The sequence below is a fragment of the Periophthalmus magnuspinnatus genome, chromosome 24 (assembly GCF_009829125.3).
Source record: "Periophthalmus magnuspinnatus isolate fPerMag1 chromosome 24, fPerMag1.2.pri, whole genome shotgun sequence".
Lineage (NCBI taxonomy): Eukaryota > Metazoa > Chordata > Actinopteri > Gobiiformes > Gobiidae > Periophthalmus > Periophthalmus magnuspinnatus.
The window spans coordinates 26,897,601-26,969,279 of NC_047149.1; the positions used below are offsets into that span (position 1 = coordinate 26,897,601).

General features: G+C 40.6%; 5 protein-coding genes across 5 annotated transcripts; 3 read left to right on the top strand and 2 right to left on the bottom strand.

The window, feature by feature from the left end:
- Positions 1–16,496: 16,496 nt before the first annotated feature.
- Positions 16,497–18,192, bottom strand: rps29 (ribosomal protein S29). The gene is made up of 3 exons (XM_033990893.2): positions 18,077–18,192; positions 17,078–17,177; positions 16,497–16,597 (listed from the first exon to the last, which is right to left on the bottom strand). The coding sequence occupies exons 1-3, from the start codon at positions 18,136–18,138 to the stop codon at positions 16,589–16,591; spliced, it is 171 nt and encodes a 56-aa protein (XP_033846784.1). The 5' UTR covers positions 18,139–18,192; the 3' UTR covers positions 16,497–16,588.
- A 3,537-nt stretch (positions 18,193–21,729) lies between these two features.
- On the top strand, positions 21,730–27,605 carry mgat2 (alpha-1,6-mannosyl-glycoprotein 2-beta-N-acetylglucosaminyltransferase). Its single transcript, XM_033991235.2, has 2 exons — positions 21,730–21,915; positions 24,505–27,605. The coding sequence occupies exon 2, from the start codon at positions 24,713–24,715 to the stop codon at positions 26,168–26,170; it is 1,458 nt and encodes a 485-aa protein (XP_033847126.1). The 5' UTR covers positions 21,730–21,915; positions 24,505–24,712; the 3' UTR covers positions 26,171–27,605.
- A 7,587-nt stretch (positions 27,606–35,192) lies between these two features.
- wdr20b (WD repeat domain 20b) lies at positions 35,193–45,256 on the bottom strand. Its single transcript, XM_033991175.2, has 3 exons — positions 44,970–45,256; positions 42,188–42,370; positions 35,193–42,063 (listed from the first exon to the last, which is right to left on the bottom strand). The coding sequence occupies exons 1-3, from the start codon at positions 45,216–45,218 to the stop codon at positions 40,603–40,605; spliced, it is 1,893 nt and encodes a 630-aa protein (XP_033847066.1). The 5' UTR covers positions 45,219–45,256; the 3' UTR covers positions 35,193–40,602.
- A 5,188-nt stretch (positions 45,257–50,444) lies between these two features.
- Positions 50,445–61,478, top strand: hsp90aa1.1 (heat shock protein 90, alpha (cytosolic), class A member 1, tandem duplicate 1). Its single transcript, XM_033991002.2, has 11 exons — positions 50,445–50,588; positions 53,037–53,186; positions 53,571–53,937; positions 54,990–55,123; positions 55,226–55,528; positions 56,427–56,592; positions 57,339–57,529; positions 57,805–57,952; positions 58,427–58,695; positions 58,780–59,113; positions 61,114–61,478. The coding sequence occupies exons 2-11, from the start codon at positions 53,037–53,039 to the stop codon at positions 61,221–61,223; spliced, it is 2,172 nt and encodes a 723-aa protein (XP_033846893.1). The 5' UTR covers positions 50,445–50,588; the 3' UTR covers positions 61,224–61,478.
- A 229-nt stretch (positions 61,479–61,707) lies between these two features.
- On the top strand, positions 61,708–71,584 carry hsp90aa1.2 (heat shock protein 90, alpha (cytosolic), class A member 1, tandem duplicate 2). Its single transcript, XM_033991001.2, has 11 exons — positions 61,708–61,912; positions 64,603–64,758; positions 65,015–65,381; positions 65,611–65,744; positions 66,425–66,736; positions 67,121–67,286; positions 67,891–68,081; positions 68,649–68,796; positions 69,462–69,730; positions 70,183–70,516; positions 71,191–71,584. The coding sequence occupies exons 2-11, from the start codon at positions 64,603–64,605 to the stop codon at positions 71,298–71,300; spliced, it is 2,187 nt and encodes a 728-aa protein (XP_033846892.1). The 5' UTR covers positions 61,708–61,912; the 3' UTR covers positions 71,301–71,584.
- Positions 71,585–71,679: the final 95 nt, after the last annotated feature.

Below are 71,679 nucleotides of genomic sequence, written 5' to 3' on the forward strand. Positions count from 1 at the left end.
GTAATTATAAGTGTGAGTTTACAACAGTATCATCCCCGGAGACGTAAACAACGGAGCCATTTTGACACGATTATACAGGGTTAAAGCTGCACTGGGGAACTTTTCTGCTTGTCTCCATGGAGATATTACCCTATAGAAGTAAACACTCCCTCTTTAATACCTCACAGAAGTAAATACCTCCTCTTTAATACCCCATAAATGTAAATACCTCCTCTTTAATACCCCATAGGAGTAAATACCTCCTCTTTAATACCCCATAGAAGTAAATACCTCCTCTTTAATACCCCATAGAAGTAAATACCTCCTCTTTAATACCCCATAAAAGTAAAATACCTCCTCTTTAATACCCCATAAAAGTAAAATACCTCCTCTTTAATACCCCATAAAAGTAAAATACCTCCTCTTTAATACCCCATAGAAGAGCAAATACCTCCTCTTTAATACCCCAGAGAAGTAAAATACCTCCTCTTTAATACCCCATAGAAGTAAATACCTCCTCTTTAACACCCCAGAGAAGTAAATACCTCCTCTTTAATACCCCATAAAACTAAAATACCTCCTCTTTAATACCCCATAGAAGAGTAAATACCTCCTCTTTAATACCCCAGAGAAGTAAATACCTCCTCTTTAATACCCCATAAAAGTAAAATACCTCCTCTTTAATACCCCATAGAAGAGTAAATACCTCCTCTTTAATACCCCAGAGAAGTAAATACCTCCTCTTTAATACCCTGTAGAAGTAAATACCTCCTCTTTAATACCCCGTAGAAGTAAATACCTCCTCTTTAATGCCCCATAGGAGTAAATACCTCCTCTTTAATACCCCATAGAAGTAAATACCTCCTCTTTAATACCCTGTAGAAGTAAATACCCCCTCTCTAATACCCCGTAGGAGTAAATACCTCCTCTTTAAGTTCATATTTCTCGTGGACAGACTCCCTTCTCGCTCGTTTCCTCTCGTCTGACGGGCTGACAGTCCATTTTCTGATGTGACAGAGGCTCAGACGAAGCTTCAGACTCACAAGAATTATTCACTAATGAGATGAACGCTGGCAGCTGCTCGACTCGTCAACATCTGTTTATCATTTCAAACAAAACACACTGCGGCTTTAAGACCAGCCCCACGTGTCCATAAGAAACACAGAGCTACAGACGAGACAGATCAGAGACTGTGTGAACACGGACAGAGCTAACATGCTAACCGCCGCGTTACAAACAGGAAGTGATCATGGACGCACTTCCTGCTCCATCGACTCGTCATTTTGGTCTTAAATGTTCGTATTAACCCTCTACATGATCCTGGGTTTTGTTTTGTTTTTTAGTTATTTTGAGTTAATTTTTTTCCAATTTTTTTTTCTTTAGTTATTTTGAGTTGAGTTTTTTTTTTTTGAGTTTACTTTTTAAATTTTTTTTGTTATTTAGATTTTTTTTATTGTTTTTTTTGTTTGTTTTTTAGTTATTTTGAGTTAATTTTAGATTTTCTTTGTTTAGTTATTTTGAGTTCTTTTTTTAGTTAATTTTTTTACTTTTTTGTTATTTAAGTTTTTTGTTTTTTTTTGTTTTTTTTTTTAAGTTATTTTGAGTTTTTAAAAAATTGGTATTTGGACTTTATTTTTTATTTTATTTATTTTTTTAGTTATTTTGAGTTCTTTTTTTATTTTGAGATTTTTTTTTTGTTATTTTGAGGGGTTTTTTGTTTGTCAGTATTACCTATCCTGAAAAGTTCCTCGGTTTGACAATAAACACAAACATCTCGCGCACAAAACTGGTGTTATTATCACTAAAAAAATACTAAAAGTGAGGGTCACGGCTCCACAGATCTGACCTGTAACTCGACCTCGACCTCGACCCGCCGCCTGCCTGATGCTCGTCTCAACTGACACGTTTAATGCCATAATGCGGAACGTGTCAGGGGGAAGTGACAACATCTCCGTGGACAAAATCAGAATCACGCTCCGGACTCCCAAGCAGAAAAGTTCCGCAGTGCAGCTTTAAAATACTGTTGAAAAATCTCATTACAATTCACTTTGCGGTTTTAAATATTCCATTCCTCCGCTGCTTTCTGGGGGATTATTTATTATTAAAGCATATTAGCGAAGGTCAGAGTGAGGCCAGACATGAAAATCCCCCGAGTTTATATCCGGCGTGAACGAGGAGATTGGCAGACTCGGTTATGGCGAACGTAACGGCGTTTTACATAAATGATACTAACAGTGACACGGCGAGGTTGAAAAGTACCTTAACTTCACTACATCTGCATGACCGCGACGGGAATTATGGCGCCGGAGACCACCCAAAGACGTCGGATATCCCGGAGCCATGACCTCAAATAAATTAGAAATCTCCCGTCTCCTCGGCCCGTCTTCGCCCGAGGAGACGGGAAAAAACGGCGTCTTCGGTGGCACCGTTTTTTCCCCCATGGATTGTTAAATACCACCGTTTGATCTTTTTCATTTATGAGTGATATATTTCGCAGTTGGCCCAGAGCGCTGCTGCTGCCGAGGCCGAGGCGTTAGCGCGACCTAAGCTAGCTCCTATTACGCGGAGGAGAAGTCGACGTGATGACCTTATTTCACAACAGAAACAGAGGCCGGTTCGCACAAATCACTGATTCAAACTGATTCAAAGGTCAGATTTGACTCTGTGTTTGTGCTGCCTGCTCAGATTTGGCGTCGGACGTAGATTAAACTCGTTAAACTGCTCGTTTTGTAGAGTCTGGGGTTGGAACAAGGACGAAAATCAGACACTAATCGATACCAGAACTAGTATCGAAACAATACACAGATATAACACATCGCTTACAAAAAAGTTCTGTTTTCGATATAACAGTCGTCATTTCTCATAATCTCAGAAAACTCAAACAGAACCGTCACATTTTGCTCGTTCATACAGGAAGTGCCCGTTAATACAGGAAATGCGCGTTCATACAGGAAATGCGCGTTCATACAGGAAGTGCTCGTTCATACAGGAAGTGCTCGACACGTCCACTCCAGGAGGGTTTTAAAACACTGATGTCATCTCAGTTTGTCAGACTCTGCATTTTTGATTTTTGATTTTTTTTATTCTACCGCACGCTGCTTTTAACCCGACTGTACCATGAAGATCTACAGAACGATTCCTGATTTACAGATCGATTCCTGATTTACAGATCGATTCCTGATTTACAGATCGATTCCCGAGCACCTGCACCTTTTTTTCATGCCACAGAACAGAAACCGACACAACTCATGTTTCACAGGTATCGATACTAAACGAGTCCCATTGACAGAAATGAGTCTTTCCTGAATCTGTTTATACTGATGTGTGTGTGTGTCACAAGAATAACACAAAGAGACTAGTACACACACACACACACACATATAACACACACACACATATAACACACACACACATAACACACACATATATAACACACACATATAACACACACACCCACACACACACATATAACACACACATATAACATACACACACACACATACACATATAACACACACACACATATAACACACACACATATATAACACACACACACATAACACACACACATATAACACACACATATAACATACACACACACACATACACATATAACACACACACACATATAACACACACACATATATAACACACACACACATAACACACACACATATAACACACACATATAACATACACACACACACATACACATATAACACACACACACATATAACACACACACATATAACACACACATATAACATACACACACATATAACACACACACACATATAACACACACACACATAACACACACATATATAACACACACATATAACACACACACCCACACACACACATATAACACACACATATAACATACACACACACACATACACATATAACACACACACACATATAACACACACATATAACACACACACATATAACACACACATATAACATACACACACATATAACACACACACATATAACACACACACACATAACACACACATATATAACACACACATATAACACACACACCCACACACACACATATAACACACACATATAACATACACACACACACATACACATATAACACACACACACATATAACACACACATATAACACACACACATATAACACACACATATAACATACACACACATATAACACACACACATATATAACACACACACACATATAACACACACACATGGAACTGTCTGAACAAAGAGTGTTTTTAGTTTTTATTATTGTTTGGTATCGGAATCGGTGTCAAGAATCGAGTCTATTCGTTTTAAAATGGATGGATTAAAGCTCACGAGAGTCCGTTTTTGTTCACATTTTAATTCCGTTGCCGTGCGTCGTGTCTTTGTAAAGCCGAACACTGCCCCTCCTGGTCACTGTAGGTATCACACGTGTCGTTTCTATGCAGCACAGTCAAAATTGTTGTTGCGTAGCGTCAGATTTATGAACGCCGCTGTTGAGCCGGAGTGGCCCGCTGCCATTTCAGCTCTCAAATGTTAAAGGGGCTTTGATTGTGGTAATAAATTATAGAAAACAGGTTTAAGTGTTTTTTATTACAACGCATCCATCAGTCAGGTGTCGCGTCGGCGCCGATCAATCCACTCTGCATCTGTTTGTCCGGGATCAATATGTCTCACAGTTTATGGCCTGTTTCATGTTCATATGTTTAAGTAAAAGTCCTGATTTGAGATGACGCCGTCGCTGCGTTTCAGACGACGCGACGTTTTATAAGACGATGTTATTTAAAACAGACGGAGACAGGGAGAATTTATATTGTTCAAAATGTTTAAATGTCTCTTGCGCCGCAGACGTCACCCACGACTTCAGCTCCAAACGAAGCTCGTCGAGGCTAAAGACCAACGAAAAACTCTGACCGCGAGTGTCATAGCAACGAAAGAGCCAATCCAGAGCGAGGCTGTTGAAGGTAACGCCCCCTTCTGTCAATCAAACCTGTTGCTAACGCTAACAGAAAGAAAGAAGGACCTGATTTGTCTGTTATTAATGTTCAGATCTTGATTTACAGACACAATAGTGAAATAAAAACCCCAGGATCATGTAGAGGGTTAATACGAACATTTAAGACCAAAATGAGTCTGAAGCAGCAGAGACAGAGAGAGGAGACAGATAAAAAATAAATAAATAAATAAAAATCTTAAAATAACAAAAAAAAAACTCAAAATAAAATAACAAAAATTTTTTTTTTTAAAGTCAAAATAACTCAAAAAAAAACAAAAACAAAAAAATGTTAAAAAAAATACTCAAAACAACAACAACAAAAAATAATAATGAAGAAAATAAACAAAAAAAATACACACCTCAAAATAACAAAAAAAATCTATCAATCAATCAATAAAAAGTGAGAATAACTTAATAATAAAAAAATAAAAATGAAAAAAAAGAACCCCAGGATCATGTAGAGGGTTAATACGAACATTTAAGATCAAAATGAGTCTGAAGCAGCAGAGACAGAGAGAAGAGACAGATAAAAAATAAATAAATAAATAAAAATCTTAAAATAACAAAAAAAAACTCAAAATAAAAAAAACAATTCAAAATAACTAAAAAAAAGAAAGAAAATAAGCAAAAAGCCCACCTGAAAATAACTAAAAAAAAATGTAAAAAGTCAAAATAACTCAAAAAAACAAAAACAAAAAATAATTTAAAAAAAATACTCAAAACAACAACAATATATATATATATATATATATATATATATATATATATATATATATATATATATATATATATATATATATATATATATAATAATGAAGAAAATAAACAAAAAAAATACACACCTCAAAATAACACAAAAAAAAAATCTATCAATCAATCAATAAAAAGTGAGAATAACTTAATAATAAAAAAAATAAAAAAATAAAAACCCCAGGATCATGTAGAGGGTTAGTACGAACATTTAAGACCAAAATGACGAGTTTTTCAATGTAAAGTGAACTGGAGCCAGAGTCGATGGAGCAGGAAGTGCGTCCTGATCACTTCCTGTTTGGAACGTTGCGGCGGCGGCAGGTTAGCTCTGTGCATTTACATAAACTGTCTGTGTCGGTATCGATAAACCGCTGAGATCAAACCAGGATCTGAACTTAAAGGTGAACTGTGTAACTTTGCCTGTAATGTTCCGTGATACGACATTAATCTACAGAACAAATTTGTATAGTGGCAATAAGAACGCACGTTTATCAAGGTATAAGTTAGAGATGATAAATCAGTTTAATGCCTTACTGCGGAACATTACAGGCAAAGCAATAACATCTCCATGGAGACAAGTGGCAAACCCCCATCAGAAATGTTACATAGTGCAGCTTTAATGATGTTTTGAGTCATTTTTTAAAATAACTTTGTGACAGAATTTGACCAAACGTGCGTAAGTTTCACATGAATAAAAAATACTTAAGTAAAAGTATTAAAGTACCTGTTAAAAAATGTGTTTAAAAAGTAAAAAGTAAAATATTTCACGTAGATTTTGAGTCTTGTAAAGCTTCAAATGTGGTGATTTTGTTGCTCAAATTCTGAATGTGTCAAAAAATAAACCCTCAGCCTTTTCACACAGTAATAAAAATACTTGTACTACTGTAAAATGTACTTAAGTAAAGTACAAATACCTCAAATCTGCACTTCCACCACTGTCAACAGCCACTTTTAAAAGAATAAAAACACTTCAGAACGATTTATAAAGAGCGAAAAACACTGAACACACAAAGCACACGCTGCCATTTTGTATTTCAAACTTTGCAAATCAATTGAAAATCTCTCCAAACCGCGGCGGAGATGAGCCGGTGTTGACTCGTGCTGATTTTGGAGTGCGCCGCCGCGTGTTCCGTCCCATCGTCTCCGGCAGTGACTTATCTTTAACAAGCCCGTCTCCAAAGCCAAAGTGCCCTTGTTAATGTTCCCTCGTTATTTTGGCACAAGTTAAGCCGTTTCATTTCCAGATCCAAATTGCTGGGAGGGGGAGCTAAATCCCGGATAAATTGGCTCCTTTTTGACTCGAGCGATGGGTGAGATCATTAGCAGTAACAACAGATTAGCCGCGGTCCATCGCCAACGAGCCAACAACAAGGCGCCGGGAACGGACTCACGGGGGCACGCCGCACGAACGCACAACTCGTCATTAACAAAACTATTTCATTAAAGCTGCACTACGGAGCTTTTCTATCGGAGACTCTGCTGCGTCGTCTGTGTAAAGAAGAAGAGGAGGACGTCACCCGCGGCGAATTTAGAGACGAGTTCTGACCGCGAGCGTCATAGCGACCGAAGAGCCAATCAGGAGCGAGGCGGTTGAAGGTAACGTTACGAAAAAAAATAAACAAAACGCCGTGTTTGTTTCTCATTTAAATGTCGATTTAAAGTCGCTCTCGGCCGCGGTGTTTTCTCACACGTCACCACTAGAGGCGTCTGTGTGACCTTTGACCTGACAGAAGCAAATACACATGGACCAGTTTCTCTCTCTCCTTCCTCCTTCCCTTTTTCTTTTGTTCACTCCTCTCTTCCTTCACTCGATCCATCTAAAAGCATTCTCTCTCTTTCCTTCTCTCCCTTGTTTCTACTCCTTCTCTCCTTCTCTTCATTTCCCTCTTTTTCCTTTGTCTCTCTCTCTCTCTCCCTACCTCGTCTCTCTCTCTCACCCTTCCTCTTTCCGTCCACCTTTCTCACACTCACCCTCTCTTTCTTTCTCCCTTTCTCTTTCCTTCACTCTCTCTCTCTGCCCATACCTCTTTCCCTCTTTCTGTCTCTCCCTCCCTTTCTTTCCTTCTCTTTCCCTCCTCCGCTCTCTTCCCCTTCTCTCTTCCTGCCTCTCTCTTTTTCCTACCCCCCTCACCCTTCCTCCTTCCCTCCCTCTCTCCATCTTTCTTTCTGTTTGCCTTCTTCACTCTCACTTTCCTTTTCTCTCTCTCTACTCTCTACTCTTTCCATCCCTTCTCACTCCATCCATTTAAAACCTCATCCTCCCTCTGTCCTCACCTCTCTCCATCCCTCCCTCCATATCTCTCTCTCTTTCTCCCTATCTCTCCCCCTCCTTTTCTTTCTTTCCCTCTCTTCCTTTCTCTTCCTCCCTCTCTTTCCCTAAATCACCTCTCTCACCCTCCATCCCTCCCTCCCTCTTTCACACTCCTCTTCTCTCCATCTTTCTTTCTCTATCCATCTTCCCCACTCGCACCCACTCTTTCTCTTCCCCCGTTTCTTTCCCTATCTCTCCATCTCATATTCTCTCTCTCTTCCTCTCTCTTTCTCCTTCTCTCACCCCCTCCCTCTCTTTTCTTTCCCTCCTCTCATCCTTCCATCCAAACCCACCCAAAACTCCATGTTTTATGTTTTATTGCTTCAGACGCACTCACACGGGTCGGCTCTGTGGAGAGGGGAGGATCGGCTCTGTGGAGCGGGGGGAGGGGGGGAGCATCGGCTCTGTGGAGCGGGGGGCCTCTCTCCGGACGACAAAGCAGGTGCGTTTCCATGGCAACTGTATCATTCTCACTTATGTTCCACAGACGAAGCAGATTCTGTTTGCAGCTCGAGTCCAGATCTGAAAAAAAACATTCACAAAAGACGACGTCATATTTAACTTTATGAGATTTTAAGGAGGCGGAGTTAAGTTAAATACGCCGTTATAACTCGACAAAAACACGTCAGAAGAGAATTTAGATGTGATCCATGCAGGTTTGAGTCATCTAGAGATCTTTTCCAGGCTCTATTCAAACACTCTTTATGGTTAGCAGTACGATTCTGTACGAGGCTCCGCCCACAAGCCTACATCACCCACACTCCACACGACTGAACCAGGACTAAACCAGGACTAAACCAGGTCTAAACCAGGTCTAAACCAGGACTAAACCAGGTCTAAACCAGGACTAAACCAGGACTAAACCAGAACTAAACCAGGACTGAACCAGAACTAAACCAGGACTAAACCAGGAGCAGGACTCTCCTCAGCTGCACATATATGTTTGTATTTTTCGGTGGATCGTTTCTTCTCGTGTTTGTGTCTCTGTTCACTCAGACTCAAATTGATTTTATTCCACATTAAAGTTTCACGTGTTTCTGAGGGAGAACAGCTTCAGCCTGAAGAAACGTCAAGAATTCTACCAGTTTAACCTCAACCTGATGGAACTGAACCACAGACTGTTTATATAAAAGGACAGAGCCGACCTGCCGCCAACAAATCAGGTCCCTCCTTCCCCGACGTCGCTCCCGTTAGCGTTAGCAACAGGTTTGATCATCCTCGCTCCTGATTGGCTCTTTGGTCGCTGTGACAGTTGAGGTCAGAATAAAAATATGGGTCATTTTTACCATTTGTAGTAACGTCCAGACTAAATGTTTTCTCTCCATCTCTTTTTCTCTTTACTTCTCCCTTTTTCTCCCCCTCCCTCACCTTTTCTTTCTCTCCCTCTCTCTTTCTTTCCCTCCTCTCTTCCCTCTCTCTCTCTGGGTTTAGGTCGAGATGGTTCAGATCAGAGAAAGTCACATGAGGCTCATTCTGTTTTCTGATTGGATAATTGTCTTGAACCAAAACACAACATTAAAAAAATCTGCATCAGAATCGCTCCCAGCAGAAGTTTTATTTGAAACTTGTTGCTTTTGAACCTGTGGGACGTTTACAGGTGTGAGGTCACATGACTGTGTCCTGAGGAGGTCATGTGACTGCGTCCTATGATGAGACTCTGTCCGTCTGTAAACGTGGAGCAGGAGATGGTTTTGCAGTCGTCTCTGGAGCGGCTCGTGTCAGATTTAATGGAGGAGGAAGATTTATCGATTAATTGATTGATTTATGTATTTATATATTTATTTATTTATTCATTCATTTATTCATCAGGGACCCTGTACTAATTTATTAATTTTACAAAAGAAAAAAGAAAGAAAGATGATTTATACCAGATTTAGCCACTGTTGTTTTACATCTGCAGAGTCTGGACAGGTGGAGTCTCTGGACAGGTGGAGTCTCTGGACAGGCGGAGTCTCTGGACAGGTGGAGTCTCTGGACAGGTGGAGTCTCTGGACAGGTGGAGTCTCTGGACAGGTGGTGGAGTCTCTGGACAGGCGGAGTCTCTGGACAGGTGGAGTCTCTGGACAGGCGGAGTCTCTGGACAGGCGGAGTCTCTGGACAGGGGGAGTCTCTGGACAGGTGGAGTCTCTGGACAGGCGGAGTCTCTGGACAGGCGGAGTCTCTGGACAGGGGGAGTCTCTGGACAGGTGGAGGAGACACATTAAAATGACACATTTCATCACAGACTCAGTTCATCTTTAACATAATCAGTAAAATAAAATAAAACGTTGAGTGTCCGGCTCATATTTATTTATTTATTTACTTACTTACTTACTTACTTACTTACTTACTTACTTACTTACTTACTTACTTACTTACTTACTTACTTACTTACTTACTTACTTACTTACTTACTTACTTACTTACTTACTTACTTACTTACTTACTTACTTACTTACTTACTTACTTACTTACTTACTTACTTACTTACTTACTTACTTACTTACTTACTTACTTACTTACTTACTTACTTACTTACTTACTTACTTACTTACTTACTTACTTACTTACTTACTTACTTACTTACTTACTTACTTACTTACTTACTTACTTACTTACTTACTTACTTACTTACTTACTTACTTACTTACTTACTTACTTACTTACTTACTTACTTACTTACTTACTTACTTACTTACTTACTTACTTACTTACTTACTTACTTACTTACTTACTTACTTACTTACTTACTTACTTACTTACTTACTTACTTACTTACTTACTTACTTACTTACTTACTTACTTACTTACTTACTTACTTACTTACTTACTTACTTACTTACTTACTTACTTACTTACTTACTTACTTACTTACTTACTTACTTACTTACTTACTTACTTACTTACTTACTTACTTACTTACTTACTTACTTACTTACTTACTTACTTACTTACTTACTTACTTACTTACTTACTTACTTACTTACTTACTTACTTACTTACTTACTTACTTACTTACTTACTTACTTACTTACTTACTTACTTACTTACTTACTTACTTACTTACTTACTTACTTACTTACTTACTTACTTACTTACTTACTTACTTACTTACTTACTTACTTACTTACTTACTTACTTACTTACTTACTTACTTACTTACTTACTTACTTACTTACTTACTTACTTACTTACTTACTTACTTACTTACTTACTTACTTACTTACTTACTTACTTACTTACTTACTTACTTACTTACTTACTTACTTACTTACTTACTTACTTACTTACTTACTTACTTACTTACTTACTTACTTACTTACTTACTTACTTACTTACTTACTTACTTACTTACTTACTTACTTACTTACTTACTTACTTACTTACTTACTTACTTACTTACTTACTTACTTACTTACTTACTTACTTACTTACTTACTTACTTACTTACTTACTTACTTACTTACTTACTTACTTACTTACTTACTTACTTACTTACTTACTTACTTACTTACTTACTTACTTACTTACTTACTTACTTACTTACTTACTTACTTACTTACTTACTTACTTACTTACTTACTTACTTACTTACTTACTTACTTACTTACTTACTTACTTACTTACTTACTTACTTACTTACTTACTTACTTACTTACTTACTTACTTACTTACTTACTTACTTACTTACTTACTTACTTACTTACTTACTTACTTACTTACTTACTTACTTACTTACTTACTTACTTACTTACTTACTTACTTACTTACTTACTTACTTACTTACTTACTTACTTACTTACTTACTTACTTACTTACTTACTTACTTACTTACTTACTTACTTACTTACTTACTTACTTACTTACTTACTTACTTACTTACTTACTTACTTACTTACTTACTTACTTACTTACTTACTTACTTACTTACTTACTTACTTACTTACTTACTTACTTACTTACTTACTTACTTACTTACTTACTTACTTACTTACTTACTTACTTACTTACTTACTTACTTACTTACTTACTTACTTACTTACTTACTTACTTACTTACTTACTTACTTACTTACTTACTTACTTACTTACTTACTTACTTACTTACTTACTTACTTACTTACTTACTTACTTACTTACTTACTTACTTACTTACTTACTTACTTACTTACTTACTTACTTACTTACTTACTTACTTACTTACTTACTTACTTACTTACTTACTTACTTACTTACTTACTTACTTACTTACTTACTTACTTACTTACTTACTTACTTACTTACTTACTTACTTACTTACTTACTTACTTACTTACTTACTTACTTACTTACTTACTTACTTACTTACTTACTTACTTACTTACTTACTTACTTACTTACTTACTTACTTACTTACTTACTTACTTACTTACTTACTTACTTACTTACTTACTTACTTACTTACTTACTTACTTACTTACTTACTTACTTACTTACTTACTTACTTACTTACTTACTTACTTACTTACTTACTTACTTACTTACTTACTTACTTACTTACTTACTTACTTACTTACTTACTTACTTACTTACTTACTTACTTACTTACTTACTTACTTACTTACTTACTTACTTACTTACTTACTTACTTACTTACTTACTTACTTACTTACTTACTTACTTACTTACTTACTTACTTACTTACTTACTTACTTACTTACTTACTTACTTACTTACTTACTTACTTACTTACTTACTTACTTACTTACTTACTTACTTACTTACTTACTTACTTACTTACTTACTTACTTACTTACTTACTTACTTACTTACTTACTTACTTACTTACTTACTTACTTACTTACTTACTTACATGTTTCAGTCCAAATTTATATCAAATCCTCCTGTTCAGGTTTTTACAGTGAAACAGAAAAATAATCAAACAGAAAATGAAACACAAGACTCAACAACCTGCTCACGTCCAACACCCTCTCTCCTCTCTTTTCTCTCCTCTTCTCTCCTCTCTCTTCTCTTCTCTCTCCTCTCTCTCTTTTCTCTCTTCTCTCTCCTCTCCTCTCTCTCTCCTCTCTTCTCTCTCTCCTCTCTTCTCTCCTCTCTCTTCTCTTCTCTCTCTTCTCTTCTCTCTCTTCTCTCTCTCTTCTCTCTCTCTTCTCTCTCTCTCTTCTCTCCTCTCTCTTCTCTCTCTCTTCTTTTCTCTCTGGTCAAGCGCTCTCTCTCCTCACAATAAGAGGATTTGTGGTTCAGGTCCTTAAAGTTCCATTTCACTTCTTTTGTCCAGGTCCTTTCAGTTTGTCTCTGTGTCATGACCAGACGCTGCCACAGGGAGGCGCCACTGATCAAACCTGCTGTTGTGTCGTTAGGCAAGACACTCAATGAAAAACAGTCACAGTTTTACACAGGCTCAAAGGGCTTTACACACACACACACAAACACACACACAAACACCTACACACCCCCACCTACACACACACACCTACACACACACCCCGACACACACACACACACACCACACACTTACACACACACCCCTACACACCCCCACACACACATACACACACACCCCCCCACATATACACACACCTACACACACCCATATACACAAACACACACACACACCCCTACACACACCTACACACACCCCTACACACACACATACACACCCCCACCTACACACATACACACACACATATACACAAACACACACACACCCCTACACACACACATACACACCCCCACCTACACACATACACACACACATATACACAAACACACACACACCCCTACACACACACATACACACCCCCATACACACAAATACACACACAGACACACCGGTGTGAGGGGGTGAAGTGTTTTGCTCAAGGACACAAACAGCGTTCATCTGTGGGACCTGGAATCACCAACCTGTGGATCTGAGCCCCTCCATCAGTCTGTCCCAGGGCGACTGTGGCTACGGCCGTGTGGAGCGACTGAAGCTGAAAAACACACGATATAAATCCAAATTATTATTATTATTATTATTATTATCACAGTAAGAACAGTGGAGGCCAAAAGAATTAAAACCCCGATAAAAACAAAAGATAAAACAAAACTCGTGAGTAAAACAGACGATAAATAAAATAAAGTTAAATAAACGACTGGAGCTGTGGGTTTGACTCTGTGTCGTTCATGAAAAACAAGAGAAGAAGAAACAGCAGAAATGTGAAAGTACAAAAAACAAAGAAATAACTAAATAATAATAATAATGTTAAAAAAACACAATTTCCTAAAAATGTGCAGAGATTGAAAAAAAAAAAAAGAAAAAACAAAATTATTAAATTTCAGACTTAATTAAATCGTTCATTGTATTTTTATCTTTTACTCACTTCATCCAAACATAATGACACATAATTAAATGCTCCTCATTTGTAAAACTCCAAATGTTTCAAAGTGGATGATTCTGTGGAGGAAATTTAAACTAAAGTGAAAATCAAACGTGAGGCGTCGCTGCCCCCTACAGGACGAAACACGAACTGTCAAACCTGCAGCACAAGAATAAGACACTGGTTCATTATTTTATTCTCATCTTTTACTTTAATTAATACTTTGCAGAGACATCGCGCTGGGGGTGTTCTACATGTATCTCTAAGGTGGAATGTTCAGCAGTTGCCATAGTAACACAATGCACACATGAGCAACAAACACTGTCAAAGGAGGGACAGATCACTTCATCTGTTTTAATTCCCACTGAGCTCTTTCTGGTCAGATTAAAGTGTAACAGCCTCAGACAGAGCAGTGCCTCCAGTTAGCATCAGAGCATCATACAGAGGCAATAAAACAAATTAAATAATAAACTCAACAATAAACTCAAAAAGAAACTCACTGAACAACCTTCTGAACAGTTAAACGAGGTCAAACGTCTCCATTGACCCTGGTTTGACCCGGGACGTCTCAGGTTTGTCCCTTTGTCCTCAGTTTCAGCAGATTTAGACAAAACCATCGATTTGACCCAGTTTTATACACGAAATGTGTCAAGTGTCTCTGTTTTTGACCCATTTGATCCTCGTCAACATTAAAGAGACAAATACTGTCATTTGTTTAAATAAAATACAGAAAAAAAATGTTTGAAAATTAGAATAAGGTAAAAAAATATATATATAAATAAAAATAAATGAATAAAAAATGTAAATAAATGAATAAAAAATGTAAATAAATGAATAAAAAATGTAAATACATAAAAAATTAAAAAACAAACAAAAAATAATAAACAAATATATAAAGAAATAATGATAAAAAAAATAAAAAAAATGAAAACACTCAATAAATAAAAATAAAATAAATACATACATATGAACATTAATGCACCGACAGACGTCCTAAGATTCTGACACAAGTGAGATGAGATTGGACAGAGTTTTTCTTTTATACTGATCATCCAAACCCAGTGTCTCCATTTAGAATTTTGAAAATCTGGTCGCCCTCGTTCGGTTTCATTTAATGTTTGTTGTTGTCAGGCTCATAGTGACTTATAATTAAAAAAGTGCACACATCAGTCTAAATATAAGATATAAATCAATAAAACTTACAAAGACAAATACAGTAATGATCCACTTCCATCAGCGCCAGGAGTCTGGAGTCACTGGACCAGAGGGAGTCACCGGACCTGAGGGAGTCACCGGACCAGAGCGAGTCACCGGACCTGAGGGAGTCACTGGACCAGAGGGAGTCTGGTCTCATGATCTTCAGTTTGTGTTAATTCAAAAGTGTGTAATGATGGACACTTTTCTCTGACCTGCAGTTTACAGGAGCTGGAGACTTTTACTTCCATGTGGTTTGTATCGGTGAATATTTAGGGCCAAACATTCCGCTCCACAGACAGAGCGAAGAAACGAGCAGGAACGTTCTGATAATGATGGATCGAGGGACAAACTTTCACAAAATAAAACCCGTAGATATAACATTACTTTTTTTGTTTCAGCGATTTCAGCTGTAGGTCCAAAAACATGATGGGAAAGACAATCGTTTGATAATTGTTTGGAAATCATCTAATAAAGACTAAACTTCAGTTTCACTAGATTAGACGTGTCCAGTCAAAGCAACATCAAACTTTCCCATAAACAGTGTGAGAAACACATCACTGAACCAGTATTTTATTGGTCGTTTCCTGCAGCAGCGCAAAGATTAACAGCAGGAGATAATGGACACAACAGGTTTTAGTCATAGAAACTGTAAACTCACAGGCTTATTATTATTTGGACATTCATAGTAATCGTAACTTTAAATGTTTTGTCCAGTTTACAGAATTTCTCGTTTACTATGGATAATAACGGGACGACTGAGGCCTTACACATTCATACAAAATCTAAACTGCCATTTTAAATCATGCCGTTTAGAGTAACATACTTTTGTGTTCAGTATCACGCAGGGAAATAAAACACTTTATGTAGAAACAATAAGATCTTCTACGGGAAAATCAAATGAACCACAAGACAAAAGGCAGAAGTGGACAAAAAGAAACATTTATTTGCAAAACTGGGGCGTCACATCTCGGCCAAACTTCCAAAGATTTCAACCCATCAGGAATCGCTGCTGATTTTAGTCCAGCTGGAAACAAAAAACAGCAAACAGTTTAGTCAAAGTTAAAATGTATTTCAGCTATTCCTGAAAGAGGCCGATGTACAAATATTACACTTTTATCAATAGTACAAATTATTAAAAGACCCCTCATCTTTTTGATTCTTTAAACAAGTCACATATTAAGAGCTCCAACAGCACAGACTCTTTTGTAACGCAACATTTTATTAGATTTCAGCCTAAAATTAATCGTACATTTGAAACATCAGTAAAAGTACAACAGTTAAAGATATCAGATTACAAAATGTGATGCACGCCTCCCATTTGAGTCAATTTAAAGTTTTGTTTTTTCTAATCGTACTCAATGTTGTCACAATTTGGCCGAAGCACATCCCAATATTACTTCTGATTTTGAACTTATTCATCACAAAAACCTCCAAGTCACACGACCAAAACACAATAACAGCTTGAATTCACTGAACATGTGCATCCATCTGATCGAATACTTGCCTTGACAAATCCAATATCCTTGGCGTATTGTCGAAAGCACTGACGGCACATGTTGAGTCCATATTTGCGGATCAGGCCGTGTCTGTTTGAGCAAACCCGGCTGCAACAACAAAAAGAGGGGATTAGTTTGAGTGAAAAACAAAGAAAAAACAAAACACTGATTGTAAGTTTGAGTTTAATTCTGTGTCTAGTTCCACACAAAATTATATTTGAATGGATTTGTTGTATTTACTAGTTTTTGGTAAGGATACGAGTTCAAATGAGCCATCAGGCCATGTGACTGGAAAATAAAACACTTAAATGCAGATAATTACAGTTCTGTCAAATGACTTAGTTCTAATAGTTCGTATCAAACAGCAAATTTCAACCAATTTCTCCACTTCAAATTAAAAATTAAACTAAAAAACTTAACTAAATAAAAATTCAAATTGTACTGTCAAATAAACACCTTTCAAAAATGTAAACTGCTCATTTGACATTTGAACCCGGACATCGCCTGTTCATCACCGCAGATTCGTCACGTGGAAGGAATTTACAAACAATTCTCAGCTTTTCTTCACCAGCTCATCACTTCAAACTCTATACAGATAAATATTCAAATTATTACCAAACGTGCAATATCAAATAAATATGTTAATTGGTCCTTTGACATTTGAACTCAGACAGCGCCTTTTCATCACCGCAGATTCGTACCGTGGGTGGAATTTACAAAAAAAATCTGCTTTTCTTCACCGATTAAACCTCAACTGCGGACATAAAAGACTTTAATCCGAACATAAATATGCATCATGTGTTTTTATTAAAGAAAACACTGAAGAAACTGTTTATAAAGTCTAATGCTAATCTGACGCGCATCGTGCTAGCATCCCGCCGCCATGTTAGCTCCATGCGGCGGGTCAGATCCGGCAACATTTCTCCACGTATTTCATCTCAAACTCAGTCCAAACACGTCGATCGCGCGCACTAAGTATTAAAACACGAAATAACGACGGTACCGACCAGGAGCGGGATCCCTGTCCGAACTTTCGGGGGTGGCTCCAGTACAGCTGCTGATGGCCCATGTTGTCTGCTCCGGTCGTGCGTCGGAAAGGAAGAGCAGAGGACACGCATGCGCAGATGAGAGTTTGCGCATGGGCACGACTTCCGGTGAGAGGGACGAGGGCAGCGCCACCAAGCGACAGAAACAGGATGGAGCAGGAGAGACACTGCAGCTAAAGAAGAACAAAGTAGGTCCAAGAAATGACTCAAGTAAAAGTAAAAATGTGTTTGGGAAAAGTACTGTTCACGTAAGAGTAACTTAAAGAGTAACTATTAGGATCTGATTTATAATTTAAAGTTAATTATAGTGTAATCTGAAGGACAAACATGAAATAATGTCCCAAATCTGGTATTTTTAAAAGACAAAAACAAAACAGGCAAACTAAATCAAATCTGAAGGAGCTGTAAGAAACACAAATGTTCAAATTATTTCATATTGTCACTTGTAAACTGACAAAGAGGAAGCACAGCTTTTACTCAAGTGAGAGTATCGTTACTTTTATTAAAATATTCTGCTAGAAAAGTACAGTTTCTCTAAAAAGTTACACAAGTAAATGTAACTGAGTACGACCCGCACCTGAGATGAATCCAGAAACAAAGGGTAAAGTTTTATGTGCACTTTTGTATACACTGAAAACCCAGAAGAGGAGTTATTTATTTGACGTTGCACAGATAGTCCACAGAGGCAGGGACAGCTGTGCAGGAACAAAAAAGATATTATTAAAAATAAATGCAAGAATAAATATTGGAATGTATTAAAATGAGGAACAAAAGTAGAATTGTATAAATAAATATATGCATTTACACATCAAAGTACACACTCTGGGCATTTAACAAGTTAAATATGGTGTTGTTTTTACATTTCATTTTGACATTTATTTATTTATTTTATTAATTATACATTTTTATTTCCATTTATTTCCACCTTTATTTATTTCTACAATGATTTATATTTACTTTTATTTATTTACAAATTATGCATTTATGTATTTATTTTTTATTATATGTATTTATTTATGTATTTTTTATTTTTGCAGGTTGTACATTTAAAACACTCCAGCACCAGCCTCACAGCTCCAGCAGGGGGAGCCCTTCATCTGCTGTAAAATAATTCAAGTGGAAAAAAACTGCAGTTTGTAATAAAAAGACGAAGAAATAAAAACATTCTTCACTTTAAAAATGATTCTAGAGCCTGGAGCAGGGGTGTCCAAACTTTTTACAAAGAGGGCCAGATTTGGTGAGGTGAAAGTGTTTGGGGGCCGACCATTCGGCCTGATCATTCTTTGAACCATCAATATTAAATGCAAATTTATTTATTTTTTATTTTTTATTTTTTTATTGCAAATGGCTTTCACCTTTCAAAAACAAAATTAATGTTAAAAAGTAAACATTTAAACTGTGCTTTTGATAATCACAATAAAATAAATTCACTGGGATTTTAGGATTTATTCACCTCAGAAGGAGAACAAATAACTTGCACTAATGTGAAGGGTGAAACTGAGATCTGGACTGTAGTAAATAAACCAGGTCTGGCTCAAAGTGGTTTTGATGCGCCAAGTGTCACACAGGTTAGAGTCAGTTAGATTTGTCCTCACACAGTTCTTGTTAAACTTCATAGCCAAGAATGTCTTCTCACAAATATAACCAAACAAACTCAGCATTTTCTTAGCAAAGGTTTGAATTTCTTTAAACTTGTCTTTATCCAGTTGGCGATAAAAGTCAGTGAGCTTGAACATGTGTAATTTACACTGGTCAACAGTGCTGACGGGCCACACATAATTATTTTTATTCCAGATGCTGAGGGCCAGTGGAAATTTGTACACGGGCCGCAATTGGCCCCCGGGCCGGACTTTGGGTATGCCTGGCCTGGAGAAAGTTGGAGCTTTATATGATTAAACAGAGAAAATATCACCCTGCCCCGCACCGGCCTCACACACAAACACACAAGCACACAACTACACAACTACACAACAACACAATCACACAACTACACACAACTACACAACTACACACAATCACACAACCACACAACTACACAACCACACAACCACACAACTACACAACCACACACAATCACACACAACAGGATGAGTTTATACTGTTATTTATGTGGAGTTAAAGTGTGAAACTGCAACAACACACACAGTATGTGCAACAACACACACAGTATGTGCAACAACACACACAGTATGTGCAGTGATGTTGCAAAGAAATAAGCACGTTTTAACATGCTAATGCTAATGCTAAGGCTAAGGCTAATGCTAATACACTAGTGACTCAGCATAATTCAGGCTGTAAATCAGTTTGTAAATTGTTGGTTTTTTTCCACATTAAATACTTAAAAACATCTTATTTCTGAATATTTATGAATATCTTTGGCTTTTAAGAACTTATATAAAATATAAAACTTAATGTAAAGTTTTGCAAAATCATGAGGGTTTTTTCTTGTAGAGACAAAGATCTTGTTCCAAACATTTACAACAGAAAGTGTCTGAATAAAACAAATACTCTCAATACTCAGGACCTGTGTCTGGTGCAGGTACTTTTACATTTGACAGTATTCAGAGTACAGTTACTTTACTAAAATCAAACAAATGCACATAATTTAGGCTCCAAACTGTGAGAAAAACAGAAAACACTGCTCCTGTGGTCAAGCAGGTGAGATTTAAAAACACAGAACAAACATAAAACTGTTTTTAATCGTCTGTTACGTCTTTATTCTACGATTTAAATGAAACTGTGTAAAAAACAAGTGTCCAGAAGAAAAGACAGGTTTGTTTGAGCAGCACATTTGGTCCAGAGTCATTTAAAAGAAAGACATTAAAATCACAACATAAATAATCATCATAAAATCAACTTTAAAAGAGAAAAGTGCAGAATAAACCCCAGAGCACGTCACTCTGATCGGCCCGTGTGTCAGAATACTTCTACAAATACTTTTTAGAGCAGGTAATAAAGTAATAAATGAAGTATCAGTTCCATCCTTCAGATCAAACTGCAGTATTTTTCTGTCCAGTCTCTCACTTTTCTCTTTTAATTATTTATTATTTAACTGTGAGATTTTTTTTGCCTTTAGGCTGAAAAATGATCTGAGCCCAGAGTTTTTGGAGCCGTCAGCAGAAGATATGAGACTTCAGCCCCATCCCTCTATCACTCCCTCTATCACTCTCTCTCCCCCTCTCCCCCCCTCCCTCTCCTCTCTTTCTCTCCCTCTATCAGTCTGTATACTCCCTCTATCACTCTCTCTCCCTCTATCACTCTCTCCCCCCTCCCTCTCATCTCTCTCTCCCTCTATCACTCTCTCTCCACTCCTCTCTCTCTCTCCTCTCTCTCTCTCCTCTCTCTCTCTCCCTCTATCAGTCCGTCTATACTCCCTCTATCACTCTCTCTCTCCCTCTCCTCTCTCTCTCTCTCCCTCTCCTCTCTCTCTCTCTCCCTCCCTCTCCTCTCTCTCTCCCTCTCCTCTCTCTCCACTCTCTCCTCTCCTCTCTCTCTCCCCCTCTCTCTCTCTCTCCCGCTCCCCCCCCTCCCCCCTCTCCCCCCCCCCTCTCTCCTATCTCCCTCTATCACTCTCTCTCCTCTGTCCCCCCCTCCTCTCTCTCTCTGCACGCCGCGGTGCATTGTGGGATAGTGGGACAGCGGCAGACAGCGGTTGGAGTCTGTGAGTGTTGTGGTCATTTTCTGGGCCGTCCGTGGACAGCCGCGCCTCCATGCAGCCGGACGGGAGCCGCGGAGGACAATGGCAAACCCCTGTGCGGATTTTACGCAGTGAAACGTCCCGCACGAGCTCTGCGCCAAAGGTAACTGCGCGTTTGTGCTGCGTTTGCGTTTGTGTGTTGAGGCGCTGCTGTTGGGGCTGTCGCTTTAGCCGAGGCTAACCGCGTTAGCATCAGCGGATCCGCGTCCGTTTGCGACATAAACAAAAGTAACGCAGCGTAAAACACCAACGTTTTTGCGCATTTCTCCAAATTGTGCGTAAAGACGCGTGTTTTTGACGCCAAACTGGGGGAAAAAACACGTTTAATTGTAGCGTTTGATAAAATTTATACAAAACAGTGACTCTAAACTGTTTATAATTCACATTTTATGAACGTTTGTCGAGTTTTACAGGATTTGAAACGAGCCACGCGACGGTGACGCGTTTAAATGTGAGGAAAAAAACAGGAAAATGCAGCTGTTTGTGTCACAGCGGAACATCTGCACCAGAGGAACATATTTAACTAAATAAATAAAAATAATAAATAAAATAAGAGGTTAGAATTATAATCTGCACCAGAGGAACACATTTAACTAAATAAATTAAAATAATAAATAAAATAAGAGGAATTATAAGAAGTGACATTTCAACAAGAGAATTAAAAAATAAAAAATAAAGAAAAAATGAAAAATCTCATGACCTGTAATGTTTAAAAAAAAATAAAATAAAAACTGCTTCAAATTATAAGAAGTGACCAACAAGAGAATAAAAAAAGATAAAAAAAACAACTTATAATTCTGACCTGTAATGTTTCCAAAAAATAAATACATAAAAATAAAATAAAATAAAAATTGCTTAAAATTATAAGAAGTGACATTTCAACAAGAGAATAAAAAAAGAAAAAAAAGTCTTATAAGTTTAAGCCGTTCATAAATAGTCTTGTTGAAACATTACAGGTCAGAATTATAAAATGTGTTGTTGTTTTTTTGTTTTGTTTTTTTAATTGTCTTGTTGAAAAGTAATTTCTAATGACCGGTCCAGTGTGATGCGTCTGACCGGTCCAGTGTGATGCGTCTGACCGGTCCAGTGTGATGCGTCTGACCGGTCCAGTGTGATGCGTCTGACCGGTCCAGTGTGATGCGTCTGACCGGTCCAGTCTGATGCGTCTGACCGGTCCAGTGTGATCGATAATGGTGTAAAGATAATGCTTTTAAAGTGGAGGAGGTACTGACATTTTGATCGATGTCACATCAGCCGAGTTAATGTGAAGCAGGAGCAGGACAATTTAAGAACGTTTTATAATTATAGTTTTGGTAAATTTCCAATGTTTCGTGTCGTAAAAGTAAAAGCAAAAGCAAAAGCACTTCTATTTATGTCTCTCTTTAAAGTTTGAGTTCATTTTCTTTGTATATTTTGTGGTTGTAAAAAGAAACAAAAGCTGAAACACGACGTCACAACAGCCCCCAGGACAGGGGCGTTATGTATGAATTTAAAGTTTATTTTTATAGCAAAATTGGTACACAAAGTCCTGGTTTAGCCCTGGTTTAGCCCTGGTTTAGTCCTGGTTTAGTCCAGGTCTAGTCTTGGTTTAGTCCAGGTCTAGCCCTGGTTTACTCCTGGGTTAGCCCTGGTTTAGTCCTGGTTTAGTTCTGGTTTAGTCCTGGTTTAGCCCTGGTTTAGTCCTGGTTAGTCCTGGTTTAGTCCTGGTTTAGTCCTGGTTTAGCCCTGGTTTAGCCCTGGTTTAGCCCTGGTTTAGTCCTGGTTTAGTCCTGGTTTCGTCCTGGTTTCGTCCTGTTTTAGTCCTGGTTTAGTCCTGGTTTAGTCCTGGTTTAGCCCTGGTTTAGCCCTGATTTAGTCCTGGTTTAGTCCTGGTTTAGTCCTGGTTTAGTCCTGGTTTAGCCCTGGTTTAGCCCTGGTTTAGCCCTGGTTTAGCCCTGGTTTAGTCCTTGTTTAGTCCTGGTTTAGCCCTGGTTTAGTCCTGGTTTAGCCCTGGTTTAGTCCTGGTTTAGTCCAGGTCTAGTCTTGGTTTAGTCCAGGTCTAGCCCTGGTTTACCCCTGGTTTAGTCCTGGTTTAGTCCTGGTTTAGTCCTGGTTTAGCCCTGGTTTAGTCCTGGTCTAGTCTTGGTTTAGTCCTGGTTTAGCCCTGGTTTAGCCCTGGTTTAGCCCTGGTTTAGTCCTGGTTTCGTCCTGGTTTCGTCCTGTTTTAGCCCTGGTTTAGCCCTGGTTTAGCCCTGATTTAGTCCTGGTTTAGTCCTGGTTTAGCCCTGGTTTAGTCCTGGTTTAGCCCTGGTTTAGTCCCGGTTTAGTCCCGGTTTAGTCCTGGTTTAGCCCTGGTTTAGTCCCGGTTTAGCCCTGGTTTAGTCCCGGTTTAGTCCTGGTTTAGTCCTGATTGAGTCCCGGTTTAGTCCTGGTCCTGAAATGATCCAAATGATTCTATAAATGAAGGTGTGTGGAGTTTAAAAACACAGTGGAGCACTTCCTGTATCACCACATGATGACATCACAAGGTGGAACAGAGTGTTTTGTTTGTGACGAGGAAACGTCAGAACATCAGAAAATGTCTTAAAATATGGATCTGTTTAATCTAACAGTTTAAAGCAGCTGATTGTGTGAGTGGCGTCCCGTTCCAGCTCACCGTCCCAAAGCCTCTTACTGTCTGATCGATCCTGACGTATTGATCTTTCTGTCGCAGGTGATCGGCTCTAGACTCCGCCCGCCCCGCTGCCTCCCACCTGCTATGCCTTACATCATCGCCGGCCAATGACGTTCCCCCGGGGATCAATGTTTACCGATTTCTGCCAAAACATAGCCTCATAGCCGCTCCTCTTTTTTGTATCTCGCCAAAAAAAAAAACGGTCCTGCCACGGCGTCTTTTTGTACCGTCCCGTCTTCTTCTTATCATGAGATTCCGGATTTACAAACGGAAGGTGGTGATCGTGTCCCTGGTGGTCATCATTTGCGGACTCGCCTTCTGGAGCAGCGGCCGACAGAAGAAAACTGACGTTGCCTTGTTTTCTAAAGAGGTGGAGGTAGTTCGAAGGAGCAGCGTTATTGGTAGTAGTAGTATTAGTAGTAGTAGTAGTAGCAGTAGTAGTAGCATTAAAAACAATAACGTACCAGCGCAAGCTACGCAAGCTGCCAGCAAACCCGCCGCCGCCGCCGCTGCGCTTCCTGTAGTCCAAAATGAAACCCACTCGGAGAAAGATAAAGAAGAGAAGTTACCCAAAGTCGACAAGTTCCTCAAGCCCGATTTGGATAATACGACTTTAGTATATCGAGGTATCGTTTTCCAGCTGAACTTTGACCAGATTATAAGAAACGAGGAGAAATTTAAGGCGGCGCGGCAAAAGGATGATCTCGTAGTGGTGGTGCAAGTCCACAACCGCCCGGACTACCTTAAATTGTTAGTGGACAGTTTACGCAAAGCCCGAGGAGTTGAAAGTTTACTGCTCATCTTCAGTCACGACTTCTGGTCCCCGGAGATCAACAAAGTGGTTTCGACGGTGGATTTTTGCCAAGTTTTGCAGGTTTTTTTCCCGTTTAGCATCCAGCTGTACCCGCACGAGTTCCCCGGGCACGATCCGAGGGACTGTCCGCGCGATATACCCAAGAAAGACGCCTTAAAACTGGGATGCATCAACGCGGAATACCCGGACTCTTTCGGGCACTACCGCGAGGCGAAGTTCTCCCAGACGAAGCATCACTGGTGGTGGAAACTGCATTTTGTTTGGGACAGAATCCACGCGCTGAAAGATCACAGAGGTTTGGTTCTTCTCGTCGAGGAGGATCATTATCTTTCTGCCGATTTTATCCATTTGTTGAAGCTCATGTCGGGGTTAAAGAGGGAACAGTGTCCGGATTGCGATATTCTGTCGTTGGGAAGCTACAGCCACATCGGATACTCGAGTAAAGCGAACAAAGTGGAAGTGAAACCGTGGAAGTCTACGGAACATAACATGGGAATGGCTTTGAGCAGGGAGACTTACGAAAAACTCATCAAATGCACAGATACCTTTTGCACGTACGACGACTACAACTGGGACTGGAGTTTGCAGCACTTAACCGTGTCTTGTCTACCGTCTTATTGGAAAGTAATGGTTAGCGAAGCTCCGAGAATTTTCCACGCCGGAGACTGCGGAATGCACCATAAGAAAACAGCGTGCATGCCGATCAGCCAGAAAACCAAGATCGAAAACATCCTCCAAAGCAGCGGGAATCAGCTGTTTCCCAAAAACCTCCTGCTCACGAAAAGGCTTCCTGGAAACGGCGCGGGGGGCGTGGCTCCGCATGTGAAAAACGGCGGCTGGGGAGACATCAGGGATCATGAACTGTGTAAAAGTTACGTTCGGTTACAATGACCTTATACTTGCTACGATACGACACTGCAAAAGCTGATTCTGAGTTTGAACGACAGGAGTTACAGGGGCGTCGGGCTGAGGGGGGCAGGAGGTGCTGTTTACCCAGGGGGCCAGTGCAGGGAGGGGGGCCCCTTTACGAAGTCGGTAATGTGCGTTTTACATTAGACAGCATGCTGTTTGGGCCCTCATGATGATTTGTACCCAGGGAACAAAATTTAGCACTTCACCCCTGGGATTTAAGTTTGGGATTTGAGTTTTTTGCTGCGTTTGAAAAGATTTAATTTTGGTATTTGAAGCGGAAATAATCTGTCTATGATTTCTGATATTTTTTGGTTCTTGGTCAATATTTTTTTGTTTTTTTAGTTCAACGATTTCAACTATCTAACAGTGATTTTTATGATTACACTTTGTTTTAATAAATAAGATTCTGTCCAAAGTTCATTGACGAAACGAATGAAAATTAAACTGACAAACTAACACAATAAATACATTTCAGAACATGTTTGTACAGATATAAACGACAGGGTTAGACATTTATACGCAGAATAAGACGAGATTATGAGACGTAAAAACTGCCACGTGTACGATTCACTAATTCTAATTTCGATTGGACTGCGATTAATCTTGCAGCCGTATTATTAAGCATTTTATTTTGAAATTTAACCCTGGAGTAGTGGAATATTTAACACAAGACTGACACATAAACTAGCATCATACTAACGTAAAATATTACACAACACGCCCTGGAAACACGACGTTGGAGTTAGCATAAAACGTGACATAACTTAAGTGATGATTTTCGCAGCTCAGATTGGCAGATTTATTTTAAAATTGTGGGGAAAATACATCTTGACACAGAGAACAAACCTCTTAACTGGTCTAAAATGCAGAAAAGCGGCGTTACCTTCAACAACCTCGCTCCTGATTGGCTCTTCGGTTGCTAAGATACTCGTGGTCGGAGTTTCAAATACAGAACTAAGCTCCAAATCCGTTTGAACTTTTATTTATACAAAGTTGTTCTGTCGTTACTTGAGACATAATTAACAGCTCCATAACTTATTTGTATCAGTTTTGTCTTGTTTTAGTTTCGTTTTGAGTAAATAAATGCCGTTTTCAGGTGTCTGCTGATATCAGGAGTCAGCAGATACTTGCGTCCCTCGTCTAAACTCCTTAAAACACGATGGATTGTGTTGATTCTGTCGTTAAAACTCGATCTGTTTTTGCAGTGTGTTACTCTTTTGCATCCCTTATTATGAAAAGCCTTTTAAAGTTTATGAATCCTCTTATATTGCCTGTTTTATCGGACTGTTGAAATAAATCTGAATGTTGACTTTTTGGCATCTTTAACACAAACGTCTTTGCACTGAACCAAGTGAATCCTGGAGCGTCTGCCATGTTTTGTAAAATGTAATTAACAATAATATACTAAACCAAAGCCCGTGTCTGTTTGTCCTAAAGAAACAACAACATGAACATCTGAGCAAGGGACTGTTTGGACCTGGTTTAGACCTGGTTTAGTCCTAGTCCAGTCCTGGTTTAGTCCTGGTTTAGTCCCGGTTTGGTCCCAGTTTAGACCTGGTTTAGACCCGGTTTAGTCCTCGTTTAGTACTAGTTTAGTCCTGGTTTAAACCTGGGTTAGTACTGGTTTAGTCCCGGTTTAGTCCTGGTTTAGACCCGGTTTAGTCCCGGTTTAGTCTTGGTTCAGTCCTAATTGACCCTGTTTTAGTCTTGGTGCCAGATCACTCTGGTGAACTCCCTCTGGGCTCTTCTTAATTATCAGAGTCATTTATATCACTCAGATCAGAGTGAAGAGGAAGAGGAGGAGGACGAGGACGAGGATGAGGAGGACGATGTCTTTGGAGACACCATTTTGTCCCACTAAACTCTCCTCATGTGAACTTTTCCTGCAGATCCAGAGTGTGGACAGCAGCTGTGTTTGCATCTACACAGATAAACCAGTGTGTGTGTGTGGGGGGTGTGTGTGTGTTTATGTTCGCTCCTGGTTTGAGCTCAGTGTGAGTCCTGATGTAGACTTGGTTTGGTCCTGTTCTAGTCCTGGTTTAGTTCCCAGTTTAGTCCTGCGAGTTATGTACTGGGTTAAGTTATTTACACTCGTCTGCACACAGAGTACACAGAGAGTACACAGAGAGTACAGACAGTACACAGACAGTACACAGAGTACACAGAGAGTACACAGAGAGTACACAGAGAGTACAGACAGTACACAGACAGTACACAGAGTACACAGAGAGTACACAGAGAGTACACAGACAGTACACAGAGAGTACACAGAGAGTACACAGAGGGGATGCACATGAGTTTGGTGAGTGAAGTGCGTTGCTCAAGGACACACCAGCAGCAGATCTAGTTTTAGCCAAACACAGTGAGACATAATGAGGCTGAGACCTCAGGGACGAGAATAACTCTGGAATCTGCAGAGCGGGAACACGTCTCCACAGATCTGACCTGTAACTTCATCTGGTGTTGCCTGTTTCCATGAAGACAGGCAAGATTAATGCCACACTGTGGAACATTGTTGGTAAGATATAACATAATAATAATAATAATAATAATAATAATAATAATGATAATAATAATAATAATAATAATAATAATAATAATAATAATGATAATGATAATAATAATAATAATAATTCTGCTTTAGTCTCACTGTGAGTTTTTATTGTAGCCACAGCTGCCCTGGGACAGACTGACAGCAATGAGGCTGCCAGTCTGCACCATCAGCCCCTCTGACCAACACACACACAGACACACACACACAGACACACACAGTCACACACAGACACACAACCGCACACACACTCACACACACAGACCCACACACACACACACACTCACATACACCCACAGACACACACACACAGTCACACACAGACACACAACCGCACACACACTCACACACACAGACCCACACTCACACACACACACACTCACATACACCCACAGACACACCCACAGTCACACACACAGACACACCCCTACACAACCACACACACAGTCACACATACACTCACACACACAATCACATACACACACAGTCACACACACACACAGTCACACAAACACACAACCGCACACACAGTCACACACACACTCACATACACCCACAGACACACCCACAGTCACACACACACACACACACACACACAGACAGTGTGGGTGGAGTGTCTTGCCTAAGGACACAGTGTCAGTTTTGTCCCTGTCCCCTGTGGCTCCTGGTCTTCACAGACGTCTCCGTCCAAGTCCAGACTCGGTCTCGCTTCAGCCCAGACCAGACTGGGCTTTGACCAGGAGGTTGGTCAAACACGTCTCCACGGAGACGAGCAGGTCACAAACCCTCAACAATAAAAGTTACATCATGCACCTTTAAGTTCAGTTTTCTACTTTTAAAGCCTCAGACCTGAGCTTCCAGTGCAGTGTGTCCAGAGCAGGGCCAGGTCAGTCTGGGCCTCGGTCTGGGCCTCGGTCTCAGGGCTGAGGGTCTTTTACCTCATTCTGCAACAACAACAGACCCAAAGGTCTGTTTTTGTTGCAAGCAGAATAAAGACCTGGTTCAGTCCTGGTTCAGTCCTGGTTCAGTCCTGGTTTAGTCCTGGTTTAGACCTGGTTTAGTCCTGGTTCAGCCCTGGTTCAGTCCTGGTTCAGTCCTGGTTCAGTCCTGGTTCAGTCCTGGTTCAGTCGGACACTTCAGGGTCGTCAGAAACAGGACGTCAGGTTCCAGAGGTTCCAGTTTGCAGAGTCTTCATCGTCTTCATCGTCTTCATCTTTCTCAGAGGACGTTTGTGGATGAGACCAGAGCGTCACAGCCCAATGATTAAAACCGCGTCTGTGGAGCGGCGCCATTAAACCAGGATCTATAGAATAAACCAATGGATGTGTGGAGGAGCTGAGAGTTTATACAACACACACACACACAAATACACACACAAACACACAAATACACACACACACCCCAATACACACAAATACACACCAATACACAAACACAAATACACACACACCCCTACAAACACACACACACACTCACCCCCAAATACACAAACACACACTCACACAAACACACAACCACACACACACAAATGCACAAACACAACTGCACAAACACACAAATACACAACCACACAAACACATACACAATCGCACTGATCAGTCAGGACGCACACACCGTCGTTTATGACAGATTTCATGTTTTATTTCCTTCATTATTGGATCAGACGAGTTTTTTCTGACTCAAACTTCAGGAAAATCAAACTGTTTCATTTGGGACGTTTAATTTTGTTTTATTTGTTCATTTATTTCCCGACACAAACGTTTATCATTTGAAATGGACTTTACATAGACTGAACAAGGACTAAACCAGGACTAAACAAGGACTAAACTAGGACTAAACCAGGACTAAACTAGGACTAAACTTGGACTAAACCAGGACTAAATCGAGCCCTACCCAGGTCTTAAACAGGACTACAGTGGGTCTATTTTGGTCCGACTGTGACACTTCAGATGGTGAGACTGACTGGACTTTTCACACTTGAGTCTCTCCAGACTCTCGGCCGACGCAGAAAACACAAACTTTATTTATCCACCGGCTGCATCAGGTCTGAGCGACGTGAAGGGCCAGAACCTGTTTTCAAAAACCCCAGGATCACGTAGAGCAGTGGTCGGCAACGTCCGGCCCGCGGGAAAATGTTGGCCCTTTGCCAATTTATTTTGGCCCGCCAGAGGATTTTGGACTTTCTTCCGGCATTGATTCTTTAATACTGTCATGATCCGCTCCGTCTGCTCCACGTTTTTCCTCCTGTCCTGCTCGTTCCCTCCCTCACCTGCCGAGCTGGGCTGAGCTCCTGGCTCCTCCTGCGCGCACCTGCAGCTCATCAGCGCGATCACCACCACCTGCTGTGTATAAGAGGAGGCAGGACCAGACACTCAGGGCGAGATCATCTGCGTTTCTACACCCTTTTCAGTGCCGGTTCATCTTCGTTTCAGCCTCATCCCGTTCGGTGCCGCATCGTATGTGCGTCTCCACCCAGCTTGCTGGACCGTCTCAGCTCCAGCGCTCCCGGCTCAGCTCCGACCCTGCTTCCACCCTGCTTCCCAGCCCTGGTACTGTCTGTTTTATCTCTGCATTCCGCGACCCCGGACCCTGGTTAGCACTCTGCGTCCTGCCCTGGTGCTGCCCGCATCGTCATCTCCGCTGCGCTCCACGTTCCGCTCCTGGATCCTGGCCCGTGCCTCACCTGCTCACCGCCGGATCAACCCTCGAACTGCACCAATTGTCATTTCTTTAATAAATACTGTAAATATTCCCCGAGTCTGCATCCTTTGGTCCGCTACACCCACCGTTACGACTAATACCAAGTTATGTGGGCACTGCTACGGGCATTCCACTGCCCATGATGTGCATGTAACACAACATTAAAAGCAAACAATGAACTGGTGTGTACATACACCTTCACCAGTCAAAATCGTGGCTAACTGTTTTTGGACATCTGGTGAGGCAAGCGTGCAGACTGCGCGCAGCTCAAGGAATGTGCACCAGTTGCGCTACAGCCTTCTTGCACTTCTGTGGTTAGTTCCCTAATTCCCTATTTTATTAAAATAAATCACTTAATCACAAAACTGTCAAAATACTCAGTTTGAAGATTTCTTTTAACCGGGGTGGGGACTTGCTTTTTGTCCGCATGTCAGGTTTTATTGTTCCCGACCTTTGCTCATGTTTGACACAACATAAATCCACTTAGCCATGTCAATTTTAAACATTTTTCATTTACGTTGTGATTTTATCACGATCCTTGCTGCACTTGGCATCATCCAAGTCCTACAGCTCTCCCACAGTCGTGCGTAAAGGTGCAGGTCATTACGGCACCAAATGCGGAGTAAGGAAGCCGTTAGTGCGGAATTACGCACGACTAAAAGCCTGTCGTAGTTTAACCTTCGAGGCAGAGCTAAATCACAGTGATGGTCACAAGAAGACAGCGTGAGAAAAGAATTTTGATGGAGAGATTTGACGATAAGCAATAATTACGCAGCTTCCTGGTTCAAGTAACCGTCTTAGAAAGATTTTATCCTTGTTTAAATCCGCACATTTTAACCACAAAAGTATTAGTTTCAATTAATATCATGAGACAAAGACCTGAATAAATGAGGTAAAAACTTAAAGTGAAAAGTTTTTCATAGCTCTACCCGATACTGTGCGCCTTTAGTATCCATATTACCATGTTCAACAAAGGCATAATTCTTACCAAAACCATAATAAAAGGAGCAAAAGCTTTTGCCCGAGGATTTTTTAATTGGCTGTTTTAGGTGAGTTAAAATGCATGTAATTCATATTTATGCATTTATAAATATATATAAGCCAATACCTTTACCATCTGGCCCGCCACCTGTGGGCGCTGAAAAAAATTGGCCCGAAGCCAAGCGAAGTTGCCGACCCCTGATGTAGAGGGTTAATATGAACATTTAAGACCAAAATGACGAGTTTTTCCACAGAAAGTGAACTGGAGCCAGAGTCGATGGAGCAGGAAGTGACGCCCAGGATCACTTCCTGTTTGGAACATGGCGGCTAGCGGGTTAGCTTTGTCCATTTATATAAAAAGTCTGTGAGTCCTACACATCAGTCTGGGACGGTTCTTACTTAAACGATCAGAACCAATGATCAGAGCGGTCAAACAGATGCTTCGCTCTGATTGGTCGAAGCGTCTCAACAGCAGAACGAGTCTGACCCTCTACAAACGCACAAAGCACTTCCCTCAGCGCTCAGAACACTTCTACTAAAACAGACTGAAGTATGTCTGTGTCTGTGGCCTAGTGTACTGTGCTGTGATTGGTCAGTTTTCTTAAAGGACCAATCACACGCAAATGATTCAACTGGAGCTGTTCAACACGGATTTAAGAGTTTGTGACGTCGAAGACTGTGAATGTGAGACACACACACGTACACACACACCCCCACAGACAGACACACACACACACACACACACACCCCGACACACCCACAGAGACACACACACAGATAAACACAGACACACACACAGACACAGACAGACACACACACACACACAGATAGACACAGACACTTTGCTTGATTCTGTCTGTATCAGTTATTATCCGAGAAAATGTTATAACTGGTTCAGTCCTGGTTCAGTCCTGGTTTAGTAAAGTAAAGGTCAGTAAAGGTCTTGTCGTTGTATGCTGTTGTATGTTGTTGTATGTTGTTGTATGCTGTTGTATGTTGTTGTATGTTGTATGTTGTTGTATGCTGTTGTATGTTGTTGTATGTTGTATGTTGTTGTATGTTGTTGTATGCTGTTGTATGTTGTTGTATGTTGAGGGACCGTCCCTTTAAGCCGGTCCTGTCCCTTTAAGCCGGTCCTGTCCCTTTAAGACTCTCTGATCCTGTTTTTGTTCTGGACTCGAGTCTTTTCAGTTGTGCACATATATTTTTGCAGAGCTGTTGTTTCTGAAGGTGCAGTGTTTGTGTTTCCTCTGATAAATTATATAAGAACAAACTGCATTATGTCATATTTTTATCATTACTGCCCCCTGCAGGAAACATGAGGCACAGCAGGACGAGAAGAAGAGAAGGAGAGTTTGAATTCATCTTCCACACTAATATCATTTCAGTGGTTTTCAATTAAACACTTGTAAATTGTGTTTAGGATGTTGGAGAAGCCGTTGGCACAAAATGGCAGCCACACTTCAGTCAGTCTGTCCCAGGGCAGCTGTGTAACAGTCGTCTAAGTGAATCTAAATCACGTTTGAAGGTCCATTATAGTGCAGTCAGACGTGACACCAGCTTGTCCTGTCTCCATGGAGATGTTATTGCTTCGTCTGGAATGTCCCACAGTATCTGACTCCATGAAGACGCCTCGAGTTACAGGTCAGATCTGTGAAAAGGAGTCCCAGTAAGAATGAACAATTACATTTTAGGCATTTCTTTTAGCAACATAAACACCTGTAAATGACAATAATGAAGAATAAATCAGCTTAATGCCATACTGTGGAACATACCAAGACAGACAACGACATCCCCATGGAGAAAGGTGATGCCATGAGGCCAGTTACAGGTCAGATCTGCAAAGAGGCGTCCCAGTAAGAAGACCATGCTCAAGAACATTTAGGCATTTTTTTTTAGCAACATAAACATCTATAAGTGAAAATAACGCAGAATAAACCAGTTTAATGCCATAATGTGGAACATACCAATGTTTCCATAGAAAAAGACGACAGACTTCCTCAAGAAAGTTACGCAGTGTAGCTTTAAAAAACATATGTGGAACTTTCTGACTTCAGTGAATAAAAGTGTCTGTGTGATGTAAAAAGAAACACAAACTGCACCGACTTTATGGCTCAGATATTTAATAAAATATTTTTCTAAATCGTGAACTCACCAGTGTAAGTGTGTCGTGTTTCTCAAACTGTGGTGTGCGTACTGCTGGAGACACACTAGCCCCTCCTGGTGGTGCGTGAGGTCCTCTGCAGCTCAGATCTGCTTCATTCACAATCACTTTTCTACATGTTTTTGTTCTTCTTTGGTCGGTTCTTGGTCAAACTTCACATTTGAGACGTTTAATGGTTAAAGTGGCTGTGATATTTGAGCTGAGTCTGCTCCAGTTCAGACGTGTTACATAAACAGCTCCTGAGGTCAAAATGCGTCCCCTGTGCGCCGTCTGCATCTGACTACAAAGTGTTATATAGTTTGATGATCAGGAAGTGTGGTTAGCATGCTGGTTGTTGGCTTTATCGTCATGGTAAAAAAGAAAAAAAACTCATCGTGGTGAATAATTAGGATGTTCTGATGCATAAGGAAAGTGAGGAGTAAATTTATAAGTGTTTTTAAGCCAATCAGGAGCAAGACTGTTGAAGGTTTGTTTTGGCGACTTAACGCTCTTTTGTCGTTTGGAGCAGCGTTTTCTTCATTTTCTCGGTGGTTCTTGGTGTGAGTTTGCTCGCTCTGACGCGTTACGTATGACGTGCACATAAAGAGGCGGAGTCCAGTGATCTGAAGCAGTTTTAATGGCGTGACACGAGGGGAAGAGGCTCTCCTATGGTACATCACACAGTGTTTGAATCAGCATTTAAACAAAGTCACACACACAGCCCTGTCTGCAAGAGCACACCGCAAAAACACGTCCACACGCAGCAAAACGACGGGAATTAGCAATACTCACTTTGATTACTACATTTTTTTTAAGTTAAAGATGAAAATAATTCGCTAATGATTGTATTTTTTTTATCTTAACAGAACTGGAAGAACATCTTATTCCATTTTGCTTTGAAATAAATAAAAAATAATTTGCAAAACCAGAAATATCTAAAAAAAAAAACAACTCCAAAATCGTGAATAAATTTCTCAAAACTCGTTAAAACTGCTTAAAATAAATATTAAAAATTCAAGTCATGTAACTGGCGCAGATGTGTTTTTGCAGTGAGTCCAAGTGAGATTCACAGACGCACCAACAGGAGGCGCTGTACTGTAGTTTCTAATACAATACCTGAGCTCAGAAAGGTGACGACACACGTTTAAAAACAGGAGTTAAAATGACTTGAATTCAGAATTTTAATATTAATTTTTGAGCAGTTTTGGTGTCGACTTTGAGACGGAAAAATTATTAAATGGTTCAAATATATTTCAGACTGGTTTTTAATTCATTTTAAAGCAAAAAATTGAAGTATTTATTGTAAACTTTAAGCAAAATCTATGATAATGAGGTTAGAAAATACACACAGGATTTCAAAATAAAGTCTAGACGTTGGGATTCCTCAGAAATATGAAGTAAAATCAACCAAAAAAAAATCCAAATTAGTCAAAAGCACTCAAATCAAGATGAATATTCTTAATTCAAGCCATTTTAACTAATGCAGACATCATTTTGTGCAGTGTAGTCCTACCTGTTAACGAGAGGCTCCTCACACCTCCCCCAAAACAAACGGATTATTTAAGTCAGAAAAATACACCTGAAATCTCTATATTTACATCAGCAAAGACGCAGTTTCACCTGAAGGTTCAAAATTCAATATCGGCTAAAGATTTCCTCAAAAACTCGCGACTAGTTTGACCCAAGTCCGTATTTACACATATGTACAAATCTCATTTACTTTCAAACAATATTAAAATAAACCTTTAATACATACAAACTTATTTTTGTATCTATTTATATGTTTTGTAAATTGTAAAGCCATTCTCCTCTACCAAACTATTAATAAGTGCAAATTATTCAAACATCTGTATAAAAAACTACGATTGCAGCATCCAGCATAGACACCAGAGGGCGACACCGAGCGGATCCCCCCCGAGTGTTTTTGATACTTCTGTGCGTCTCCGCTTTAAAGTCCGTGTTTCGAAACGAGCCGAAAGAAACGACGACGTCTGTGCAAAAAAAAAAAAAAAACTGAGACGAGATGATCTGAGTTTGGAATTAGATTAAAGCGGCTCGTGTTTACGCCGTTTCCTCGTCACAAACGGAGCTGGAGTTAGGTTTTGTTTCATTCTCACACGTTTAACACAAACCTGCAGATTTAGGCTGAGTTCTTCTCTCAAACTGAAAACACTCTGTTCCACATTGTGATGTCATCATGTGGTGATACAGGAAGTGCTCCACTGTGTTTTTAAACTCCACACACCTTCATTTATAGAATCATTTGGCAATTCCAGAACTGAAATTATCCAATCTCGACTGAACTAAAGGTAAAAGGAGCTGTTCACTTTGAAAACTACCACTTGATGACATCACAAGGTGGAACAGAGCATTTTGTAGACACCGGGATTACTGAAACATGTGTGAATGAAACAAAACACAACTCCAGGTCTGTTTTTGAGGAGGAACCAACACTATAACATCACAAAATAGTGAAATATGGGCCATTTAAACTTTGAATTAACAAAAATATCTCTAAAAACTTATTAACGTGAGTCAAATCTCAAATCCAGATGAATTTAAGCGTCAGAATTCAGATCACGTCATCTCATTGTTTCGTAGAACAGAACACGACTGGCCCGAGTGACACTAGTCCATGTAGCGGTCGTCGCCTCGTCCAGGCCCTTTGTCCGTGTGATTGTTAAAGTAAAAGTTTGGGAAGATCTGTGACGTGGAAGATTCACCGTTTAACTCGACGTTTTCACACACACTGCGACAAATAAACACCACAACAATCAGATTATTCCAGAATCTCGTTTGGTTTGACCAGTTTAGACTGAATCACTTCTACGGCTTTGATCACTCCACCTGTTCAAGGTGTTTTGTAATGGTCCGCTGATTCAGATGCCCTCCCACAGGCCCTCAGATATGTCAATACAAACGATCAGGTTCAATAACTGGATTTAAGTCCTGGTTTAGTCCCGGTTTAGTCTTGGTTTAGTCTTGGTTTAGTCTTGGTTTAGTTCTGGTTTAGTCTTGGTTTAGTTCTGGTTTAGTCTTGGTTTAGTCCTGGTTTAGTCTTGGTTTAGTCCTTGTTTAGTCTTGGTTTAGTCTTGGTTTAGTCTCGGTTTAGTCCTTGTTTAGTCTTGGTTTAGTCTTGGTTTAGTCCTTGTTTAGTCCTTGTTTAGTCTTGGTTTAGTCTTGGTTTAGTCCTTGTTTAGTCCTTGTTTAGTCTTCGTTTAGTCTTCGTTTAGTCCCGGTTTAGTCTTGGTTTAGTCTTGGTTTAGTCTTGGTTTAGTCTTGGTTTAGTCCCGGTCTAGTCCCGGTTTAGTCCCGGTTTAGTCCTGGTTTGTTCTTAAATGTTCGTATTAACCCTCTACATGATCCTGGGGTTTTTATTTCACTATTGTGTCTGTAAATCAAGATATGAACATTAATAACAGACAAATCAGGTCCTTCTTTCCCCGAGGTCACTCTCGTTAGCGTTAGCATTAGTGTTAGCAACAGGTTTGATTGACAGCGTTGCTAAGCGCCTGCTCCCTGTTAAACCAGTGCTGTGGGCGGGAAGAGGCGTTACCTTCAGCAGCCTGGCTCCTGATTGGCTCTTTGGTTGCTATGATACTCTGAATCAGCCCCTGTATCTGCTCTGACCTCGATGAGCTTCATTTGGAGCTGAAGCTGTGGTGACGTCACTTCTTCGTCTCTCGTTGGTAGTTTTTCTTATAATCTTAGGCCTGATAGTGACATAAATCTAAACTAGTCAAACGAAGATTCTGAATTCACAAATTTTAAATTTTTTTTTACAGTGAAAATAATAAAATTTGACATGAGATGGAAATAAAACAGTTTAAACACATTTTAACCCTGTTTTGGACAAACGGCTGCGTGAATTCAAACAAACAGCAGTCGATAAAGGACAAGTGCAGAACAAAACGGAACGAAACGGACATTTGTGCATCTCTACGCTGCAAAAAAATGAAACATTTCTCATCTACAAAGAGTTAAATTGACTTGAATCCTCAGTGTGGTTTGTTTGGTACAGTTTTATATTTAGATTAATGCACCTAAACGAGGAAGACCTGTGGTTTATATGAACGTTACGGTACATTTCTGACTATTTTGAAGATAATTATTGGTAAAGAACGATAATCTGTCACAAAAAAAATCCCATAATTGCAAATAATTTATCTTAACATGAAAAACAACTTAAACAAATCATAAATATCTCAAAACAAGTCAAATAACATGGAGTCTATGAACTAGTAAAGTCAAATATAAACTCCTCTTCTGAACTGAAGTAAAATGAACAAATCCAGATGTTTTTTGCAGTGTAGAAAGACGACCTCGACGACGCAGACGACGGACTCAGGGCTGAAGCGTCTCAAAATGGCTGACGGATGATGATTGTGCGTTCTGTCTCGTGCGGAATAAATAGAGTTGTTACGTTTTAAGAGCTAAACTAAAACAGAAATCATTTCAGAGCGTGTTTGTAGAAGTTTAAAACACTTCGTTAACAGGTTTGAGAAATAAAAAAAAACGCTCCTGGAGACACGGGGGACGCGTCGATCTCAGCGTTTTTTTTTAAATAAACGGCCATTTTGTTTGGATCGTTCAGCCCCGACACGTGACACAAACACGCAGGATTTAATCAAACGTGGGTAATGTGAACTGGGAACTGGTTGTGACGTCAATAAAAGGTGCAATGTGTAACTTTTCTGGTGCTTTACGTGTCCGTGGAGATGCTGTTGCGTTTCATTAAAAGGTTCCAGAGTATGGCATTACACTTATCTGGTCACAGCTGTAAAAAATCGGCGTCCAAGCTCACGGCAAGAACGCGGCGGCGTGTTTTACCAGAGATTTGAGCGTTGAAAAAAATCTGCTTAATGCCGTGCTGTGGAACATTCCAGACAAAGCAATGATATCGTCATGGAGACAAGCTCGCAGCTCCACAGAACTGTCACGATAAAGTCACTCAAAGCGTCATTTATACACCAGTGGGCACAGACACGGGACGGGAATCGAACCGGCAACCTTGAAATCAACAGGCAAACGCTCTACCAACTGAGCCACTGTCACTCTGACACACTGTACGATCTCGTTTGTCGCTTTTCTTTGCAATAATGGGGAGTTTTTCTTTTATTTTAGCCGTGAATGAGATTTGTAGAAGGTTTAAAAACAAACTTCTGTGGTTCTTTATTTTTGTTGCTTTCCCTTTAATGAAACTTTACATTTAAAATCCATTTACTACTGCGTGAGTGGCTTAGTTTCAAGTAGTAGCGCTCGTTTCAATATTATCGAGCTTCAAACTGTGTCATCGTGACAGGCCCCATCAGGAAAGTTACACAGTGCATCTTTAAAAGTCTTACATCACACAAAACTGATTATTGTAGCTTTAATTCGTTTTATAATGATGTTTCCTCCTCAAAAACAGACCTGGAGTTGTGTTTTGTTTCATTCACACATGTTTGAGTCACACTTTATTATTAGTCTGTAACATCTACAAAGATCAAAACACTCTGTTCCACTTTGTGATGTCACGAAATGGTTTGCGAGTTAAACAACTCCAGGTCTGTTTGTGACGAGGAAACATTAGAAAACAGTGTAATATGGGCCTTTTAACACACAAACCCTGTAGATTTAGGCTGAGTTCTTCTCTCAAACTGAAAACACTCGGTTCCACCTTGTGATGTCATCATGTGGTGATACAGGAAGTGCTCCACTGTGTTTTTAAACTCCACACACCTTCATTTCTAGAATCATTTGGATCATTTTAGACCTAGAATTTCCAATCTCCACTGAACTAAAGATAAAAGGAGCTGTTAACTTGAAAACTACCACTTGATGACATCACAAGGTGGAACAGAGCATTTTGAGCTTTGTAGATGTAACAGACTAATAATAAAGTGTGACTCAAACATGTGAATGAAACAAAACACAACTCCAGGTCTGTTTTTGAGGAGGACACAGCGTTAGAACATGGATCATAAACAGTGTAAGACGGGCCCTTTAACTTGTAGATATTGCGACTCCATCTCAGCCTCGGGTAAACGGCGCCCGTCACATAAGTGTGTCCTCCACCGCCCGGTCGCTCGCCACCTTCCCCGGCCGCGCCCATGTGCAAATGAAGCCCTCCTGACATCCCGTCACCAGGCAGTCCTCCAAGAAGATCAGCACCGTGAGCCGCTCGTGTGCGATCTTTTTACACACCAGCGGCTCCAGCATGGGCACGTCCTCCATGCGCGGGCACAGCGTGGTGCCCAGGGTCTTGGCGGGCTCGGGTTTGGTGCGCGACCCCGAGCCCAGCGTCAGGAGCTTGTCGCTGCTTCGGCTGTTTCCCAAACTGTGGTTCCTCTTGTGCTCCTTCTCGTGGCGGTCCTTTCGAGACTCGTGCAAGGACAGCGTCGCAAATTTGCTGACGCCGCTGGCGATAAAGGAGCTGTCTAATAAACTGTTTCCCTTAGTAGTAGTAGTGTTAGTAGTCGTTGTAGTGGTAGTACTAGTAGTAGTAGTAGTAGTAGTAGTAGATGTAATGGTGGTAGTATTGCTGCCTGGGGAGGTGCCTGTGGGGGTGGAGTGGGGGAGGCTGTTGCAGAGGGAGGTGGCGGAGTTGCCGCTGGCGCTGCTGTTGCTCCCGTCGTCTTTGCCGTTGACCCCAGGGGCGGAGGAGGGGGCAGAGGAGGGGGCAGAGGGAGTAGAAGAGGGGGCAGAAGAGGGAGGTACAGTAGCAGTCTGTCCCAAAGACGACAAGCAGGTGGCGCTCATCACATTAGTGTGAGTCCGTGTGCGGGACAGGGGCAGGTGAGGGAACAGGACGTCCTCAGTGAGGTCCCAGAGGCAGAGCTGGGTGTCCTGGCCCACGGAGCCAAACCTGTAGGTGACGCTGAGCGGCCGACTGTCTGTGGAGTTTCTGTGTGCGAGACTGCAGTGACTGTCTCTGCCTGAAGGGGGCTCGGGGCAGTCGTCGTCGCTGCCGCTAAGCTCCGCCCCCTCCTCCACGCTGGACGTGCAGTGGTCGAAGGCCACCACGCTCACCCAGGACTTGTGCCCGTGTCCCCGGGCGATGACCCTGCAGTCCGAGAAGGACCAGACGGTGACCAGATCGTCCTCGCCGCCCGCCACCAGGTACCTGCCGTCCGGGCTCCAGCACACGCACAGCAGCCCGCCAAAGTAACTCTTCATCGTCCCATGGAGCTCCGCCGCGTCGAAGCCAAACACGCGCAGATACCCGTCCTGACTGGCGCAGGCCAGGAACTTCCCGTCCGGAGAGAAGGCGAACTCGTTGAGCGCCCCCTCGCCCACGGTCCAGCGCAGCAGGGGGTTTCGGGGGGTCTTGCTCTTACACGTGTGAACGCTGTAACTCTCTCCCTGCTTCAGCAGCTGGTAGTGAGGAGCCGTGGTTCCGCACATGTTCTCCACATTGTAAAGGTACAAGCTGCCGCTGGAGTGAGCCACCAAGAACAGCGTCTCCGAGCCGGGGACCCATCGCACGCACGTCACTCTGGACTTATCTATCAGCCTCTGCGGGGAAAGAATAAAAACACTCAGGTCAGTATGAGTGAACCCACCTCCTCTTTAAACAGGTAAAGAGGAGAGTGAACCCACCTCCTCTTTAAACAGGTAAAGTGAAGGAGAGTGAACCCACCTCCTCGTTGAACAGTTTGCTGGTCTCCTTCTTGATGGGGTCGATGAGCTGCACCTGTCCTGCGGAGAAGCCCACGAGCAGAGAGACGCTGTCGGCCGTGGCGCTGACGGGGTTAAAGTCGTGACACGTCGGCTGCGTTCCTTTGTAGATCCTTTTGTCGATGGGTTTACTCAGATCGGCCGCCTGCACAAACACAGCCCATAAAGCTTTATAATCTCAAATAAAACAGGACATGTCCCTGGAGACGGCAGCGAAATAAAGAAACTGGCTAAATATTTCACATGGAAAATAAACAAACCAAAAGAGCAAGAGAGAGTCTGAGAAAAGACAACATTCCAAAATAAAATGAATTTAAATTACTATTAATGTTTGGACACAATAGTGAAATGAAAACAGCGAGTTAATACGAACATTTACAGAGAGAGTGGACACAGTTTTTACATAGAAAGTGAACTGGAGCCGGAGTCGAAGAAGCCGGAAGTGCGCCCGTGATCACTTCCTGTTTGGGACGCGGCGGTGGCTAGCAGGTTAGCTACGTCCATTTACAAATACAGTCTACGGTGCAGATTCACAAAAGCTGAACACTTCCACTCGCCCCAGTTCCACTTTAATAACTCCAGAGCCACAGCTGCCTCAGGATATTCTGACTGCATTAATTCAGGCATCTATGTCTTACTTCCTGCCAAAGACATTTTAGCTGCAGATGCCAGAAATTAAAATGATAATGTGAAGTTCTATTTGCATTTTTAGAAAACAATTTTGTTGCCACATCTAGGTTTGTCAAAAAAACAGACACTAATCGATATTAAAACTAGTATCGGAACTGGATACTCATTTTTGGCAGTTCATTTATCGATATTAAAACGCTCCCATTGACAGAATCTGTTTATATCACACATATAAAACACACAAATACAACACAAAGCACAACATTTAACGTGGAACAGCACAGTATATTGTCTAAAGAAAGAGTTTTTATTATCACCAAGGTATCGCTTATCGAGTATCGAGTCTATTCCTTAGTAGTTTGACATTTTAGTGTCATGAAAACACCAGCTACTTGTAAATTTCAACGGCATCTCAGGAGGCAAAACAAACAGGTTAAGCAGCAGCAGATTGCCTCATGTCTAAAGAACAGCTGCGTTTACAATAAAAACACCAACGACACGGCCAAGAGACTGTCAAAGAAATAACTCAAAGAAATATGGAGGCTAAACAAATGTAAACAAATGTAAACAAATGCATGAAACCTGGAACAATATATTTAAAATGTCCGATGTCACACAAACTGACTCTTGTAGCTTTAATTCATATTAGAACGTTGTTAGTGCATCAAAAACAGACCTGGATTTGTGTTTTGTTTCATTCACACATGTCTGAGTAACACTTTATTATTAGTCTGTAACATCTACAAAGATCAAAACGCTCTGTTCCACCTTGTGATGTCATCAAGTGGCAGTTCTCATGTTAACAGCTCCTTTTTTACCTTTAGTTCAGTCGAGATAAGAGGCAACTCCAGAGGCTGAAATGATCCAAATGATTCTAGAAATGAAGGTGTGTGGAGTTTAAAAACACAGTGGAGCACTTCCTGTATTATCACTTGATGACATCACAAGGTGGAACAGAGCGTTTTGAGCTTTGGAGATGTAACAGACTAATAATAAAGTGTGACTCAAACATGTGTGAATGAAACAAAACACAACTCCAGGTCTGTTTGTGACGAGGAAACAGATCAGAGAATAGTGTGGCGTGGGCCGTTTAAATAAACAAATTTAAATTTAATCAACATAACTAGGATTCTCAGTGCTTTACGTTCTGGGTGTGCCAAATGTGTGTCTTGACTTTCCGATCTGATGGAGATCCAATTTCATTTTGTTACAACCCGATTCTGACCCAGTTTTGTCTTGGTTTAGTCCTGCTCGTGCTTACACTCAAAAAGACCCGGTTTAAACCTGGTTCAGCTCTTTGGATCTAGTTTGGAATAGACCTGGTTTAGTTCTGGTTTCGTCAATGTTTAAAGATCAAGTTTATTTGTACAGCACATTTAAAACAACCTGAGGTGACCAAAGTGCTTCACATAAAAAATAAATATGCAGCTGTAAATCCTGCCTAGTACTAAACGCTCAGGTCAGTATTAAATGCCAGGGAGGAGCTTTGACCTGATTTAAATCTGATTTACAACTGGTTTAGTCCTGGTTTATTCTTTAGAGCTGGTTCTGACTTGTTTCATTCCTGGTTTCTTCTCAAAACCTTGTTTATTACTGGATTAGTTCTGGTTTAGATCTCTTGGTTTAGCCCTAGTTTGTCCCTGATTCTCACATGTTTAGTCCCTGATTCTCACATGTTTTGTCCCAGATTCACACGTTTTGTCCCAGATTCACACGTTTTGTCCCAGATTCACACGTTTTGTCCCAGATTCACACGTTTTGGCCCTTATTCATACATTTGGCCCAGATTCACATGTGTTTTGTCCCTGCTTTGCACATGTTTAGTCCCTGATTCTCACATGTTTAGTCCCTGATTCTCACATGTTTAGTCCCTGATTCTCACATGTTTAGTCCCTGATTCTCACATGTTCAGCCCCTGATTCTCTCATGTTTAGCCCCTGATTCTCACATGTTTAGCCCCTGATTCTCACACGTTTACCCCCTGATTCTCACACGTTCAGCCCCTGATTCACACACATTTCGCCCTGATTCTCTCATGTTTCGCCCCTGCTTTGCCCTGGTTCCTCTTTTATCCCTTGTTGCTCACGCAGATGCAGCCACAGCGCCTTGTTTACCTTTCTCACGCCTTTGTAGATGTAGAAGTACAGCTCCCGGCCCACATTGAAGCAGATCCGGTCCCCGTTCCCGGACTGATCGTTCACATTGACGAACGAAACGCGCACGGGGTTGGATCCCTGTGAGTTGAAGGGGACTCTGTTGGGCCGGCTGTACTCCGAGTGCGTCAGGAGTCTGTAGACGCCTTCTCTCGTGGTGAATTGGGTTTTAATTTCGTTCGTCTCCTTCCCTCCTCCCTCCGCCGCCATCTTGGAAGTTGGCGTTCATCCTTGTCTGAGACCCGGATGTGGCGGACTGCGCATGCGTGGGTTTGTTGTCAGAGAAGAAGAGGCCAGTGTTTCTCAAATTATCAGGTATTATGTCCAAAAAAGGGGCTTGAAACGTGTTTTAACGCTTTTAAAATCAGTAATTGGTATGTATTTGAAGATATGTGTATTTATTTGTCACTTAGAATATATGATATTAGCTTCTCGTAGCATTCTGAAGCATTTTAGCTAATTCTGTGGCCTTTTTGATGCACAATATTGTTATTTGATACAATTTTCAGTCATAAATGTCCCCATATATGTACAAATATAAATGCTGTTTTCAGTCTGGAGCTTATGGAAGCCCGTTTCCGCCATGAAAAAAAAAATAAAAGCCCCACAGAAAGTCGAAATTACGAGTTTTAAACTCGAAATTACGAGTTTTAAACTCGAAATTACGAGTTTTAAACTCGTAATTATGAGTTTAAAACTCGTAATTATGAGTTTAAAACTCGTAATTATGAGTTTAAAACTCGTAATTACGAGTTTAAAACTCGTAATTTCGACTTTTAAAACTACTAATTATGAGTTTAAAACTCGTAATTATGAGTTTTAAAACTACTAATTATGAGTTTAAAACTCGTAATTAGAACTTTTAAAGTCTTAATTGAGCTTGTAGCACACTGCAACTGAGTGTACAGAGCAGAGGAGACAGGAGGAGGACTGTTATGTTTATCACCTACATACTTTTAAAAAATGAATAAATTAAGCTCCAGTAAAGTTTCTGGCGTCTTGAACAAATCAGTGGGCCCTGAGTGCTGTTCTGACCACTCATGAGCTGTGCTCTGTGTCTGTGAGCGCTCGTTTTCCTGGTCTGAGCAGAGTGCCAGCTGGTCACAACCCCGCTGGTTTATTGAGGAAATTATTAAAATACCAAATTCATTTAATCAAAATTGATAAGGTTCACTTTTTGTAAATGTTACATTCCCAAAATTACGAGTTATAAACTCATAATTCATACTTTTAAAAGTCCTAATTACGAGTTTTAAACTCATAATTAGTAGTTTTAAAAGTCCTAATTACGAGTTTTAAACTCGTAATTACGAGTTTTAAACTCATAATTACGAGTTTTAAACTCATAATTACGAGTTTTAAACTCATAATTACGAGTTTAAAACTCGTAATTTCGAGTTTAAAACTCGTAATTTCGACTTTCTGTGGGGCTTTTATTTTTTTTTTCATGGCGGAAACGGGCTTCCATAGGAGCTCCCCAGTGTAAATCAAGATAATCTAGGGCAAGGCAGGTTTATTTTTGTAGCACAATTGGTCCACAGAGTGGTTCAAAGAGCTTTACAGAATCAGAAATACATTAAAATCACAAAACAAATAATTCAAAACATAAATAATTGTCATAAAATTAACATTAAACGAGAAGAGGCAGAATAAAAGCCTTTCAGTCACATGCAGCTAAACAGAACCGTTTGAGTCTGGATTTAAACATCGTCAAAGTAAAAAAGTAAAGGCCTGTCTCACATATTCAGGGAGAATGTTCCAGGTTTAAACTGCACAAAACTGAAACGCTGATGTTTAGTCCTGGTCTGGTCCTGGTTTAGTCCTGGTTTAATCCTGGTTTAGTCCTGGTTTAGTCCTGGTTTAGTCCTGGTTTTGTTCTGACTCGGGGCACCAGCAAGAAGTCGGGAATAAACCAGGACTAGACCAGGACTCAACCAGGACTCGACCAGGACTCGACCAGGACTCGACCAGGACTAGACCAGGACTAGACCAGGACTAGACCAGGACTGGACCAGGAGGCGGGTCCCTGTGGTCTTCACAGTGTGAGATGGTGGACCCTCCACTCGTAAAGCTGCACTTTAATGTCCTCATATGTAAATTTATCCTCTTATATTTCAGATCCACCCCGGGGATCCCTCCATTTCTGTAAAAATAATGCAAACATCCAGCATAAACAATAATACATGAGATGAACGAGAGAACCATTATGATCAAAACATTTTTAAATCAGTGTGGACTTATTAGGTTTAGAATATGTGAAATTAGATTTTAAAAGGCATTTATTGGAGTAGAACATTCTGGATTTCTCTTATTTAATTGGCAGATACATTTATGGAAAATCATTGAAACCAGTCACATAAAAAGGAAACAGATAGATGAGGTTTGGGAGTTTTTTTCCCTCATGTGGACATTGTTCTTGTAGTGTGGTGTGTTTGGTTATCAGATGAGAGCGAGAGAGAAGACGAAGAAGAGGAGGAGGACAAGGAGGAGGAGGGTCAGACCGGGCAAATGGACTGGGGTGAAGTGAGGTCTCCGGTTGTTATCGGCTCGAGGCGTCAGACAAGGAAACGAAGAGCAGACAGGTGCCAAAGTGGAGCCATTAGAGCTTTTATGACTTTAAACTTCCTCCATGACGACCCTAAATATCTCTGTTAATGAACAAATACTCTACTTAAAGCTGCACTGTGGAACATTTCTTTAAACTTCCTTTATATTGACCCTAAATATCTCTGTTAATGAACGAATCCCTGCTCTACTTAAAGCTGCACTATGTAACATTTCTGCACCAGCTTGTTGTAATGGAGATGTGATCACTTTGCCTTGAATGTTCCACAGTATGGAATTAAACTAATGTGTCTCCATAGGGACAAGCAGGTTAGATCTGCGGAAAGGCGACCCCACTCACAGTACGAATGTCATATTTTTTGAGTAATAAAAACGTCTGTAATAGAATAAACGCTAATAAAGTTATGTCTAATGCCGTACTGTGGAACTTTCCAGACAAAGTAAATAGCATCTCCATGGAGACAAAATGAAGTTACACAGTGGACCTTTTTAAAGCAAAAATATGAGCACATTTGAAAGTCATTTGAATATATTTTGAATAATAAAAACGTCCATAATAGAATAAATTCAAGTTATGTCTAATGCCGTACTGTGGAACTTTCCGGACAAAGCAATAACATCTCCATGGAGAGAACAAGCAGGTGACAAAAGTTTCATAGTGTCCCTTTAAATCAAGATGTGATTTCAAGTCAAACAGGAATCTATTTTGTGTTTGTATTTTTCATATAAAACACTAGAAACAATAAAATAACAAAGACACAAAAATAAGTCAAAATAACAGGGAAAAAAAGAAAAAGTTTAAAATAATATTTAGAGTAAAAACAAACCGTGGAGCGTCTCCGAGTCCGACTCTGTAAATAGAACGTTGCAACATTTCTTGGCGTTTCTACAGTTACACAAACAGACGCTTCTGGACGAGTCGGAGATAAACTGGAAGAACTCACATTATGTAACAGAGAGAGAGAGAGAGAGAGGAGAGGAGGAGGAGGAGGAGGGAGGAGGAGAAAAGGGAGGAGGAGGAGAGAAGGGAGGAGAGGAGGGAGGAGAGGAGGGAGGAGAGAAGGAGAAAAGGAGAAAAGGGAGGAGGGACAGGAGAGGGAAGAGGAGGAGAGGAGAGAGAAGAGGAGGAGGAGGAGAGAAAGGGGGAGAGAGGAGGAGAGAGGGAGAGAGAAGAAGAGGGAGGAGAGGAGGTGGGAGGGAGGAGAGGAGAGAGAAGAGGAGGAGAAAAGGGAGGAGGGAGAGGAGAGGAGGGAGGAGAGGAGAGAAAGGGGGAGAGAGGGAGAGAGAAGAGGAGGAGAGAGAGGGGGAGAGAGAAGAGGAGGAGCGGAGGAGGGGAGAAAGGGGAGTGACAGAGAGGGAGGAGAGAAAGTGAGGGGAGGGAGGAGAAAGGAGAGGCAAGAGAAAGGGAGAGGAGGGAGGAGAGGAGAAAGGGGAGTGAGGGAGAGAGGAGGAGGTAGAGAGTGAGGGGGAGGGAGGAGAAAGGAGGGAACGAAGAGAGGGGAGAAAATAGAAGAGAGGGGGAGAGAGTCAAAGGGGGGATAGAGAGAGTAGGAGGAGAAGGAGAGAGAAAGAACCGAGAGAATAGAGGGAAAAATGAGTGTGAGGTGAAGGAGAGAGAGTAAGAAAAGAGAGAGAGAGAGACAGTGAGGGGCAGCAGAGAGATAAAGAGCGAGAGATATGAGAGGGGCGGAGAGATGGAGGGAGAGAGGGGGAGAGTCCTCGAGTTCAGTCTAAACGAGTGGAGATGCTTCTAGACTTTTAATCCTGTTTAATCCATAAATCAGTTTAAATCTGCACAAAACTAATATGTAAATTATAAATCTGTTTAAAATAATGGAACTTTCTACCTCCATCATTTTATCAGCAGCAGTGGAAGGGAACGAAGTAAAAGTCGTAAAGTACTGCACTCAAGTATATATTTGATGTATCTGCACTTTACTTAAGTACATTTTACAGTAGTACTTTTTACTTTTACTTGAGTACATTTAAGAGCAGTATCTGTACTTTCTACTCCGCTACATTTTTGAACAGGACTAAAAAGTAAAAGTATTTTTTCTTATTGTGAAACCCTCAGACTTTTCTGCAGGTCTCAATTTTTAACATGTTCATAAAAATATACAAATAAAAGCAGAAACAAATGATCGATTCAATTGTTGCTGTTGAACAAAATTCAGCTCAAATCTTTATCAAAATCACCACATTTGAAGATTTAAAAGACTCAAAATCTGTGAGAAATACTTTTAGTTTTTACTCTTTAATCACATTTTTAAACCGGTACTTTAATACTTTCACTTAAGTATATTCGTCCATGTGATACTTTTACTTCTACTTGAGTATTTTGTCTTACTCTGGTGTCTGTACTTTTACTTAAGTAACATAACTAAGTACTTCTTCCACCTCTGCTCGTCAATGTTCAGGACTTTTAAACTCATGTGTGAAACCGCTGGAAAATTATCAGGATAATATCAGGATAATCTACTTGCAGTATTGTCTTTCCACGCAGGCCTGAAACATGTGGACGTCTCTGCGCTTTGCCTTTGCCTCACGTTTGTCCATTTGGGCCCCCGTACAGCAGCTGACGGCGGGGGTCGATGCGCAGCTGTGACGACGACGAGGAGGGGCGGGGGCGGCGGTCCTGCCCGGTGTGATTGACAGGCAGCGGCTGGTATCTGCACTACCCTAGAAGGACACCCACACTCGGGCGTACTCCTGCACCCCCTCCCTGACGGCGTCGACACCCAACCCCACCTCACGGCCCACCCACCCCCCCCCCCACGCACATGGAGTGTGTTCTAGAAGATTCTGAATGGGGGGATTCGAGAACCGTCTCCCCAAGTATAAAAAGATCAGAGTTTAAGAGAAGCCGGCAAAGAGTCAGGACACGCGCTCAACTCACCCAAGAACTCACAGGAGACGCACGCAGGCTCTACAAGAAGGCCTACTGCGACTACTACTACTACTACTGCTACTACTACTACTACTACTACTACTACTGCAAGGAAGACTACAGTAAAGGTAAGACTGGATACAAGCTTAAAATATCATGAGTTTGTGGGATAAAAATGGTAATTACTTCAGAATCAGTGAATCTTGATTTTAGTTGGTTTGATTCATTACGATCTAGAAAAACTCTGAGAAACGTTTAGTAAAAAACTGAAAATAAACCCGGAACTAAACCAGGACTAAACCAGGACTGAACCTGGACTAAACCTGGACTAAACCAGGACTAAACCAGGACTAAACCAGGACTAAACCTGGACTAAACCTGGACTAAACCTGGACTAAACCTGGACTAAACCTGGACTAAACCAGGACTAAACCTGGACTGAACCAGGACTGAACCAGGACTGAACCAGGACTGAACACGGACTAAACCTGGACTAAACCTGGACAAAACCTGGACAAAACCTGGACTAAACCTGGACTAAACCTGGACTAAACCTGGACAAAACCTGGACTAAACCTGGACTAAATCTGGACTAAATCTGGACTAAATCTGGACTAAATCTGGACTAAACCAGGACTAAACCTGGACTAAACCAGGACTAAACCTGGACTAAACCTGGAATAGACCAGGACTAAACCTGGAATAGACCAGGACTAAACCAGGACTAAACCAGGACTAAACCAGGACTAAACCAGGACTAAACCAGGACTAAACCTGGACTAAACCTGGACTAAACCTGGACTAAACCTGGACTAAACCTGGACTAAACCTGGACTAAACCTGGAATAGACCAGGACTGAACCTGGACTGAACCAGGACTAAACCAGAACTAAACCAGAACTGAACCAGGATTAAATCAGAACTAAACCAGGACTGAACCAGGACTAAACCAGAACTGAACCAGGATTAAATCAGAACTAAACCAGGTCTAAACCAGGACACATGCACCAAACACAGACCATGAGTATTAACTTTTGTAAAAAAAAACACTGAACAGTCACTGAAACTAGTCAAAAATATGAATTAAGTCAAACTTGTCTAAATTACTAAAAATTAAGATCGTGAATTTCAGTAATTTTAACTTAAATCTGATCTTTTGACTTAAAATTTAAATATTTAAGTCTTAGCAGTGAGTTCATAGAAAGAGGAGGTGACAGGAGCACGTGGCATCAGGGGTGACTTTCAGAACAGCTTCAGCTTCAGCCGCTCAGAATGAACCAGGAACCAACAAAAAGAAGCAGAAAGTTCATACATAGATAAAAATGTAGTATTTTCAAAAACTAGACTAAAATACTTAGAAATGGAAGCAACAAAAGACAGAAGCCGGTGGATTTTCAATGGAATTTTCTATCTTAAATATTAAAAAACCCTGTAAATGTTTGAAGTAATGAGTAAAACGAGTTGTGCCTTTTCCCCAAATTCAAACTGTGATCTCATAGTGAAGCTGTGAAGGTGTGAAACGGCACATGCTTAAGCCCCGCCCACTCGCCAAATGGCAGAGCTTTGATTGACAGCAGAGACTGGCGCTGCCCCCCCCCTCCTCAGACCAAAAGAGGCTTATATGAACTCGAAAGACACGAGGAGAGAAAATACTGTGGGAAACGAGGACAGATTTAGAATTAGATCAGTGTTTTTAATCAGGGGGTTTGTTCAGGGAAAGACACAAAAACAAACATAAACAAATACTTAAAAAAAAACATTAAGTCAGTTTTAAACATGTGATTTTCATTTTGTATTTAGTCCAACTGCACACTGTGACTAATGTCTCTGCAGTAGTAGTAGTAGTAGTAGTCGAAGTAGAGGTGGTATTATTGTAGTATTGGTTGTAGAAGTTGTAGTAGTAACAGCAGTAGAAAGGCAGTAGTATTTATTAACAGTAGTAGTAGTAGCAGTAGTAGTGGTGGTAGTATTACTTTAGAGAACAGCAGATAGTAGTAGTAATAGTAGTCATAGTTGTAGTAATAGTGGTAGTAGTAGTAGTGTTTTATTCTTGTGTATTCTCCTTGCAGATGCCTGAGTGTCTAAGAATAGTATTCGAAGTAGTGTGGGTAGTAGTAGTATTTCATGCCTGTATATTCTCTCCGTAGATGCCTGAGAACAGCGGGTAGTAGCAGTAGCAGTAGTAGCAGTATTTTATTCCTGTATATTCTCACAGGTTCCTGAGAACGCTGGATAGTAGTAGTAATAGTATTAACAGTAGTATTTCATTACGGTATATTCTCTTGTTGCAGATGCCAGAAAACAGCGGCTAGTAGTAACAGTATTAGTTGTAGTGGTATTTCATTACTAGTACATATACATATACTCTCTGTAGATGCTTAAAAACAGCGGGTGGTGGTAGTAGTAGTATTTTATTACAGTATATTCTCCGTAGATGCTTGAGAACAGCTCGTAGCAGTAGTAGTAGTACTTCATTCCTGTGTACTCTCTCTGCAGATGCCTGAGAACAGCAGGTGGTAGTAGTATTAGTAGTATTAGTAGTAGTAGTACTTCATTCCTGTGTACTCTCTCTGCAGATGCCTGAGAACAGCGGCCGTGTGATGGAGGAGGAGGTGGAGACCTTTGCGTTTCAGGCTGAGATCGCTCAGCTCATGTCCCTCATCATCAACACATTTTACTCCAACAAAGAGATCTTCCTCCGAGAGCTCATCTCCAACTCCTCTGACGTAAGAAACACAACAACAACATGAAAAACAAACAAACTCTACATCTCCAACTCCTCTGACGTAAGAAACACGACAACAACATGAAAAACAAACAAAAAGAACATCTGCTTAACTCTACAGCTGATAAGGGCTCATCAAAAACAGTGTTGGAAACCACATTTTATCACTATTATGGTAAGATGTTTAAGATGTTTAAGTAGTAATTTATACAAAAATACAGTCTTATTTTGAAAGAAAATGAGTTACTTTATTCTTGTATAAATTCCTAACTTAAATATCTCAAACATTTTACCACATTTTACCACAATAGTGAAGTGACTTTCAAAATAAAGCTGTATTCTTGTATAAATTTCTACCTTAATCATCTTAAACATTTTCCCACAGGCTCTGGACAAAATCAGATACGAGAGTTTAACAGACCCGAGCAAACTGGACTCGTGCAAAGACCTGAAGATCGACGTCTACCCCGACCTTCACGCCCGCACGCTGACCATCCTGGACACGGGCATCGGGATGACCAAGGCCGACCTCATCAACAACCTGGGCACCATCGCCAAGTCGGGCACCAAGGCGTTCATGGAGGCGCTGCAGGCCGGGGCCGACATCTCCATGATCGGACAGTTTGGCGTGGGCTTCTACTCCGCCTACCTGGTGGCGGAGAAGGTCACCGTGGTAACAAAACACAACGATGACGAGCAGTACATCTGGGAGTCTGCGGCCGGAGGGTCGTTCACCGTCAAGCCGGACACAGGTAAGAACGAAAGAATATTTAAATGAGATAAATGTTTACAGTTTACTAATATTAGAATGGAAAATTACACTATTATTATTATTATTATTATTATTATTATTATTATTATTATTATTATTATTATTATTACCGGTATTATTATTATTATTATTATTATTATTATTATTATTATTATTATTGTCGTTATTATTATTATTATTATTATTATTACCATTATTATTATTATTATTATTATTACCATTTTTATTATTATTATTATTACCATTTTTATTATTATTATTATTATTATTATTATTATTATTGTCATTATTATTATTATTATTACATTATAATTAATTATACAGGAGTTGCAATGACTAGAATATGAATCTTTGACAAGTTTAGATGTTATTTCTTATACGTAATAGATAAATAAATACAGTCACATAATACTGGTACTTAAATATAAAGGCACACTATGTCACTTTTCTGGTGTGTTGACGTCTGCTTGTTGCCATGGTGATTACAATCATAATCAGAATGACAATCGGTGAACACAATTCACTCAATAGACTAGAAACTGGCTTTGAATTGCTTTGCGAATGTTCCACAGTTTGGCATTAAGCTGAATTACCTCCATGAAGACAAAGCAAGTCAAGCCAAATGAACGAGTAAAGTTACATAGTGCGACTTTAACAATATAAGAGAAGAAAGTAGGTCAAAAAATGTTATTGTTTTAATTTTTGCTTCAAGAATAAACAGATACTCCAAAAACAAACCCTGCAGATTTAGGCTTGAGTTCTTCTCTCAAACTGAAAACGCTCTGTTCCACCTTGTGATGTCATCATGTGGTGATACAGGAAGTGCTCCACTGTGTTTTTAAACTCCACACACCTTCATTTATAGAATCATTTGGATCATTTCAGCTTCTGGAATAGTCACTTATCTCGACTGAACTAAAGGTAAAAGGAGCTGTTCACTTGAAAACTACCACTTGATGACATCACAGGGTGGAACAGAGCGTTTTGACTAATAATAAAGTGTAACTCAAACATCTCCTCGTCTTCTTTTAGGCGAGCCCATCGGTCGAGGCACAAAGGTCGTCCTCCATCTTAAGGAGGACCAGACTGAGTACTGTGAGGAGAAACGGATCAAGGAAGTCATCAAGAAGCACTCGCAGTTCATCGGTTACCCCATCACGCTCTACGTAAGTCAAAGGTCACATTTGTAGTAGTCGTAAAAGTAGTAGAAGCAGTAGTAGTAGTAGTAGTAGTGCAAAGCAGAGTACTGACTTTAACTTTTTTTTAAGGTGGAGAAAACTAGAGAAAAGGAGGTTGATCTGGAGGAGGGAGAGGAGGAAGTGGAGAACAAAGACGCCGCCGCCGCCGCAGACAAACCAAAGATCGAAGATATCGGCGCCGACGAGGACGAAGACACCAAAGACGGACAGAACAAGCGCAAGAAGAAGGTGAAGGAAAAGTACATCGACGCTCAGGAGCTGAACAAAACCAAACCCCTGTGGACCCGTAACCCTGACGACATCACCAACGAGGAGTACGGCGAGTTCTACAAGAGCCTCACCAACGACTGGGAGGACCACCTGGCTGTCAAGGTGAGGAGAACTAACGCACCCAGGAGAACGATAGGTAGATAACTTGGTGAGGAAAAGTAACACACCCAACAAACTTAGATACATAGATAGATGGCCTGGCTGTGAAGGTGAGAGGAACAAACGCACCCAAAAGAACAAAAGATAGAGACATAACCTGGCTGTCAAGATGAGGAGAACTAACACACCCAGGAGAATAGATAGATAAGCTGGCTGTCAAGGTGAGGGAAAGTAACACACCCATAAAATTGGATTCAGTAAGATGTGTGATTAGATATATAGACAAGATTACCTGGCTGTGAAGGTGAAAGGAACTAACACACCCACAAGAACATTAGATCTAGGTGAGGAAAACTAACACACCCAACAAATTTAGATTCAATTAAATTCATTTTATTTTTGTAACGCCCAAAATCACAACAACAGTCTCGAAGGGCGTTGATGTTTTGGTTGATGGGGGAAACCGGAGTACCCGTCACACTAAAGCGCCTCATGCTGTAGCGCCCCCTATGGACAGATGCACGTCACACTAGAGCAGCACATTTTTATACATTTGTACCAAAATGACGACGCGACGCTGCAGAATCCTATGAGTATCAACGATTAAGAAAATAAAACTGGAGAAGGAAGTGTGGGCGTTTCACAGGGGGCGTGTCACAGGTGAAGGTTAAACGGGGGAAGTTCGACAAAATGGCGTCTTGAAAATAGTGGATTAAACATTAAACTCAAACATGAATCAGTCCCAAATAAAACTTCAGAGGCTCAAACAGAAGAAACGACTAGAACGCGGTTAACGATCTGAAAAGTCTAGTTTAAAGAGTACGTTTGATTTCATATTTTTAAGTTTACAGCCGTGTTTTGAAGTCAGTCCTAAAGATGCTGTTTCTCTCTCGTCCTTCAGCACTTCTCGGTGGAGGGTCAGCTGGAGTTCCGCGCTCTGCTCTTCGCCCCCAGACGCGCCGCTTTCGACCTGTTTGAAAACAAGAGGAAAAGGAACAACATCAAACTGTACGTGCGCCGAGTCTTCATCATGGACAACTGCGAGGAGCTCATCCCAGAATACCTCAGTGAGTACAGACACAGAAATACTCACAATGGGGCAAAGGGGACGTCACAACACACTGAAAAACGTCAAATAACTCTGTAGTAGTACATTAAATACTGCGAAACTAGCCCAAACTGCTCAAATCCAGATTAATATTCAAAGTAGTTTTAATTTCTATACTTTTTTGCGGTTAGATACTAGACCTGTGTACTCACTAAGGATCCATTCAAACTTCAAAATAAACTAAACTTGGACTAAACCCTGAGCTAAATCTGGACTAAACCAGGACTACGACAGAACCAAACCAAAGTCTACATTTGGACTCAAACTGGACTAAAAACTAGGACAAAAAAGTGTGAACACATCCTGATATACACTACCAGTGAACCGTTTGAACGCATCATCTTCTTTAGTGTTTTATTTCTTTATTTTTACAACTTTATACACACACAGAAGACGTCAAATATATGGAGCAAGATGGAAGGAATTAAGTAGGAAAGAAAAAAAGTGAAATAACTCTATTAAAGTTTCAACAAAGCAAAGAGAGGCGACTTTGAGGATTTCTTTAGTGCATATTCCACATATATCACTTCATATTTTTGACGTCTTCAGTGTGTTTATAAAGTGTAGAAAGTAGTAAACATCGTACAAAAGAGCGCGTCCAGACTTTTTCCTGGTCGTGTAGATGGGCCCATGTTTCCGCCTCATACAGACGAAGCTAAAATCCTAAAAACATCATAATTAAACGTTGTCTTCCTGTTGTTCCAGACTTCATTAAGGGCGTGGTGGACTCTGAGGATCTGCCCCTGAACATCTCCAGAGAAATGCTTCAACAGAGCAAAATCCTGAAGGTGATCCGCAAAAACCTGGTGAAGAAGTGTCTGGAGCTGTTCACAGAGATCTCAGAAGATAAAGACAACTACAAGAAGTTCTACGAGCAGTTCTCCAAAAACATCAAGGTAAAGAACATTATTATTTATTATTAATCCAGTTAATATTGTTAATATTCAAATTTTAGAGCTACACAGCATCTCGGGTTGTTTTGTAGCGGTATTCAAACAATATTTAATCAGAAATGTGCTAAATTGTGTCTGTAAACATCTTTGTTGAAGTTCAAGTATGGCACAAAACGTGACACTTGCGATATTATCAACTTTTTCAATATCTTCCACCTCTAAGCGATTCTGTGTTTCTACTTTGTTCTAATTTCCAAACTTCTATTTATTTATTCCAGCTCGGTATCCATGAAGATTCCCAGAACAGGAAGAAGCTGTCGGAGCTGCTGCGTTACTACACCTCAGCCTCTGGAGACGAGGTGGTGTCCCTCAAAGACTACGTGTCTCGTATGAAGGACAGCCAGAAACACATCTACTACATCACCGGTACGAAGATGTTTCGATTTAAAGCCATTTTTATTAATTTTTTTTGGAGTGATTCGTGCAGGTTTGAGTCACTTATGTTCAATTTATTTTGTCGATCGACCTCCGTTTTCACCTCCATTTCACCAGTTTCTTTAGCCTGGAACCTGCTTGTCGCCATGGAAACTGTATTGCTTTGGACAAAATGCTCCACCACATGGCATGAAACTTATCTTTTTCTAAGATGGATGTTCTGAAGTATGATTTGAACTTTCTATTTCCATGGTTATGCAGGTGACGCACCACCACCATAGACTGTTTATATAAATGGACATAGCTAACCTGCTAGCCGCCGCCGCGCTCCAAACAGGAAGTGATGATTCTCAGTAGATTAGATTAGAAAACATTGAGTAGGATTCTGCAGGCGGCTCTTTATGGAGGAGGCTCCTCATGTTCTTGTCCAATATGTTAAACTTCTATCACGTTCTTGCTCTTCAGGTGAGACCAAAGACCAGGTGGCTAACTCTGCGTTTGTGGAGCGTCTCCGTAAAGCCGGTCTGGAGGTCATCTACATGATCGAGCCCATCGATGAGTACTGTGTCCAGCAGCTGAAGGAGTTTGATGGAAAAACTCTGGTGTCTGTGACCAAAGAGGGACTGGAGCTGCCCGAGGACGACGACGAGAAGAAGAAACAGGAAGAGCTCAAAGTGAAATTCGAAAACCTCTGCAAAATCATGAAGGACATTTTGGACAAGAAGATCGAGAAGGTAAGATGGCTAGTTTATTTAGTTTAATACAGGACCTTTACATTTTCAGACATTTGGTAACTTCTTACGTTTCTCCCTCGACAGGTGACCGTATCCAACCGCCTGGTGTCGTCTCCCTGCTGCATCGTCACCAGCACCTACGGCTGGACCGCCAACATGGAGCGAATCATGAAGTCCCAGGCCCTCAGAGATAACTCCACGCTGGGATACATGACGGCGAAGAAGCATCTAGAGATCAACCCGGACCACCCGATCGTGGAGACGCTGAGGGAGAAGGCGGAGGCCGATAAGAACGATAAGGCCGTGAAGGACCTGGTCATTCTGCTGTTTGAGACGGCGCTCCTGTCCTCCGGGTTCACGCTGGACGACCCTCAGACGCACGCCAATCGTATCTACAGGATGATCAAACTCGGACTGGGTAAGGAGCTGAACTTTTTAATTATGTAAAGGGGAAAAGGGAAGAGGAGACGGGGCTGAAATGTAGTGTTCTGTGTGAGGAAACGCGTCAAAGTTCTTTTTGTTGTTTATTTTCCGAACACAAGGGCTACTGTAGGACATAACCCACGCCAAAACAAGAAGAACAGCAGTCTCTATTCAGCAGAGTCACTCCCCAAACAGAACAGTAACTGACAAACAAAACTTTCACCTCAACTTGTCACAACTTGTCACATATAAAAACAGTTACATTAAATGAGACCTATTCTGCAAAATTCACTTTTCAGAGCTTTTAACTGTTTATTTTTATTTATTTCTTCATTTCAAGCACATGTATCAGGCACATCCAAAGCACATCTCACAGATTTGCTCTTGTACAAACTCGAAAAGGAGCTTATAAAGTCCCACCCCTTTTTCTTCCATTAGGACATAAATTAAATGCTTTGTTTAAACTTCTTATTCAATTGAAGGACGTTATAGTTGTTTCTCCCTCACCATTTTCTAACCCGAAGTTGTTTTTGGAGTGATTCATGTTTGAGTCATTTTAATAAGTGCTTATTTTCAAGACGCCATTTTGTCTATCTACCCCTATTTAACCTCCACTGTGACACGCCCACTGTGACACGCCCACTGTGACACGCCCACTGTGACACGCCCACTGTGACACGCCCACTGTGACACGCCCACTGTGACACGCCCACTGTGATGTCCGCTCTTCCTTCTCCAGTTTTATTTTCTTAACCGTTGATACTCATAGGATTCTGCAGCGTCGCGTCGTCATTTTGGTACAAATGTCAAAAAACGTGCTGCTCTAGTGTGACGTGCATCTGTCCATAGGGGGCGCTACAGCATGCGGCGCTTTGTTGTGATGACGTTTACGGAGACGTCAGCTGACTTTTTTTCTTTTATTGAGTCGTTTTAGATGAATAACGTGGATTATAACCAAAGAGCAGCCGCTTTAACAACATAAACTCGCATAATAACAGCTAAAAGTGCCAACTCTGAACTGAACGCACAACATCACATCATTACATCTGGAGGAAGGAGTGCGATTTGCCATTTCTCGTCTCCTTGGAGATGTTATAGCTTTGTCTGGAATGTTCCACAGTATTCCATTATTCCATACGCAAACAGATGTCACTACAAGTTACAGGTCAGATCTGTGCTCTGCCTGTAATGTTCCACAGCATCGCTTTAAATACAACGCTTTATATACAACCAGGGAGAAAAGTAGGTGACGCAAACAGGCCAAGTTAGAAGTCAGATCTGTGGAGAGGTGTACCCTTCTCACATCAAGAATACATATTTTTCAAGGTATTTTTGACCAATTAAAGCATCCGTAGTTGAGCAAAAAAAAGGAAGCGAGTCCATGAAGAAGAGCAGGTAGTGGGCCAAACTCTCCAGAAAAGTTACACAGTGCATCTTTAAAGGTCCTATATCACACAAAACTAACGCTTGTAGCTTTAATCCATGTTGGAACATTGTTAGCTCATCAAAAACAGACCGGGAGTTGTGTTTTGTTTCATTCACACAAGTTTGAGTCACACTTTATTATTAGTCTGTAACATCTCCAAACCTCAAAATGCTCTGTTCCACCTTGTGATGTCATCAAGTGGTCAAGTGAACAGCTCCTTTTACCTTTAGTCCAGTAGAAGATTGACAACTCCAGAAGCTGAAATGATCCAAATGATTCTAGAAATGAAGGTGCGTGGAGTTTAAAAACACAGCAGAGCACTTCCTGTATCACCACATGATGACATCACAAGGTGGGACAGAGTGTTTTCAGTCTAAATATGCAGGGTTTGTGTGTTAAACGTGCGAATGAAACACAAAAACACGACTCCAGGTCTGTTTGTGATGAGGAAACAACATTAGAACAGAGATCAGAAGAATATAAATGTGTCCTTTTAAAGTGTTTGTTTAAAATACCTGGTTTAAACCGGTCACTCACAAACGCTTCTTCTTCTTCTTTGTTCCTTTTAGGCATTGATGAAGAGGACTCCCCAGTGGAGGACCTGATCCAGCCGGCCGAGGAGGACATGCCCGCTCTGGAAGGAGACGACGACACTTCCAGGATGGAGGAAGTCGACTAAAACACTGCAAATACCATCTGCTCTCACTCCACTCTGTAAAGTTTTGTTTATTTTTATAAGTTATTTCAGTTTTAGGAAATACATTTGTACACACTGTAATGAAACCAGAAAATATTGCACAGTAATAAGCCAATAATTCAACTTGAACGATTAATTTAAAGTCATTTATGTCTAGTCTGACTTCTCATTTCTGTCTCTTTTTGTAATGATGACAATTTTTGATATGCAGACATGTTTTTAATAAAATATGACGAGAAACAAAAACTGTAACTTGTCATTTTTATCCAAACTTATTGATTCAAATGGACAAATTCCTTTAAAACACCTTCTGGAATCTTCAAAACACCGTAGGAGCGCTGACCCGTGAGTCCCGCCCCCTCTGTAATGCAATCTAATACAAATCCAAATGACTGACAGCGGCGCGGGCCAATCAGCGGGCTGGAACCGGCTCCGAAACATTCCAGCGGACCAATCAGCGGGCTGGAACGCGCCGAACATTCCAGACGGTTCGGGAAGCTGAGGATTCTGGAAGGCGCCGTCACAAACTGTATAAAAGCGAGAGGAGCGAGTCTTTAACGGTCTGAACAAACACGAGCCGCGGACCAGAGGCGTCAACGGGCGAAGGACCAACTCGACAGCTCCTTTATCCACATTCCCACTGCGAATACTCGACTAAAACCACGTCCAAGGTAAACAAATCAACCGTTATTTTGCATTAAAGTGCTTCAAATCAGAGTTGTTCATTGATTTCGTCGCTTTAAGTCATAATTCCTAGCTGTCATTAAACGTTCACTGTGTTACTGTTTTGTTTTAAAGCTTTTTACAATGGTGCAGGTGTGTTGTAATCTATTAATACGCTTTTTAAGTTTCGATTTCGGTGCTTTACTGCGTTATTGATGCATTATAAGGATGAAATAGTTCGCGTTCCTGTCTTAAAGTGTAAATTTGAGGAGGTTAAACGGGTTTATAATCCCTGCTGTGAGGGACTGGAGCATCCTGGAGCCAGAGGAGGGGCTCGTCACTCAGATGGAAACTGCCAGACTGTTCTGTTCTGTCACTGGTACTTTCTAGAAACACGCAGTGCGCCCGAGCGGCCTGCAGGGGGCGCTGTTTGTCTGTGTGAACCTGCAGGACGCGCGAGGGAATTAAAGCGGCGTGATTTTAGGATGAAAATAAATGAGGGATAAAAAGAAAAATGAAACAAACGCTTATTTATTTTCTTTTTTTTTCTTTTCATTAATTTTTTTCTTTTCTTTTTATTTTTTTTCTTTTTCTTCCTTCTTATTTTTCATTTTTCTTATTTTTTTTCTTTCTTAATTTTTTTTTTTTCCTTTCTTGTTTATTTTTTTCTGTATTTCTTTTATTTGTTTATTTCTTTTATTAAACATTATCATTACAATATCCTGCAGAGGGAATCACATATAAACACATAATATGGGGATTACAGCTTCTCTAAGGCATAAAATGTGCACATTAGACTTGGATTATAAAACCAACCAAGTCTTTTTCTTATTTTGTTTCTTTCCTTTTTTTCCCTTTTGCTTTATTTTTTTTTCTTTGCTTATTCTTTATTTTGTTTCTTTACTTTCTGTTTAATTTTCTTCTTTTTTCTTTATTTCTTTAGTTTATTTCTTTTATTAAACATTCTCATTACAATATCCTGCAGAGGTAATCACTTATAAACAAAGAATATGGAGATTACAGTTTTTCTAAGGCATAAAATGTGAACATTAGACTTGGATTATAAAACCATTCCAAGTCTTTCCTTTTTTTTTTTTTTTTCTTTTTTTTGATTTATTTATTTTTCTTCTTTTCTTATTCTTTGTTTATTTCCTTTTTTTTCCTTTTGCTTTATTCTTTTCTTATTCTTTATTTTGTTTCTTTACTTTCTGTTTAATTTTCTTCTTTTTTCTTTATTTCTTTTATTTGTTTATTTTATCAAACATTTAACAATATCCCGCAGAGGTAATCACATATAAACACATAATACATGGATTACAGCTTTTGTAAGGCATAAAAAAGGAGCACATTCTACTTATAAAAACAAAAGGACTTGGGACATTAAATAAGGCACAAACAGATTTAAGCGATTTCAGGAAGGAGTAGAATCGTTAGGGTTTAATTTTATGATCAGAAGCCATTTCATAGATCACATTTAATATCTTAGTTTATTTACTTTTTTCCAGTTTTAGTGAACTAACACATAAAAAGTAATAGAAACTGAAACTACACGGCTTCTTGTTGGTTTTAAACAATTACCTCATGATACAAGAAACTAAACTGATTTCAGAAGATGTTTGCAGAGGTTTAAGTGACAGAGGTTGCCAGGTTTTATTCAGAACATGCTGTGGTGGAAGAAGTACTCAATTCTGTTAAGTAAAAGTACAGATACTGGAGCAGAAAAGTACTCAAGTAGAAGTAAAAGGATCATATGAAAAAATCAACCTGAAGGGTAAAAAGTTCATAAGTTTCTCACAGATTTTGAGTCTTCTAAAGATTTTTACATTAGTGGTTCCACAGTGGATTGAAAGTACAAATGATATAAAAACACATTAGTTCATAATGTGAGTCTCTCCTACAGACAGAGTAATGAAAGTTTACCAGACTAAACTACACAGATGTAACAGTTTACAGCAGAATGCCCTGATGCCCTGCCACATTTATCTAATACAGCTGCTAAAGTAATTTAACAAACCTCACGTCACAATTAGAAGTGACCAGTTTATAGAAAATTATCCCAACTGAGCCTGTGTCATTCAGAGTTGGAGCAGCAACATGTTTATTTTTAATATTATAAAGTTACATTTTGGTTTATTTCATTAAGAATAACAGATTGACTCAGGAAGAGCAGCTCTGGCCCCGTCTGACAATGAAACACAAACACCCTAAGAATCTTTTATTCACTGTTATATTAGTATTAGAGATGGACTGATGCGAGTGCTTTCATGGCCGATATAGATTTGTACTTTTTCAACAACTTAAACAATTTAAATTTATCATAATCTCACCCACAGACTTTTTTTTTTTTTTTTTTTTTAAACCACAAACCTTTTAAGAGCGGCGTAGTCACGTTTTGTGCAGTGACATCTTCACATTAAAGTGCTGAAATGAAGGTTGTGTTTACTCTTGAGGCAGCAAATCGAACAGAACAAAATATCGTCCTGTGCTGGAGATTTAAAGCCGATGCCCCATAAGTTAATAAGGCCAAATATCGGCCCGTCTTCAGTTAGTATTACATTATTATTAAGATGACAAATGAGACTCGATAATTATTTTACACAAACAGAACATCTATACATTTGTCTCCTCTGTTTGAACCTTCAGCGTTTGGTCATTGTTTCTGTTTGTGTCTTTATGTTCACGTGTGCGTTCGTTGCAGATGCCTGAGGCGCGTGACCAGCCGATGGAGGAGGAGCCTGAGACCGAGACCTTTGCGTTCCAGGCTGAGATCGCTCAGCTCATGTCCCTCATCATCAACACATTTTACTCCAACAAAGAGATCTTCCTCCGAGAGCTCATCTCCAACTCCTCTGACGTAAGACCCACGTTTGAGTCATTTACAAATGTCACTGAATTCAAAAACGTTCACTTTAGGGCTGCAGCGAGAAGAATCTACGAAATTAGAGCCATGTCCCATATTTAGAAATCCGAGCGAGAGTATCATAGCAACCAATGAACTGATATCTGATCCAGCTAATTTTATATCAGTATCAGTGTGTCCCTAATAAAACGACAAAAATCTGAGGAAAACCATATTTGATTAGTCTTGACGTCCTGTTTCAAATCCACAGGCTCTGGACAAAATCCGCTATGAAAGTCTCACAGAGCCCTCCAAACTCGACAGCGGCAAAGACCTGAAAATCGAAATCATTCCCAACAAAGAGGAACGCACCCTCACGCTCCGAGACACGGGCATCGGGATGACCAAGGCCGACCTCATCAACAACCTGGGCACCATCGCCAAGTCGGGCACCAAGGCGTTCATGGAGGCGCTGCAGGCCGGGGCCGACATCTCCATGATCGGACAGTTTGGCGTGGGCTTCTACTCCGCCTACCTGGTGGCGGAGAAGGTCACCGTTGTAACAAAACACAACGATGACGAACAGTACGCGTGGGAGTCGTCTGCTGGAGGATCCTTCACCGTCAAGAACGACATATGTAAGAAAATTATAATTTTTTTTAATGTCCTAAATTACACAAAATGGCATTAAGTCCAAATTAATAATGCACAATATGGGACTTTTGTTTACATAATGTTACATAAATAAAAGTACAAATATCTTAAACATAGCTTGGAAAGCTGCTGTTATGAAGCCAAATATTCAAAGATAGAATTTGGTAACTAATGGCAACTTTAATTAGAAATGTTAAATGTTTTTGTTTTTAGCTGAACCAATGGGACGAGGCACCAAGGTCGTCCTCCATCTTAAAGAAGATCAGACTGAATATCTGGAGGAGAGGAGAATCAAAGAGATCGTCAAGAAGCACTCACAGTTCATCGGATACCCCATCACGCTCTTTGTAAGTGTCACACGGTTCATCAGAGCTCGGGGTCACAGGGGTCACAGGGAACAAGAGAAAACTGAAGATGCTGCACTAGCGCCGAGTCCTGATTGGCTGTGGCAACTCGGCCGTTACATCCAGTGTTCATGTCATTAAGAATAAAATGACTTTACAGTTAGTGTCCCATAAAATCAATGTTTGACTTGAACTTGAGGTCTGACAATTAAGTAAAAGTACAGCTACTGGAGCAAAAATACTCAAGTAAAAGTAACAGTATCACATGTAAAATTCTACTCGAGTAAAATGTTAAAGTACTTGTTAAAAATGCACTTAAACACTAAAAAGTAAAAGTGTTTCCCACAGATTTTGATTCTTATAAAGCTTCAAATGTGGTGATTTTGATAAAGATTTGAGCTGGATTTTGTTCAACAGAAACAACCGAATTGGATCATTTTTATTGTTTCTATCTGTTTTTTTTAATTTGTATATTAAATCCTCAGCCTTTTCAGCAGTAATATTAAAAATACTTTTGCTTTTCAGTCTTGTTCAAAAGTGTAGTGGAGTAAAAAGTACAGATAGTGCTCTCAATTGTACTAAAGTAACAAAATGTAGTTAAATATACATTAGAGGTATCTGTACTTTGTTCCTCCGCTGCGTCTTGGACACTTTGAATATCTGTTTTTATTTTGTTATTACAGGTGGAGAAGGAGCGAGACAAGGAAGTGAGTGATGACGAGGCTGAGGAGGAGGAGAAGGAGAAAGAGAAAGATGAAGAGGAGAAGGAGGAAGACAAACCCGAGATCGAGGACGTGGGCTCGGACGACGAGCACGACCACGACAAATCCGACAAGAAGAAGAAAAAGAAGGTGAAGGAAAAGTACATCGACCAGGAAGAGCTGAACAAAACCAAACCTCTGTGGACCCGTAACCCTGACGACATCACCAACGAAGAGTACGGAGAGTTCTACAAGAGCCTCACCAACGACTGGGAGGACCACCTGGCTGTCAAGGTGAGGAGAACTAACACACCCAGGAGAACGATGGGTACATGGATAAACTGACTGTCAAGATGAGGAAAATTAACACACACAAATAGACAGATCTTGCAGTCAGATGATTTAAAGACGGATAATGTGACTGTCAAGGTGAGGGAAAGTAACGCACCCAGAAGTTCTCGTTCAATAAGTGTGATAATCTAAACTGGCTATTAAGATGAAGGGAACAAACAAAAATCTAAATAATACAAGAAATCCACGGGTTACCTCCTATTCAAACCCCATTTAATATCAGACTGTCACATGTTTATGTTTGTAAACCCAGATCGTATCAGACTGGTGCCATTTTGTTTCACAGGCCTCGTTCACTCTGACCCTTTTTTCTTCTTCTGTCCTCAGCACTTCTCGGTGGAGGGTCAGCTGGAGTTCCGCGCTCTGCTGTTCGTCCCTCGCCGCGCTCCGTTCGACCTTTTCGAAAACAAGAAGAAGAAAAACAACATCAAACTGTACGTGCGCAGAGTCTTCATCATGGACAACTGCGAGGAGCTCATCCCAGAATACCTCAGTGAGTACAGACACACGAAGGGTTTAAAGCAGCAATGTGGAACCTTTCCTGCCTGCTAGTCTCCATGGTGTTATTGACTGGCCTGTAATATCCCACAGTATGGCATTAAACTGATCTAGGTTTCATTTAGCTACCCCGACTTGGCGTATCCCTGTTAAATGTCATGCTGTGGAACAATCCAGGCACAGCTAAAGATGAAAAACATCTCCATGGAAACAAGCAGATGGCAGACAGACCCTTTGCCAGAAAAATTCCATAGTGCACCTTTAAACACAAGACACACACCTGTAGAATTAACTTTAAATATATTTACATCCATCACACTTTAGACAAAGACAAAACTTTAAGTCTACTGAATGTGTTTGGGTTGTTTTTTTTATATTTAAATCCACTCGTTCACTTTTTCTTTACATTTCCATATTTCTTACTCCACATGTTTGACGTCTTCTGTGTTTATAAAATGTAAAAAGTGGTAAACGTTGAACGAGAGAGTGTGTCCAGACTTTTTCCTGGTCGTGTAGATGGGCCCATGTTTCCGCCTCATACAGACGAAGCTAAAATCATAAAAACGTCATAATTAAACGTTGTCTTCCTGTTGTTCCAGACTTCATTAAGGGCGTGGTGGACTCTGAGGATCTGCCCCTGAACATCTCCAGAGAAATGCTTCAACAGAGCAAAATCCTGAAGGTGATCCGCAAAAACCTGGTGAAGAAGTGTCTGGAGCTGTTCACCGAGCTGTCGGAGGATAAGGAGAACTACAAGAAATACTACGAGCAGTTCTCCAAAAACATCAAGGTGAAGAACATGACTGAGGTTCAGATGACACCACCATGTTCTATTGGACGGTCAGATTTAACAGACGGACGCAGAGAAAATGAATATTAAAATGCAGATTTGTGAGTTTTTGGGTCGAGTCACTGAAAGAAATGATCAGGTTCAACATTTGGACTTTACCATTAAACATCCAAAAGGTGAATTCACAGTGTGATCGATCGGGAAAACTGTGTCTCGCCTCCATCATCACATTCTAAAGTCCGAAAAACGCCAGGTCAAAGGTCACGCGTTTAATGGGGAGCACATAATAATAGTTCAGTTTGCACACACATTATGACCAGGACTAAACCAGGTCTACATGAGGACTGTGATCAAACGAGTCCAGGTGTGAACAGCCTAATGAAGTAATATAATCCAAGGATTACAGAGTGTAGTAGTGTAATCCCCAGACAGAGACAGATGGACTGATAATCTAAGACAATCTAATTTAAAGCCACACTGCGTAACATCTTGGACAAAAGTCTGACTGCGCAGGCTTGCCTCTCCATTAGTGTGAGTGATTATAATGTTTTTGTGTTTGGTTCGTAGCTCGGGATCCACGAGGACTCACAGAACAGGAAGAAGCTGTCGGAGCTGCTGCGTTACTACACCTCAGCCTCTGGAGACGAGATGGTGTCCCTCAAAGACTACGTCACACGCATGAAGGAGAACCAGAAACACATCTACTACATCACCGGTACGACGCCTTCACGCCACAAACTGTCAAATATAATCAACAATTACCACAACAAATATGAGAGACTTGAGACTAAAACTAAACATGGATCAGACCAGGACTAAACCAGAGCCAGAGTAGAACCAAACTAGAGCTACGTTAGACCTAAACCTGGACCAAATATTATATTAAAAAACTCCTTGTAATGTCCTTCTGAATCTGGACTTGACTATGGGCGGGGTCACACGTGCACACGATCAAAATTAGGATTAGACCAGGAGTGTCCAAACTTTTCTCATTAAGGGTCACGTATAAAAACACAGACAAAGCTGAGGCCGATCGAGGGACATAGATGGGTCACCAACACAGTGAATACTTCAAATCTGTGTTTACTACAAGTTAAACTGAACCACTAGAGCTTTATTCATGCTTAAATCCTCAAAGGGATGCATTAAATATTTGAGTTTCAGATATATACAGTAAAAAGTTCTGTTTAAGGTAATATGGGCCAATTCACGTAGAAGCTTGAGGGCCGCATTTGGCCCCCGGGCCGCACTTTGGTCATGCCTGGATTAGACCCTGGAATATTGAGTCTTGAGTTGGATTCTGCAGGCGGCTCTTTATGGTGGAGGCTCCTCATGTTCTTGTCCAATATGTTAAACTTCTATCACGTTCTTGCTCTTCAGGTGAGACCAAAGACCAGGTGGCTAACTCTGCGTTTGTGGAGCGTCTCCGTAAAGCCGGTCTGGAGGTCATCTACATGATCGAGCCCATCGATGAGTACTGTGTCCAGCAGCTGAAGGAGTTTGATGGAAAAACTCTGGTGTCTGTGACCAAAGAGGGACTGGAGCTGCCCGAGGACGACGACGAGAAGAAGAAAATGGAGGAGAAGAAGACGCAGTTTGAAAACCTCTGCAAAATCATGAAGGACATTCTGGAGAAGAAGGTGGAGAAGGTGAGTGTTTGATAAAAGTAGAACAGTACTATTACTACTACACCTGTTACACGACTACCACTAGAACTACAGACATGTCAACAGAAACGGCACATGGGCCCCTCTAATGTAAGTGAATGTGAAAACAGACCCTCTGTCGCCCCCTGTAGACTCCCCTGGTACTGCTAATATTTCACTACTGCTATTACGTCTTCTAAAAGTAGAGACAGTGGCTCAGCTGGTAGAGCATTAGTCAGTCAGTACTTTCTACTTCACTACATTTTTGAGCAAGACTGAAAAGTAAAAAGTACAGATGCTGCTCTCAAATGTACTTAAGTAAAAGTACAAAGTATCCACTGTAAAATGTACCTGAGTAAAGTACAGATACCTAAATATTTACTTTGGCTGTACTTACTACTTCCTCCTTGTACAGTGTCAGTCGTTGAGACTAAAGTGTCGTCCTGTTTCCTCAGGTCACAGTTTCAAACCGCCTGGTGTCGTCTCCCTGCTGCATCGTCACCAGCACCTACGGCTGGACGGCCAACATGGAGCGAATCATGAAGGCCCAGGCTCTGAGGGACAACTCCACCATGGGATACATGGCAGCGAAGAAGCACCTAGAGATCAATCCAGACCACCCCATCATGGGCACGCTCAGGCAAAAGGCCGAGGCCGATAAGAACGACAAATCTGTGAAGGACCTGGTCATTCTGCTGTTTGAGACGGCGCTCCTGTCCTCCGGGTTCACGCTGGACGACCCTCAGACGCACTCGAACCGCATCTACAGGATGATCAAACTCGGACTGGGTACGAGGCTTTAGAAAAATCTCCTGTATTAACACCAAACATTGAAGATTATGATGGTCTCACATAGTCAAAGTGTCTCCGCCCTCGTCTGAAAACGAGACGGACGATTGGCTCAACAGAATCACTTAATGAGGAGCACATGATTCATATTTAAGCTTTAGAATCTATGGCTTGAATATGAAAGTGAGTAGAACACACTTGTTTAAAATATAGTACAATCAGAAAACCAAACTAGAAAACAAATCCATTTAAACAGGAGCAGGCGTTTGTATAAATGTCCATTACCACATTATTAACTAAAGTCTTCAGTTTTGTTTGTTTTTAGAGTGTGTTCCATTTTTGTGACACAAAACGGCCAAAAGTCTCTTTGCCGTTTGTTTTTTAGCGACTCGTCCTTAGTCTTACCTTTTAAAAAACGTACTCTCTGCCTGTTCACCCACTTAAAACAAACACTAGCACAGATGTTTAAAATGGGGGACAGCGAACACTTTTTCTGTCCTGATGTTGATACTTTGGCGTTTATTTCCTTTAAACACAAATAGTGAAAGATAAAACTGATCCAGACGTTTTACACCAGAGCAGCTTTGTAAAGATAAAAGTGTAATTTACGAGATGTTTTGAGCCGACATCATCCAGTTTCTTGTCTTATTTAAACTCTTCATTATTCTGCGCAGGTATCGACGAAGACGACTTGTCCGCTGATGACGTCACACCGGCGCCCACGGAGGACATGCCGCCACTAGAGGGCGACGATGACGCTTCACGGATGGAGGAAGTCGACTAAATAAAAACTGTACAAAAAACAAAACCCTGTACAGATCCAGTGCGGCTGTAGTTCTTTGTACAATGTTGTTCCATGTTGTAAATGAGCCAGAAATGTTCCCAGTTTTAACGTTTAAAGTATTTTTTCCTTCAAATCAAATCTGTTCAGTTCACGTTCCAAACTTTGTTTTGTCACTTTTGTATAAGTTTGTTTTTTATATTTATTGACGTTCTCATTGTTCTGTTCAAAATGTAAATAAGAGAAAAGTAATGTTCAAAGGCAAAATAAAGTCTAACGCAATCTGTACTTCAACTCTGATTTTTATAAAACAAAGGAAGAAGGAGGAGAGACAGAAAGAGGAAGGAGGTAAAAGAATCGATACCTGCTCAAACGAGTATCT

What these genes read in the sequence shown, in the direction of transcription:
- rps29 (XM_033990893.2), bottom strand. Translation starts at nt 18,138, where the DNA reads ATGGGCCATCAGCAGCTGTACTGGAGCCACCCCCGAAAGTTCGGACAG. An exon ending in GGACAGGGATCCCGCTCCTG is followed by an intron (nt 17,178 to 18,076) that starts GTCGGTACCGTC and finishes TTGTTGTTGCAG; the next exon opens with CCGGGTTTGCTCAAACAGAC.
- hsp90aa1.2 (XM_033991001.2), top strand. Translation starts at nt 64,603, where the DNA reads ATGCCTGAGGCGCGTGACCAGCCGATGGAGGAGGAGCCTGAGACCGAG. An exon ending in AGGACCACCTGGCTGTCAAG is followed by an intron (nt 66,737 to 67,120) that starts GTGAGGAGAACT and finishes TTCTGTCCTCAG; the next exon opens with CACTTCTCGGTGGAGGGTCA. An exon ending in TGGAGAAGAAGGTGGAGAAG is followed by an intron (nt 69,731 to 70,182) that starts GTGAGTGTTTGA and finishes CTGTTTCCTCAG; the next exon opens with GTCACAGTTTCAAACCGCCT.
- hsp90aa1.1 (XM_033991002.2), top strand. Translation starts at nt 53,037, where the DNA reads ATGCCTGAGAACAGCGGCCGTGTGATGGAGGAGGAGGTGGAGACCTTT. An exon ending in AGTTCTCCAAAAACATCAAG is followed by an intron (nt 57,530 to 57,804) that starts GTAAAGAACATT and finishes TATTTATTCCAG; the next exon opens with CTCGGTATCCATGAAGATTC. An exon ending in ACACATCTACTACATCACCG is followed by an intron (nt 57,953 to 58,426) that starts GTACGAAGATGT and finishes CTTGCTCTTCAG; the next exon opens with GTGAGACCAAAGACCAGGTG.
- wdr20b (XM_033991175.2), bottom strand. Translation starts at nt 45,218, where the DNA reads ATGGCGGCGGAGGGAGGAGGGAAGGAGACGAACGAAATTAAAACCCAA. An exon ending in TCTACAAAGGCGTGAGAAAG is followed by an intron (nt 42,371 to 44,969) that starts GTAAACAAGGCG and finishes GTGTTTGTGCAG; the next exon opens with GCGGCCGATCTGAGTAAACC. An exon ending in GCAAACTGTTCAACGAGGAG is followed by an intron (nt 42,064 to 42,187) that starts GTGGGTTCACTC and finishes CTTTCCCCGCAG; the next exon opens with AGGCTGATAGATAAGTCCAG.
- mgat2 (XM_033991235.2), top strand. Translation starts at nt 24,713, where the DNA reads ATGAGATTCCGGATTTACAAACGGAAGGTGGTGATCGTGTCCCTGGTG.